At 39.5% G+C, this 72,089-nt stretch overlaps 1 protein-coding gene across 1 annotated transcript; it reads right to left on the bottom strand.

The window, feature by feature from the left end:
* Positions 1–31,032: 31,032 nt before the first annotated feature.
* LOC131972177 (teashirt homolog 2) lies at positions 31,033–71,841 on the bottom strand. The gene is made up of 2 exons (XM_059333961.1): positions 71,398–71,841; positions 31,033–34,587 (listed from the first exon to the last, which is right to left on the bottom strand). Exons 1-2 carry the CDS (start codon positions 71,435–71,437, stop codon positions 31,547–31,549), a joined length of 3,081 nt encoding a protein of 1,026 aa, XP_059189944.1. The 5' UTR covers positions 71,438–71,841; the 3' UTR covers positions 31,033–31,546.
* Positions 71,842–72,089: the final 248 nt, after the last annotated feature.

Here is a 72,089-nt window from a genome sequence, read left to right as displayed (position 1 = left end):
GCAGCCCTAATTACAGTATGTTACAAATAATTTATGCATTCTGTATATGCTGCCAATAATTCTAAATATGGAGAGTTAATTTACTCTCCAGTCTATAGATGTGATTCTGAATACAAAGAGTGTAGTTTCAGATTTAAACAGAGCTGCCTGCAGGTTATATTAAGATGTTAATGTGATATATCGAGCCACCACTTTTATGTGAAACGCATTTGGAGCATCTGCCTTTCAGCACCTTGAGATCGAAACATATCCTACAGTGGACTAAGGGGGAAATGAAAGGACATAATGCACAGTTGAACACATGATGCATTTACTGTAGTTGTGTGTCTGTGTGTGTGTCTGTGTGGGCTCCGTGTACTTGACCTTGGCTGCTACAGGACATTTTGGTTCATCAGGAAAGATGATTGTTTCCTTTAAAAGATATTAAGAGGACTGTGTCTAAAGGAAACTGACATGGCTCCCTGCATCCCTGATGGTTTCCACTCCGTTTCTTTTATAGTCACTCAATCGGTATGGGAATAGTGTCCCACCACAGTATTTATACATTAGGCAAGGTCTCCGTCTCCAGAAACAAGAGAGGAGTAGTGATTGGCCCTAGAGTATAATTCCTCCTGTGTCTACATTGGCGTGTCATCCTTTATCAATAATCACCTTGGAGGGAGAGCTGCTCCTGTTCCAGAGAGATTGACCTCTGTGGTGATGAGGGTACGTGGATGGTGGTCATCCGTTACCACAACCTGCACTCGACCCTGTATAATATCTGCAGATGGAGGACTCTGGGTTGAGCACCCTCACAGCCCAAGCTGGGATCAGAGTGGGAGCAGATAGAGGAAACCCCTCCACAACATGTCTGGTAAGAAGAACGAAGACAGAGGCATGAAGTCCAATTAGGTGGTTTTGTTGTTGTTGTGTGTGTATAAATCTAAATTTTTCACTCCGACATTAATCAAACATTACAGGTGCATCTCAATACATTAGAATATCATGGAAAAGTCGATTTCCAGTAGTTCAAGTCAAATGGCCCCAACTTAGTATTGAGTGCATATAGATGGACATACTTTTTCTTTTGTAATATTTAATTTTTTTGAGACACTGAATTTTAGGTTTTCATTAAATGTAAGCCATAATCATTATAATTAGAAGAAATTAAATAAATTATGACATGAAATATTTCATTCTGTGTTTAATGGACCTATATAATGTGTTATTTCCATTTTTTGAATTGAATTACTGACATAAATAAACTTTTCTATGATATTCTAATTTATTGACATGTAGCTGTATTTGAGAAACAAGTGACAACTAGTGAAAAAGCACTGCCTGCAGTCTTTGCCTGTGTCATTTTCCTGGTGTCCCGATTAGTTAAAAATTTGGCACCCAAGATATGTTGCCAGATTTGGCGATTTTCCGCTGAATTGGGCTTTATAATTGATTATTTTGGTAAAATTAGCTTGGAGGGGTTGACAAATTGATGTTTTTTTTTGCCTGGTTTGTCAAAATGTTGGCATTTTTCTTATTTTTGTTGATATTTATATCTCTTTTTTCTGGCTAATGATACTGTTTTTTTTAACTAACCAGGCAACACTGCATGGCTTAACAAGACTTGCTGCTTCTGTTTGATCAAACCACCAGCTAGCAGCAGAAGCAGACAATGCATCATTAGAAATATATTATATATTCACAAATTTGGGTATATGTTATTAAGCTAATTATATACATTTTTAGTCTACTGGCAGTCTCCAGGGACCTCCAACATTGCGTCTTTGCCCAGTAATGTCAGGGTCTGATTGCAGCCTTGTGGGGGCAGAGAGCAAAAACACTGACACAACAGTATGATAATAACATTTATAACTCAAGATTCAGTCTCGGTAGTTTCCGTAACATGAAAATACTAATGTTAAAAGAGCAACCTACAAAGCCGAAGCTCCACCTAGTGGAAAAGCTAACAGTGCCACAGAGAAAAAATAAAGAAAGCAAGAAGTGGGGATGCTCAGGCCTTATTTTCCTTTTAAATGCCTCCCTTAAAGCCATTATCTGATTGCAGTGCATTTACATTTGATCACTTTGTTATTCTATGTGGTGGTGCACTGCAAAAAAAAAAAAACCCATATGAATGAATGAGCAGCTAGATCTGGGAAAGGAGGAGCGAGGAAGTTACGCATCCATTCCACAAAGCAATAGCCCTCCGCTTCTAATGCAATGTGACACTGAATACTACACACAGAGAAACAAGTAACCTCAAATTGGGTTATTCTTCCTACCTGCCAGTAATCCAGTTGATAAGCACTATACATGTAGATTTCTGGGGAGCAGAGAAATCAGATTACCCTGAGCTGAACTGGGATTTTCAGTCTAAATTGGCTGTTGTTCCTCGGGTCTCTCATTCTATCAGGATGAATGAGGGGAAATAAATGATTTGACTTTGCACCAGATAAATTGTGTGCGCAGGAGCACACATAAAGACAACACTGCAGAGAGGTTTTGAGCATACGGAGATTCACCACATATAAATACATTTAATGTTAAGTTTGAAAATCTACAAAACGATTGGCTGATCCATGTTAAGTTGTCTCTGTGATATTTAGGGGGAAAACTAATCTAGAGGCAACAATTCAACAGTGTTTCCAAACTCATCATCCAAACACAGGTGAGACTTCTCAACTTGTAACTTTCGGGATTTGCAAAGGGCGAGCAGCGAAACATCGGCTGGAAGAATGTAATGAACTGTAAGTGTTTCTACACTCAGGAAAGACAAGTTTATTCTCAAAGTCTTATATTAACCTAACAAACTTAACCAAGATTAACCATGAAGCCAACACAAAAGCCAGCACTAGTGAGATCAGACCAATTAAAATGTTTAGACATGAACATTTGCTAGTTAGATGAAACACAAAGTACAGCTGAGGATGATGGGGATGTTATTAGTTTAGCAGGTATTTGGTCATAAAAGTGTTGAGAAATTAAAATTTGACCCGATGATGGTGCAGTTATTACAGTTCATCCTGAGGGGTAAAAAGCTGTAAGAGATCCACTGTACAATACTTGCTCAGCAGCAAACAGATAGCAACTACTGCATTTGATGAACATCGAGGATTTAGCTGCTTAAGAGCTAAGATAACTGCCTGGAGACCAAAAACAGAGCCAAAAGAAAGATAATATTGGACTCTAAATAAATCATTTTGTTGCTTTGTGTCTGCTGGAGCATATTAACAACTTGCTAATAAGTCTATCATATCAACTGAAGAAGCGATATGTCAGTTTGTGGCATGCAACTTGTCGCTGCTGCCCCCTGGTGGCCAAAAACTCTGTGTAGGTTTAAAAAAAACCTTCCAGTATCATTTAATTTATTGCAGGGAAAACAACATTGAATTTACTTTCAATTTGATTTTGCTACTTGGTTTGTACAAGACAAAGCTACTGTTTATTTGAGAGATTGTTGTTTTCTTTTACATTTAAAAGTCCCATATTGTAAAAAGTGAGATTTCATTGTCTTTTTTTGATTAAAAAGCAGGTCTTGGTGCTATGTGATTAAGCTCAAAGTATCAAAACACAGATAAAAGCACACAGACCATATTCAAAAACTGTGTTTTCTGCACTTCTGTAAGGCTGTGATGTCAAAACTGTACTGTACTATATATAGGTAGATGATTGATTTGTCAAAGAAGAGCCCAGGCACGGACACAGAATCAGTTTTATATGAATAATTATAAATAAATAAGTAGAAAGTGCTGCTACAGTACTGTTACAGTAATTCTCTGGCTAAAGTGTCGGTGCAGAGGCGCTAAGAGTGCAGATACGGTAGACTAGAAATCATGTGTTTTTTAAGCATGTTAACATTTTTCTAAAGATGAAGAAATGTCAATACTTTCTGAGTGCACTATGTTGTCCGGGATACTGCAGATACTTAAGGCCAAAAATATATGTTGACTGATTTCAAGTAGGACATAAGTGCAGCCATGGCAAACATTGCAAACTGGCTGATGTTTCACAATGCTACAGTTGAGAAATTCTCAGAGAGGAAACCTGCTGGAGTCCGTCAGACTGAGGTGAAGGTAAGCCTAAAAACTGAGCTGATCAGAACCAGGCTAGTCTGGAGCAATACGTATCCAAAGTGACTGAGGTCAGACTTATTTGACCTATTTAATGAAAAAGATTTTACTTGAAACTTATGCTGCATGCAGACTGACAAAAACATCAGGACATGAAGATATGTTGCTATGACGCACCTTTATTTATAAAGGATGGGTAACATTAAAATTATTTTATGACTATGCGTTTATGTAACTATTCATATAATCATAGATAATAAATTATTATTCTCCTTGGCAGGAGCCAGGTAACATCTGGTTGTTAATTCTGAGCAAAAAGTAAAAAATATTAAAATCTTTGACAGCGATACCATCTACCATTAAAGTGCCGGTATTCTCGGCCAGATTCACCTAATTTTACCATCTGCTCTCTTCCACAAAAATGATATCCGGTTTGCTACTGGTTTACTCTATCGTGAATGTAGCAAAAGCCTGAATTACTGAAATAAGCCTGGCTTAATTTTTCCTTGTTAATAAGGGAAAAGTGGCCTAACACTGCATAGCTACAATGTATATAGATTCAATTCTAACTTTTACCTGTTTGGTTTGTGTCAGTCATGGTGCACATGATCCTCTGAGAACAGCATCGAGCCAGAAAGCATCTGAACTGAAGCATTTATGTGGCTCTTACATCAGTGCATGTGTGACTAGCATGCAACATCTAAGCATGATTCATGTCCTAAACTGCATTCTCTTGCATTGCAAATAGGCAGAGTTTCAGCCTCTCCTCTTCTGTTTTGGTATTGTCTAACATGACACATGAATCCCCGGTGGCCGTGGAAATCAGACAACCCAGGTGCAACACTAATATCCTCCCAGTATCCAAACATTTCCTTTAAAAGTAACTGGCACACTGGGGCCCATAAATTAGAGCTGAACGCTGCTCAAGATGTCTGGCTTCCAATAAGACCGTACCCAGAGCAATAAACTTTGACATTGCTGCTTGAAAAATGCCTGCCCTTTTTCATTGTCAAGTGTTACAAATTGATGAAATGAGTTCATCGATGTTCCCTGGTCATTATCTCTCCAGTGGCACTTTGTTTTACAGACAGTGGGAAAAGGGACAGTGCAGATTAGAGGCCCAGGCACAGTTTATCAAACAAAATCTAATATCATCCATAAGAGAGGAATCTGGAAATCAATACTTCATTACTAAATTGTTAGTGGGGATGAAGAGTAATTGTGTGAGTTCAGAGATGTGTCTCGGCGGCCGGGGCATAGGAAGTTCAATGTCACCCGGGAAGTGATAAGTAAAGGCACTGATGGGAAGAAACATTTCTGTAATGGGGGGTGCAGGAGGAGGGCAGTGGCCTGAGCACAGAACAGACAATAGACACTGGTTTGCCATTGATTGGCTCAGCTATAAAGATGGAATGGTTTAAAGAGCCAGAGAGAGAAAGAGGGGGAGACGGAATGAGAGAGGGAAAAAAAGAGTTAGACTGAACACCACTTTCTGAATTTACCCTTGTCTTGTCACCAGTTTTTGTCCATTGCATAGAGTCTTCTTCTGTGGTCACTCCGATCAATCGTTGGCTACATTTGCATCCTGACAGAGATAAGTGCAATGATAAAAAAAGTCCCTCTGCAAAAATGGAAGACCGCTTGATGACACAGCCATTACCGTTGGCTGGAGGTTTGTCTTTGAAACGGCTTTGTGTTAATGAACGTTAATAAATAACTTTGATGATTCATCTTAGTCATCGCTGCATGTTCTGTAATGTTTACAGTAGTGTACATCCAACTATCTGTTAGGTGTGAGCCCTCTAGCTCCTCTTTTGTTCACGCTGTGTGTGAGGTCACATCAGTGCAATGAGCACATCACCTCCGTGCATCCTGGCACAGCCTCATCCCTCTAAAAGCTTGTGTCTGGAGTCCCTCTGACCTGTTCCCCTGCCTCACCATGTTCAGCCATGCAAATCAGAGTGCCTTCAATTTGAACATTCATAAGCCGAACCTGCAGCTTGTGTCTGGAGCCAGTGGGAGCTCCGAGTGCAGCCTGGTGTAGAATTGGCGACTTTTATATTTTTGGTAGCAAAAGGTAGAGAAAGGGTTTTGCTGTGCTCAACCAAATGTGGAATTTGAGAAATGTAATGTTTACGTATGTTTTTGCCTTTAGGGCCACTTTTTTCTTTATTACCTGATAAATAGGACATTAGTACCAACTGGGCCTGGAAAATTATCATTATGTTTAATTAAAGGTGAAGTAAGTAATTCCGGAGTAGGATCGTTGATATTTTTAAACCAAGTTGGCAAGGTAATATCTACAAAGTTATTTGAGTTTCATCATGCTGTAGCTCCCGTTCTTGTGGGCGAGGACATGGAAGAGGGAAAGTAGCTGGAATAGTGTTGTGTGGCTCGGTCCAAGTCACTTTTTTATTTTTAATTTACAGAGCCTGGACTGTGTATGAACACCAGATTTTCTTTCAGTGCATAGACACAGAACAGACAACTAGTGGACCGAGATGAATTTGACAAATTGATTTATAAGCAGATATCCTGCTATCTTGAACTGAAACACCTACAAAAAGTGTTGATTTTTGTGTATTGTGTGGAGAAAAGTTCAACTTGTGTAACAAATATCTCAACCTAAGTTTTTAATCTGTGTAAACTGGATACTTGTGAAACAATAAAGTCATAGATGTCGTCTTTCAACTTCTAGCCCATTCTCAAGTCTCTAGTTGCTAACCGGACTGTAAACAATTACTGGCACATGAAAGAGGAAGTCTTGGCCGGATATCTGTTGAAACTTTGACCTTTGTCCCCAGTATTCAATTGCTGTAAGACTGATACAAGATGAGTTACAAGATTGGGACTATGGATACAAGCTGTAAAAACTGACATCAAATTTTAAGGATAATATGGAGAAAGTGTTAGCAAACAGTTGCCTATTGAGTCATCCAACAGTCATGAAGCAACATCAGCATTCATTTGATGTCATGTTTGCATCCATCTGATGATTTTAAGTTTGTTTTTGGCTTTGTTTTGGTCTCCACCAAATCCTGAGGGGAATATCCTGTTCTTTAGCTATTAAATGCATTACTTATTTTCCAGAAAAAGCTGCCTATTGTGGGAGTTATCTAAAACAGCATCTTTACAGGCCGGAAAACCAAAACAATGAGCTGAAAGATGCTAAAACTCTCTAAAAACGTTTTTTTTTTTCATATATTATATTAACTTTTAATTATATTGTATGAACAGGCCATTTGATGCATAGTCCACCAAAATATGGATCATAAGGGAGTGTAAGGGCTTAAAAACTCAATATTTGGAAAAGTACAGTATATTCTAACACCTTTTATTTGAGGTATGAATAAATATCCACCACTGCAAATTCTACAGATGGACTGTTTTTCTAATTAACAAAAACCCCACCTCGCTTACACATCAAAAACTAGCGGTGGGAGTGATATAACAAGCTGCTAGAATCCACATACTCTCATTTCATAACATGTTTGAATGTTCAGCAAGTATACTGTTCCATTTAAAAAGAGCCTTTCCCTGTTGTTGACAGAGATAAACATTTTTTTATCGCGGTGCTTTGACGTCGGTGAAGTGAAGCTGACAGTCCAGTAACAGGGGCCGTTTGCTAATGATTTTTGAGCAGCCCCCAACTGAGTCCTAAATGTCTGCAATATCCATAAACAACTCTATACTGTCCAATTAGGCAGACAGAGATGTACTGGGCTGTCAGACAGATTTGCATGGCTAAGCACCTGAGATCCAGAGGATGATGAGGGGGATGGTTCACCGGCCAGGGAGAGAATGTGCACAATGGATGACTTTCATTACAGCATTACCGCTTTACATACACACTCATCCAATTACTGCCTGGATTAATTGATCATCGTACCTTTCTTTCCCCAGCACCGGAGCTGCTGTGTTTTTCTCCCTCCTGTACCAACTACACAACCCGCTGCTTTCATTCCTTCTGCTCTAAAGCTCCTGTCCCAGGTTTACAGCCGGAGCTCTTCATAAAAAGTCTAAGGGGACGTCTCGAGAAGGGAGGGGGGTTTTGTTAGAGAAAAACCGTCATCGGCCACCACTGCGAGGACGGCCATTTGCAGGATCGCATACATTGGGAATAATTAGAATTTATGTGTGCTCGTCAATCCCGCCTCATCCTCTTCTCTGCTGTAGACCCATCAGTGGTCAGAAGGGTTCACCGGAGCATGACTCATCCCTGAGTGCGTTTGATCAGAATGAATTATGCCTCTTAGATTCATTATGGCACTTTATTTCTCCTCTCTGTCCTCCTCCCTTGTCCGTTCAGCACCGGGAATGAAATGTACAAGACAGGGTACATATTTTATTGTATGCATGCTGTCATGCACGCACAGTTAGGGATAAGAGGTAGGCAGCAGTGCTTTGGCCTAGCTACCCAATATAATACACTCCACTAAACACTTTTTATAAGAGGCAGTGCAAAGTGTGTTAGAGGAAAAACACCCACAAAATAGAAATACTCCAGAAAAACTTCAGCACACAGGCCCTGAACCGTATGGCACGGGAGAGATTTGTGGGAGCCATCTTGCAGATAATTTGAAAAAAAGGAAGCGCAACTGGAAGACTTTAAATGTGGCATCGTGAAACCACTTTAATATGACAAAAATCTAATTGAACTCACGCTGTTTAGTGTACAGGACTATGACAAGTGCTAATGGGATCATTTAAGATCATTTAAAATACAAACGAGTCTTGGCTTTGTGTTCATTAATTACTGCTAATTATACGAACAGCTAGCCTTGTCGGGGCAGTGCATTTGGTTGTCTCTGAGTTGTGAACATCAGGATGTCCCATTTCCCTCCTGGATGATAATATATGGCGACGGGAAGATGAATAAATATCATCGTGCAACAGCTCGTATGTTTTATGCTTTAATTTTGTAACATAATCACTTTGTAGCTTTATTTTGAAGAGAAAATAATTACCTGGAGATTACAAACTCCTAATAATAATTTATTTTGAAAATATAAAATACTTTCTTTCAGGTATCTGCAATCCACAATATTCTAAACACACTTCATTCAACGAGATTTTATGAGAATAAGTCCACAACATCATTTAGAGAGAGCAGATTGCATCAACTAATTTCTGCATTTTTAATTGTATTTTTTTTCCCTCCATGGCCCCATTCCCCTCCAGGGGAAGAGCCCGGTCTAACAGAAAGGTTAGTAATCTCTGATGCAAGCAAGCTGCTAGATTTCAGATCATGTCAAGTCTTTCTCTGTTAGCGTTTCAGCCTGGTTAATAATGTAGTTACCTATCCTCGTTCATTTATACATGCTAACATTACCTATCCAGATTTGTAAAAAAAAGAAAGAGTGATATCTGAAATAATTACCACTTCAGAGTGGTCAATCTTTTTTTAACTGTTGTTTTCAGCCTCTGTTCAGAGCTTCATCAGTAATCAAGGGTTAATTTCACACCTCAGTGGATTGCCTGCCTTAATCTCTATTCAGTGTAATTAAATCTGTCCAATAAAGTGAGCTCTTTTCCTCTTTGTTCTCTCCCATCTCCTACTCTTTTTTTTATTGTTTTACACCCATCACATCTCATCGTCTGAACTACAGGCCATCCAGCCTCGCTTGACAGGCAGAATCTATCCCTAAAATTAAAACATTCCTGACGGAGATTGTAAGGGGGAAAGAGAGGGAAGGGAGGGAGGGAGAGGGAGGGAGGGAGTGGGGGAGTTTGTTGAGCTTGGTGGGAGAGGAAAAGGAAAGGGAAGGCAGGCAGGCTGACACATCCAGTGTCTATTTTACTTTCTTTTTTTTCTCATTTCAGCAGAATGGAATGTGAAGATTTGACCTTGTCAATCAGGCCTCTTGACAAGTTTAATCACGGTGTGCCCTCTGCAAAATCATGGCTAAATAGGAATGCAAATAATAGAGCGCTGGGGCCTCTTATAAATGGTAATCAAGAGGACTAATCAACTGACAGGTCCACAGATCTGCCTTGCACAAGGAGTCACTCAAACTTCTTTTATTTTTTCATATTATACCCTTTTTTAGCAACATTAATAGGAAGGAAAATTAACAACATTATCATCTCCATCTGTCCTTTCCTGTTTTTAATTTGCATTCATGCATGTAACACTCTATTTATGCCCGTTTTTTTGTTCCTGACTATTTATTTTTTTAACATTTCCCCAGCGGAGTATGAGACAAAAGGTTATATTTAAGCCGTGTAAAGGGTATCCTTCTTTTCAAGTTAGACCAGCCAGCGATTTCTGAACAATGTAAATGAGTCTTGCCAATCCACTCCTCTGTGATCTGCCACAAAAGTCAAGGGCTCCATGAAGACTTTGAAATGTTGATTCGGTTGAGTATGGTGACTTCCCTTTGCACCTTTAAAAATACAACTGATCTAACTTTTATGTGCGCTTGAAAGTTGTGAAGGTTGCCTCCCTCTCCCCAATTGTCAAAGATGTCAAAGCTAAATATGAAATTCTGTCTTGCCACGACTGCATCAAAAGTCAGGGCTTTTTTTTTTCTTTTTTAAGTCCATAAGATCAGAAAGACAAATCCCAATACTGTGCCACAAGTCTAATGGGTTGAATCCATCACATCTAAAAGTCAAACAAACAAATCACTTAAAATGTTATTTGCAAAACACATGTTGAATTGGGATTCAAATCCAGAGATACTCTTTGTGAAATACTGCAGTTGCTTTATGTTTCCGAATCTATAATTTCATTTATTTAGAGAACCTTACATTCAGAAGGGGTAAATTGGATTTGCCTCGCCATAATTATACATGATTTTAGATGGTTTGGTTTGTCACTGGGAATAAAAGGGGTTATATGGCACGTCAGCTGGATCTAACATTTTAAAGACTTACACTTCTACGCTCCGCTAATGATGGTTTACAGGCCAATTCTCTGGGGGCAGTCTGAGTGCTTCCAAGATATCACATCTTCACAGGCAATCCACATAACTTAGTCTGGCAATGCCAAAGGGAGGTTTAAAGACAAGCCAAAAGCGTGAGTAAGAGATGTGTCAGAAAACGGCACCATATATAAATCTGTGCAAACAAAACATTACAAAATCAAATCCTCTTTCACCTTCTCCCTCATGCTTTGGCTCATTTCTCCAAATTGCAACATTTAAACACTAATGGGAATTTTTTTAGGCTTTACCGTGAATCCCTGCCTTTGATTTCTTCTCGTGTTAAAATAAATCCACTGAGGCACCGGCTCCTCATATAACATGAATAAGACAAAGTAAAAATAACTCATCAGTGATATTTACACTGTGTTGCATTTTAGTTCAGTAACATTCAGCACCTGCAGAGGAAGATCAACATCCAAACAATGGAGCAGCCAAGGCCAGACATCATTAGGCTTCTTAACACCTCACAAGACACAGACAGACTGACATCCAGCCAATTTGGCCATGAGCTGAGATAGCTACTAGTCGTCTGCAACCTCACTATGGACTAATGATGGTCTAAGCCTGTCTTGGCCCCTCACAGGCACGTTTGATCAGGTACAGTAGAGATCCAGTGTGACGTGAAGTTGACTATACATCCAGCAGTATTTACCTGCTTGAATCCCATCGGGGGTTTGGCAGATGATCAACAGAAGTGTTATTTAAACTGATGTATATCAGCTTTACAACGCAGCACCTGTCACCTGTCACTCTATCTATGCAGGCCTTAAATTAAGCAAGTGAAGGAAGGTTCAGAAAGTGCAATAAATATGTCTATAAAGAAAGAAGCATGCTCAGGCATAATATGCTTAATTTTCCACATCATGAAAATAATACAAGTGTGCCATCACATGGCTGTTTGCACAGCCATTTTATCCATTTTGATTAAAAACAAATAGCAGAGATGATTTGGCACTGAGCAGACCATCTACTCAGGACGGCAGGCAGCTGGATGGATGGTATGAAGGCAAATATAGGGAGGAATGATGCACAGTATTTATAGCATCCAGATAACACTAGGTTGGAAATTGACAGGCCCACCTAATGATGCTCCTCAAAGTGGCATGGATGCAGACGAGTGGACCTCTTCAAATGGGAGGCCAATCCCTGCTGACACAGGGGATAATAGCCCAGCATTGAGCCCATTGTCTGGGCACCCCACACCATGGCATTTGGAACTGAGCTGCCCCTGTTCCTGCGGACAAATGATCTGCACTCTGCCAGGGAATGTCAGCCATCACGTCTCTCAGTCAGTCTGTTCACATGAGAGATGATGGCAGAGGCCACTTTCTTTAACCCTATTAGTTTATGAATAATTAGGCCTGCAGCTGTCTGGCTATCTGGCTATCTGTCTATCTGTCTATCTATCTATCTATCTATCTATCTATCTATCTATCTATCTATCTATCTATCTATCTATCTATCTATCTATCTATAACCCCAATTTTTTGGGGATTGGGGTTGTATCTGTTGTTTTTTTAAGCTGCTCACAAAATGAATAAAATAACATGATATTTTATCCATGTACCTACATTCATGAAATAATAATTTGTATGAACCCTCATCTTCAAAAAGAAAAACAAGGAGTCCTAACTGAGCTGACATTAAAGCTGCATAAATACACTTAACAGTTGAATTAGGCCATAGAATATTTCTACTGTTTGTAAAAAAAAACAGCAACAAAGGCATAAAAATGTACCAATATTGTATATAATATTGCTTGGGAGCAACCTTATCTCCTATATACAAATAGTTTGTGACAGCAAATATGTTTTAGAAGAAACCAACAACATATTTAGTTTGTTTTTCTACAGTTTCTGATCATGCAATACAATATTTAGTCGTAGCATCTAAGCCAACTTTGTTATTGTTATACTAAGGCTCTATAATAATGTTACAGTTAAGAAAAGATAAGTGGTCAAGAGTCACATGAAGCATGACAACACTTTTGACACTGAAACACTAGTCTATACCCATTCCTTCTTGTGTGTGGCACTAAATGTAGAGTGTAGGTTACAGTTTGCACATTAAATAACACTGCAGCTCCTCAATACCCAATAACTTCCTGTGTCTTGCTTCCCAGCTGTTGGGCAAAAGTGAAGAGAGAGTGTGTGGGATTACAAACTGGAAGTGTGCTGCTTTCTGGCTCTGCAAAGCACTTTGAAAAATATAATAATTAAGTGCCATTTTTTAAGATAAGATAAGATAAGATATAACTTTATTTATCCGGCAGTGGGGAAATTTAGTCTTAGTCTTAAGTTGTAATCTTTTAGCTGGAGTTTTGTGCATCAACCTTGGGGATAAGCATGTATTGTTGAAAAACAGACTTGAAACATATAAGATATCTCATCACTGATATTTACACTGTGTTGCATTATAGTTCAGTAACATTGCTGCTTTATGGCTCTGCACATCACTTTGAAAAATATAATAATTAAGTGCCATTTTTTAAGATAAAATAGGATAAGACATAACTTTATTTATAACGCAGTGGGGAAATGTCGTAGTCTTTAGTTGTAATTTTTTAGCTGGAGTTTTGTGAGTCAACCTTGGGTTTACGCATGTAACGTAAAAGTAAGGGCTTTAGGTTGTGTTTACCTAATTTGGAAAATAAACCAGTACATGAAACAAAACAACAAAACAAAACAACAATGAAACAACATGAAAATGATAAAAGAACAGTATTGCAAAAAAAAAACTCTCTTGGCCATTCTGCATGCACTTTTGAGACACTCCCTAACTTTAACTCTTTATTTTTCTAATGTCAAGTCTTCATTGACCATGAGGCAAATCTATCTGTCTATCTGTCTATCTATCTATCTATCTATCTATCTATCTATCTATCTATCTATCTATCTATCTATCTATCTATCCATCCATCCATCCATCCATCCATCCATCCATCCATCCATCCATCCATCCATCCATCCATCTATCTATCTATCTATCTATCTATCTATCTATCTATCTATCCCTGGATCTGTGTTATAATTGCGGGTAAACAAAAGAAACTCTCTACAGTCATTATAAACCCACCCACAGCTGCCACTGGGACCTCCATTAAGCCCAGTGTTCCTGAGATGCTCTGGTCTTATCTGATTCATCAACAAGACGTTGGCTGGCATGATTTATCTATGCCACTTACTTGTTTTCATTTTGCCCGGGGGCTGCTGCCAGCATCAGGGGCTTCTTTTTTACAATGTGACAGCTCCATCTCAGGAGAAAAGACTCCCCATGCAAAAACAGTGCATCAAAACAAATAAGGCCCGAGCCACTTAAGAGAAGTGGCTGCGTTCAGGACCCATTTTCACTACATGTCAACCAAATGATGCAACAGCACGCTCAAATCTGCATTACTTCTGTGCTTATGCCTTTTGTCTGGAAATCCTATGTATGAGTCTAAAAATAGGGATTCAACACAAACATATTCTCTTATGTGTTTGTTGTTGCTTTTTATTTAGAGTGCAAACTTGACCCCAAAATTATGCATAATGATTTTTTTTATTGATTATCAGTGCTTTTGTTCTCTGCAGGCTTCCATTTACCCATCTTCTTTGTGAAAATTCTCCACCTCCCAGTTTACGTCTGCCTTCCCCATCTCTGCTCCCCAAATCTACAGGCAACGGGACGCTCTTGTACATTAAATAAGAACTGTCACCCTGGGCAACTTGCAGCAATGAAGCATTTATTCTGCCTCACATTTCCTGGCACTTAGAATTATTTCCTTCATGCCTGATAACCAAATTACAATATGGCAGGTCTCCCCGGAGCCACAGGATTGTTAGTGCCAGCTCACAACATACTTTCAACTGATGTGGCATTTCATGTACAGCTGCCAATCAAAGCCAGCAGAAGGGAGAGATGTAAATGAGGGCGGGCCCGACGGTGTTCAATTACCGCTCTGAGCTCTGCATAATCCCCCTTCCCACTGACTGACTGACTGACAGCTCCACATTCCTCCTCATCCCCAGCTTTCTCCCCTAATTTCACTACCTAGGTTTTGCCTCATACTGGGACAAGGAATCAGACATTGGAGGGAATTTCTGTCATTTCCATTTAGAACAGTGCAAATGTATTATCTGACATCTAAAGCGCTGTAAAGGAAAGGCATGTGTATTCAGAAGGTAAATTATTGCTTACAACAATTTGTGGCCCACAGCTCAAAGCTAAACAAAGTCTCCTATAGGCTGTGTCAGTGTATTTGCCTCTGTTGAATATAATTCTGTCTTTCCCATTATAAAAGAATGGGAATTTCAACAGCTGAGTGGGCCGAGATACTCTTAGCTGCCTACTCAGCATCAACCTTTGGTAAATACTCAGATTAAGAAGATCCATGAATAGTGCTGGTATCTTTTGCTCTTTCTGTCATAAAGACGCCTTTAGATTCCTCTTAATCCCCGTGTTAAAGGTACGCCAGCTGAATGGCTTAAGCAATGTTCTGCTTGTGACTGAGAAATGATGCCATTAGGCCCGCAGGATTCAAAATGCTATGTTTTTGTGCAGGAGTGTTTTAATACCACAATGTATCATTGGACATAATTCTGTATGTCTGGCGTGGCTTCATTTAATTTTAAAATATCAAATTGTTTTTCTCCACAGTCACCTGATTTTGTCCGCCATCGTCTTCGTCATTCTCTTCTCTCGTCTGTCTAAAACTGGCACTTTTGTTGCATTCCAAGAGGTTGATAAATCAATCCATCAAAAAATTCTTTGCGGTGAAACTCAATCAAGAAAGGTCATGTCGGCGGGAAAAGAACAGATTAAATTAGCATTGAATTAGACATGGAAAGTGAGCTCTGTCAAAACCATCACTGTGCTCAGCACAATTAGAATATGTTAATTATGCATTTCATTAAGGGGCCTCAGCGCTCTTTGAATGTGAGATGAAATGTCACTGGTGTAGGCAGCCGAAAAATGGAAGATTGCCAGGCACAACTTTCTTTGTGCAATGTGTGACACCTTCATTAACATCAGGGATTGCTAGTCTGATTAGACTTTTTGTATTAGTTTAAGCCTTTAGGCTTTCAAATGCTATGCCTTTTTTTTCTCCGTTTTGATGTGGCAGCTAAGACCCTTCTCCATTTCCAGGCAGATATTGTCTATGGTTCGATTCTTTGTTGAAATTCTCCAACATAATGCCATGACATTGGACGTAACATCTCATTGTCTTTGTGTAGATGACGGCATTTACCATGTCTTTGTTTCACATAATCTTGGGTCACTTTCAGCAATGCGAGACTTGAAGAGCCAAATTCCCATACTGTGTGCTCGTACCCGGGATATTCAGGGTGGCACTGTGATTTCGATATTAACTGTGAATAGTTTTAGCTTTAGAAAATCAGTATTGTCATTACGATAGATGGATAGATCAATAGATAGATCATATCCAAAAGACCCGTGAAAGAATATGAAAAACAGAATGCATTGATTTGCAAATCATTTTAAAGACAAAATATCTAATTCTCCAATCTGAAAATATTTATTGTCTTGTATCCATGCTTTTTTGGAATTGGTTTGCAGATAGACACACAGAGGTGTAGATAGGTTTCGCTTTTTTGATAGCCAGGTTCATCTTTAACGATTTAAATTTCTTGGGTAGTGCAGGATAAAGCTCTACTGATTTTGTACAGTGGTTATTTTTGCCTCATGATTCCATACTTTGCCACTTTGGTGACTTGACAGAAGAAAAATTAAGATTCAAAGTTAGGGACCGTCTCAAAAGTGCATGCAAAATGGCCAAGAGAGCTTTTCAAATTTTATGCAATAGCGTACCCTTATTTTATTAAGTTTTTATTTAATTTTTTATGGAGTACTGATTCGTTTGTCGCAAGAAAATACTTGCTATAAAGGAGGGTTTACATTTTTTTTAAGCTTTAAGAAGCTGATTGGGGTTGATGACAGGCATACAAAATGCTTTGAAAAGGAAAAGGAAAGACCAGGGTTCACATCCTACTGCAAGTCCCTTGTCTTCCTAATGTATAGGCAACAAAAGTAAACACATTGTGTGTTACCTCATGTCTAGACTGCAAGCCTATCAGAGGAGTTTTTGCACATCTGGTGCAACAGATATGCTCTAATTTTAATCTGTGCAGCTGTCTGCACCGGCTCTGTACAGGTTCGCATCTCAACTGCTCATTTGTTTAGATGAATAGATGGATAGATAGATAGATAGATAGATAGATAGATAGATAGATAGATAGATAGATAGATAGATAGATAGATAGATAGATAGATAGATAGATAGATAGATAGATAGATAGATAGATAGATAGATAGATAGATAGATAGATAGATAGATAGATAGATAAGCTGGGTACTTACAGCTCGATATGTGTATGGCTCTTCGTCTTCACAGAGAAACTGTACGACAGACTTATTTCTCTGCACCAGTGATTAACTTCTGAGTGAACTCGGGAATATCCCACACGTGGTGTAATGCTTGACAGGTCATCACATTGTATTCTGTGGCAATCACACGGAGAACAGATGATAGGTAAGTGAAAGTTGGACCGCGGCAGCAGCTTACATTACAGATCAGCCAACTTTTAAAACTTCATTAAAACAAAATGAAAGCACTTCCCGGCACACTTAAATTAAATCGAAATGCTTTGGGAAGAGATGATGAAAGCCAAAAGTGGGAGCTGTCTGACAATTTCAGCGCTCACATACTTTCATGACATAAGATGATTCTTGTGTGCTGAAAGTGAATCGTAGGAATGATTGTCTCTGGAAGACCCCATCTCACAGATGTAATATAGATGTCTTGAATGAGTGACTACCTGCTGGCCTGTCTTTGTACCCATAACTGAGAATATACAGTACCTTTAGAATAGAGCTCCCACCTCAGTAGCTACAGCACTAGATTGCCTTCTTATGCCAACCACAAGAGGGTTAAGGAGGCAAGACTGAAGCTGGGGATCAACTTTTTTATGTCTTTATAGTTTGATTTTAACGATGATTAATGTAAAGTCAATCACTGCTTCCATATTACATTTTAATGACAAGATTTCCTTTTTTTTCATCAAGCAGTTGAACACATACAGCCTCTCCTGCAGAGGCCTTTATCTTTGCCTAAAAGGATGTATTGCAGTGCGTGACGGCTCATATTTTCTGTGGCTACTTTTCACTTTATCCACCTCGCACGGTCAGCATTACGTTCCACATGAGAGATGGTTCAGAAACATCCACAAGGATGAGGGTCCTGTAAGCGATGAAGTCAGATCATTCACTGTCTCCGTGCCGTTTGAGGTTTTGCTTTATGGGAATCCTGCGGTCGCACTGAAGCCTCTTGACATGTGCAGGACTGACTGCTCAGGTGGGAGAAATTCAGTACCTTCACAACTTTGCCACAGGTGTGTCATTTGCCTTTTCTTGTCTCGCTGTCACAGCGTTTGTCACATTAAAACCTCAGCAGCTGTGACAGTTGCACTCCTAAGAGAAGTGGAGTAATTAAAATGTATCAATCACTTGTTTTAGCAGGTGAAGCTATTTTTCCTGTGTTTGATCTGATACGGACAGCAATAACAAAACGAACAATGAAGGCGTCATGTTAGAAAATAATCTACTTACAGGTCCAGCACTGCAGGGAAGCACTCGATCATAAGTGAAAAATGGAAGTCTGTGTCCAAGGCCTAAATGTATTCCATGGCCGGAGAATGAACTTGCAGCCCATGTGACACATGATTTACACAGGAAAAGGCCTGTGACTCTCTACAATGATAGATCTATGCCTAAGTCTGCCTGGGCTCACTCTATGACATATAATCCTTCTCTTTTAAGTTGTAAGATAGAGATAGATAACAAAATGCTGTATTGATTTCCCTGTCTGCACAGTGGCTGGGTTTTTAAGACTGCACATGTCCATGTCTGAATCTTGACCACAGTGACAACTGTCTCAGCAGCTCACACTATCACTGTTGCTGACATTTGCATCACCGGATCAATTTAGCTTCTCTGATATTCAATGCATGTTCTGCATAAAAATGCAGACACCTGCAATGTTTTCTATATGTTACAGCATGCTCAGTGCACAGGATGTACATCTAGTTTCACCCGTGTAATTTTGTTTTTGACTGATCACAGTAGCGGTACTGTAGCTGCTATTCACGCTTGGACAGGTAGCCTTTTCATAAATTCCAAAACTGTTATGACTATGTGACATTAGATCACACATGTGGCTGGAGACGAGGCGTATTTCAAATGTAATATATAAGAGATAAAGTAGGACTTGTGGTTTACATGATCATGTGTCATCAACAGGCTGAAAAGTGACCTTTATGGCAATGAAAAGAGAAAGGCCCAGTCACACCTCTCAAAAAATGTAAAGAGCAGACACATACCCTGAGTGTTTCTCAGTTGTTGATAAATTAATAATTATGAATGTCTTTAGATCTCTCTGACATTTTGGACATGTTAACATAACTGTTATACTCTCTCTATCTACTCAGATAGACTCATTTATTCAGATACTTTCCTTAAACAAACTGTAAAAATCATGCATCTACAATGTTCCTTAAGTAAAGTGAAAAATGGAAATGTAACGTAAAAACGAGTAGTCAGTGCAGACAAATCCCCTGTCAGTGTCACTACTATATATACTTTTTTTTGGATTATTTATAACCAGCACATTTGTGTCAAAATTTTACTCTCATAATTGGTTGAAGCAGAGATAATTTAAATCGTAGATTAAAATGATTGTTATATACACTGTGGACATTTAATCTAGAGCTAATGAATGCATCAGATTTTATGAATTTAATATGTTTTTAAATGGAAACTTAACTTAATTTGTAAAAAGTTTAAATAAGTGTGTAAAAAGCACAATATTTTCATTATTTTTCAGTTTTTAAAGCGCATTCTTTAGTTGCTGCAAACTCAGCAGCTACATGAGGGTGCTAGAAGGGTGTTGCTTGTCAGTAATCACTCTCTGAAGCTAGCTCTTCAACGTCACAGTTAGCTTGGTTAGTTTAGCTAATCTCAAAATGTACTTTTGAGTCGATGTTAGAGCAGGTCACAATTCTCTAGGTTGGTGCTCAGCTAAAGTTGTCATTATCTTATGAATCACACAGCTGCTAACGCTAGCTAGCTCACACTTCTGTTAGCTAGGTAAATGAAAGTGTCTCGTAGTGTCTCCTGCATACTTGTGTAACTGTGTAAACCTAAACCCAGGACTTTCATCTAGGAGACTGGTGTTCCTTTCCCTTGCGAAACCAAAAGTGAATGATGTTATTTTAAGTAACGTCATTTACATCAGTTTGTCATGCCTTTACGTAATCAGCCTCCTTGTAACTACTTAACTCTCTGGCATTTTTGTGCATGTATTTTACTTTTAAAATATATTTTATAACACCTAAGCAGGAACCTTTTAGCCCTAACCCTAAGTTAGCCATTTTTGATGTCTAAACTTAACAAAACTGAAAGTGAAATGTAATGATAACAACCTATTGTACCGGCTAGAAGGTGGAGCAGGCCCCTACTTCCATACATATGGGACGATAAGCACTGATAAATGGCCTTTCAATATTGCTTACGATAAACTGTGATATTGATCGTATTGATCATCGTGCACTCACATGAATGGGAGCACATGAAATTTTAACTCACAATTACAAAAAATGGCCGCAGTCTGCAGCCCTATGAATGCCTATAAAGGGTTTTAAGCCTAGAAACTCTACTAGAGACTAGTAATGCTGCGGAGCAATGTAAACAATGCATGATTTAAAATATTAAAAATCTTTTGCAAATGTTTTGACATATTTTAGGCCTTAGTGGCAACACGAAATGTAAACAATTTTTGTTTGTTTACAAGAAATCTCCACAGGGCACCTTCAATTTTATGTTCATGATATCTAAAACAAACTGGAAAAAAAAGATGTAAAAAGTTTTTCAAATTAAATTACCCCATCAAGTGATTAAATATGACAGCAATCCCTGGTGGAGCAGGACCAACTATCGTGTCTTAGCCTGTATTTTTTGCCACTTCTCAGACTGGTGGGAACTCACTGTGTCTTGGGGAAAGTGTACACTTCAAAGGGAACAAAAATCTCGTTTTCGGATAGTACTGTACGTGGGCCTATGGTAAAACTGCCTTTTCATCATCTAAACATAATGTGTCACATTGATGGGAGGTTTATTGCCTGTTTTCTCACTCTGAAACTGTGTCCTCATCTGGGGCTGGAAAAGAGAGTTGCAGCAGCATGTCATGTCACATTAACACAACCTGATTACCATTCCACTTTTAATTGGAGTTATATGACGAAAAACTAAACATGTCTGACTATATTCAAGCTCTTATGGGTCATTAGCCAACATTCAGTAGTTTTGGGTGGGTGGTGAGGGGTGTTTTTTTGTTGTTTTATTTTGCTAGAGGCCCACAGACCCAGGCTATGTTTACAGACTGAGAGAAATAGCTTAAATCTGCTGGCGTCAATGCTGATTCATGTCAAATTGAGTGACAGGTGACCCGAGAGCCGGCAGCCAGACAGTGAGACGGATTACAAGTGAGCAAAACGCCAACAACCTCTGGCCTGCTGTGGGGCAACAGATGACAGCAGAGGAGGGCAAGAGGTGGAGAGCTCTGTACTCAACCCCCCCGTCCCTCCATCCATCCATCAACCCATCCCCCTCCTGGCCACCATCCACTCAGGCTGACTGATAGACAAGGGAAAATGAGAACATTCAGTTGTTAAAATAATACAGCTCTGTTGAGCATTATGTCACATGTTACGGATTCAGCGTTCTACTTTTTTAAGTGTCTCTGCTACCGTGTCCGTGTTGCATCTGGCTGAGGTTCGGATCCAAAATTAGGTGAAGTGAAATTTGTCACAGTGTATCTACAAAGCAGCAGATTGTGAAAAATGCTTGTCAATCAATCAAGGTCATTGTTTGTTATGTGGTAGCAGCCGCGGTAATTACATTCTAGCCCAATACAAGTGAGGAATAAGGGCGTTAAGGCCAACACGGCTGCAAGTCAGGAAGTAATCTAATAATAGGAAGGTGTGAACTCTATATGCTTGTTACGAAAAAGAGGACAAAAAAGAGAAAGGAAAGGAACATGCTTCAGCTAGCCTACAAATTTATAGTGGCAAAAAGAAAGCATTCATGTGCCCTTGTTGACTGCTGCCTGCAACCGAGCCAACAAACCCTGAATTCTCCTGACAGTGTCTGAGGGTCCAAATCCAATCCCATCCAATTCTGGTTGTTAGTTTACAGCGAGGACGACCTTGCACAGTGCTGACAGTCAAATTCCTTCCAGGCTCTTTTTGGGGGTTTTATAATTGTTATACCTCACTGTGCTATAATGTTAAAAAAGTATTTGCAGCTGGACGTCCACAAGACAAAATTATTCAAAACTTCCATGTTCTGTAATGTGCGAGAAAAATCCGCCCTCTGAAAATTCAGATTGGTAAGACAAAGTAATAGTAATCATTGTCGTCCCCAAAATGTCCCCATCTGGGCCAATCAGCAACAAATGTGTCACTTTATTTTGAGATGTAATTTCCCCTCGGACCAATCAGTGTAATTCTAAATGCCAGAAAGCAGTGGCGAGATGCATCATTTTCCAAGTTTTGTCAAAGTAAGATCAGTCAAGTCTGATGTTTTGTGTTTGACACATAAATGAGCAAACAGATGTTGCACAGCTCCTCCTCGGGCTCATCTGTGTAATTCTGAAAAATTTGAAACCACAGCTGTGAGTTTCATCATTTTCCCAAGTTTTTGTAGAATCCAACAAGTAAGTAAATACTGCGGCGTCCCTCTAATAGGTCAATCATTAATTTTAAAAAGACACTGTTACAAAGAATTATCCACCACTCTTTTATGACTACCATTAATCTTGAACGTTACCTGTAATTATTAAAGCGGCTCAATTCAGTATTCATATATATATATATATATATATATATATATATATATATATATATATATATATATAACAATAGATGAAACCACTATGCATTATGTTATGTTAAACAGCTCACTCACTTATAGAGGAAAAAGACAGAAAATTATCCCCCAAATCTCCCAAATGTCCCTCAGCTCTAGAGAGTTTTTCAGCATCTTTAAACTCAATGTTTTAGTTTTACTGCTCTCATCACTTAGCAGGAAGTTGTTTTTAGGAAAACAAAGCTTTGATAAATCCAATATACACTAATGGAGCGACTAATGGAACATGGGGGAGCATTTAGCAGCTAGAGAACAAGACTTTTCCCTCTGAAATTGGAGGAGACCAAAACAGAGCTATAGGAGAGTGAATATTGGACTTAAATTCACCAAGTGGCCAGAAACACAAATCCAAATACATGCTAATGATGCTTGTGTCTGCTTAATGTGTTACTTGCTTGCTAACATGCTCCCCGTACCAACTTTATAACATTATAATATGTTGCCGTTTTAAAGACTTAAAGTAGGTTTAAATACAAACTAAATTAGAGGGGGGAAACTACATAAAAAACAAAGCTTCTGAATTTTTTTTCACCTACACTTGTGGTGGAACTAGCATTTTTTGCTTACTTGACAAATGAGAAAATAATTGCTACTTTTGGAGTTAAAGCTGAAGAGTCAGTGACAGCTAACATCTTTTACAATTATGCTCTGCTTATAGCCATCCACAGCTATGCTAAAGATCCTGACACATTCAGAGTGTACCAAACATCAAATATACTTGATATAAGTCTTATAGTGTAGTGGTGGTCAAACAGGCAAGTTTCACTGTGGCCAATGTCAGGCTACAAATTACACCAACAATACATCTTGCGGGTGCCTGGTCCGACAGAAAACTGTAGTCAGTTGGTATCTTGTTTCTGTTGGCACTGGCTGTTTCGTTCAGTTTATCTTTGAAGAACATTTAAAGCCCCCTTGTCACACACACTGGCACTCTCTGGTATCAGAGCCTCACGAAAAATGGGTTTCTGTTGGCTTCAATCTGACAAAAAGTGACTGGGTTTCTCTTTGCTTCCAGCAGTACGTTTTGTTTTTTTGGTTCCTGCTAAATTATGTTTTGTTCTAGATAACTTAAGACCGAAGCTTGTAATAATGGATATGTGTCTGTAAAAAGGAGAGTCTTGGGTACGCACAGAATACATTTTCATTGAGATATATTGACGTCAAAGGTCAGGGGACATCTTTTTTCCTTTAGTCTTAACTTTGCATCTTTATTTAGCTCCCTTCCTAACAAAATCAGATCCTCTTGTTTTAAATGTAAAGTAAAAAAGCAAAAAAAAAAGGAAAAAGTATCTTTACTCTATGTATCCTAAAACTTTTCTATTTTGTGTTAATTGCGATCCTTTTTTAACACTCTAAATATGTAAAATAACTCACAAAAATTATTGCATTGATCTTGACCCCTTTAACTTTAAATAGAAAATTGCTCATACAGTTGGAATAAAATATTTTTTCCATGAAATTGTGACAATGTGATTTATTCTCAAAACTTTATTAATCAATCTCTTCCAAATATATCACAATGAAAATGAAACCACAATTAACAGGATTGTGTCTGAAAACAGAATTATTGGGCGACCGTGTTTATTGTACTTTTCCATAAAATGTAGTTGTGCCAACATGGATGTTTTTGAAGCCATCCATTATGTGGGTTTCGCTTTTCTGAAGTTCTGTTGTTGGTTGCAGACAAATAGTACTCACAAGCAATGTTATTAAACACATGAAATGTTGAAGTAAAAGTAAAAACAACTTTGTAATCCAATGAGTCAAATGGACATCCACTTTTCATTTGTCTCAAGATCAAGTATGTTTGAGCCTGTCCCCAAATATAAACTCTATTTCCAGCTCATCCATGGATTACTCAAAGCACAATCTTGTTACATGAGTTGCACATGCTCTCACCACCATATTAAAGCCTCCTAATAAGTGTAGGTGTCACCCCTGTCTCTGCTGTCTGGCCATTTGTGTTTGCTCTGTGAGTCCAGAGATGCTTGGGAGGCACAAGCAGCCAGTCGGCAAGAATTAGAGCAGCGTCCATGATTGTGCTGACGTCTGCAAGGGGCTAGGCTGGAGATTAAGCCCAATAAAAATGTGTGATTTGTTGCTTTCATATTTGGAAGATGTCAGCTTCAATTTGAGCTAGCACGCTGCCTTCAGGCAGGCTGGGTGACAAATATGAAGGATGCACTGATGAACTGCTGGCAATCAAGTGTTAGTTCTCTCATCCACTATATGATGGCAATGAAAACCTCCACACATTGTTACACAGAGGCTTGGCCATGGCTAATGCTATAAGTTTTTTTTAATATAATATCATAAATCAACTAAACAAAGAAGGGAATTTGATTTATTTATTCATCTTTTGTTCACTTGTTATGAATAAATTATTCATTTATGTTTCTGCCAAATGTTTTTCCGACAATAACATGCAGCACCTTGACCCATTTCAGTGGTCACTGAAATGTGTTTATAGATTTGTATTAATGAAACATAAATAAAAAATAAAATAACTTACACATTACTTTAAAACGTAGCCATCAAAATACCATGTTAGTTACTTAAAATGACATGGTTAAACTGTGGCTTGGGTTACTACAGCATAGATGCAACACTGGATTAATTTGACCTTGTGTCAATGGGTTGTTCTGACCCAGTGTTGGTGTTATTACATTTTTCTGAGTCTTAAGCATGGTTATTGTCACCCATTCTAAGGCAAAACAAGCTCAAGTTTTACATTAAAATGCTTGAACATAAAATATATTGTCTTTGTACATTTTTAATTGATTATATCTCACAAATGATTAGTAAATTATCGCATTCTGTTTTATTTACATTTTAGACAATGGCCCAACTTTTTTGGAATCTTGGTTGTAATAAAAATATGACTAAAACTGGGTTAAAACAACCCCGTGTTTTGTGTTTTACCAAGCGGCAACTTCCAGGCCTAAAAAGTGAAGACAGTGAAGCATATTCAACCTGCATTCTTTATAGTTACCAGCAGGGGGCGACTCCATTGGTTGCAAAAAAAGGAAGTTTAGGTAAATCAATAGGAAAATGACCCTACATCTCACTTGATTTATTACCTCATTAAACATTTTCATAATGACTTTAGGCTCTCATTCATTAGTATCAGGTCTTCTTCAATACAGCATGATGTTCATTTTGTAAATTATGGTCCCATTTGGAGTAAAACAGATGATAAAGGAGGGAATGGTTTAGGATGAGGCTGCCATGTGATTGACTAGTCACTGCCACGTCTGAAAACTTTAAACCTTTCACAGTGTGTTTAAGTTCAAACAAGCTAGCTAGCTAATAAGCGCTAGCGTTAGCGGTTGACATGGTGTCAATCTGACCTTTCTGGTTGCAAAAACAAGATCGCGATAGCCAAAATGTTGAATTTGAGGCCTCAAAACCAGGTCCCAGAAAAAAATGGGTGTTGCTGTAGTGACTTTTTCCACTATTTTAACACAGTCTGTGTGTTTGACCAGTGGGTACAGGGTAAAGTTAACCCATTATTGCATTATTGAGCACTGTATTGATCGAAATGATTTTAAGTGTGCGGTCAAAGCCTGGCGCAGTGATAAAATTATTTAATAAACCAATAACCCTTTTCAAAGCCAGGCAGTAGTAAATTCAATTATTTGGCCATCATTACATTAAAATATCTGAAAGATATAAATAAGGGGGATAAATAAGAAAAGAAAGGGGGGGCAAGGGGGGGTTGGGACCATCTGAATGTTATCAGGAGCGAGGATCGACTGACTGTTTAAGATTCTGGAAGTTTGAAAATGCCTCATGCATTATAACTGAAGTACTACCCCGAGTTCCCTGAGTTTAATCCTTTTTGCAAGTGCTTCATCAACCTTCAGCTTTTTTGACAAGACAGAAGTTTCAGCATGTATGATTAATAAGATACAAATGTGCAACTGATATTTGATAAATGACTTTGGTTTCATATTCATGATGTACAATGAATATGCAGCACCAGGGGCTTAGGCCTACTTGATTGATCAAATGTATTCCATTCATCACTTATTTTTGCTTAATTAGCATATTTGAAGCAACACCATTAACAGTGGAGGACTATGGGCTATTTGGAAGATATGATGTATGTAGGAGAGCAGACATACATGCATTCCTCTTTGTCTTGTATGAGCTCACATTCTCAGGAGGCTGAATTCATTATAAATCATATTTTGCAGCTTATTATTTCGCAAAAAAAAGAGGTACAGCATTAAGGTGCATCATTTATCACTGCTTTTATGTTCCAAGAATTTGCTCCTCCACATTTAGAAAATAATATCACGTCAGTGCATCTGCAACAGTACAATGCAGGTAAAAGGACAAATGTTCTGATATCTGTGTGAAAGGGAATGGAGCGATGTAATGCTCTTTCTGGGATATTTCTCAGAGGGACGTAATAACCTGAGGACTTTGGGGAGAATAAATGGGAGAAAAGGGAGTTAGGATGTGGGTCATTATAGCTATAAGTTCTAAAGCCCTTCATTAAACACATGAGCTAGTCATTACCCCGCTGCTGTGTGATGAACATTTTGAACCCTTCCCCCCCTCCTCCTCTGGTTTACAGGCCAGATGATGCAGAGAATCCATGCTTGTCTGGCACAGGGCGAAGCAAAGTCAGGCACAGTGTAAATGTTTTGTGTGTATCCAAGCAGGCAAATTCTGATGCACATTTGCCCTATTACAGCACATCAGCATCAGGCAGACGCACGCCAGTGCAAGCAAGGAGCGTACACTTATCATTATTTGATAGCATGTTTAATGACAGATTGACAAAGGATTTGCAAATGCGAGCTGGCGTCAATTTTGCTAAGGTCGGGTTTCACTGCGTCTGCAATGCAAGTGTACTTATATGCATAATTTGATTTTTCAACTAAGCCATTATAACTTATTAGAACTGTTTTAGGGAGTAACTCCAAGCAGGGAAAAATGTGAACACTTCAGACAGTAAGACATTTCCAAATTCTTTTAGTTTAACATATTTCAAAACAATTTCAGGCTAAATCAGTGACGCTAAAAGTGAAAATCCTTATACTTGCTGCACATTTTGATCAGCTGCACAATATTCAAAGTGGTTTCTTTGAGAAAAAAAAATCTGAAATGTGACTCTAAATTACATTTTCTTTTATTATTTGTATATTCCTGAAACCATAAAGACTGGCTTCATCACCAATGATCCAGTGTTTCGGCTAATATAAACTCAAAATCATATGTACATTTTTCGTATAGACTCGGCCTATGTATGAGCATATTACTGTGCTTGATATCTCTCATTATCAATCCGTTAAAAAACAGTTTTCTGTGACTGCATAAGAGTGTGTGTGTGTGTGTGTGTGTGTGTGTGCGTGTTTAATTGCAGAAAGCTGACTGTGTTCTGTAATTAGCCATGACATGTTAGATATACGGTGCGATTAACTGTGTTAATATGCAAACATCCAAAATGAATTAATATAAAGCATCAAAAGAATTATGGGTTTATTTCACTTAATTACCTGCGATGTGTTACCTGAAGTATATCACTATTTAATAACTCAGGTATTCCTATTAGGGAGAGCATTATGTTTATTTGAAAAACCAGAGCAGCTGATGTGTATTTTGATTTTCCGCCCACTACAGTTTATGCACTTCAGATGAGTGCTGATTGAAAGATAAGAATCATATTAACCTTATAAAGTTAGCTTTGTATATTTAGATTGCAGTACTTTTGTGTAGAAACAATACATTCCACATTAACTTTGACTTATTAGAGCAAATTATGGTCAGAAACAACTCATTTCCCTCTGTGATTGCACTGATGAGAGCATTTTTCTTTGGTTAGCCTTGGGTGAATCACTGCTAACTTGTGCTGAATCCTCAAAATGTGTATGTGTACATATATATATACATATGCACTGAATAATGATTTGTATCTACACATGGAGAACTGCTGTGGAAAGAAAAAAAAGAAGCTCAATAAAAATTAAAAATTCTGTGTTGCATTTACCTTTTTTGTGAGTAAAAAGCCTTGTTTTAAATTTGCCTTAAGAAACACAAACAGCCAGTATTTTTATTTTCTTCTTTTTCCCTGCAAAGCATTCTGCTGCATCTTAAGGACAATGCTTGCCTCAGATTAGAATGAGTTGCTCCTCTAAAACATAATGGCCCTACAGACAAATCAGAGATCCATCGGCGAAGAAAGGCACTAAATAATTTATAGCTTTAATCTGCTCACTGAGGTGTGTGGTCTTTGACAGTAATTATAAATGCAGGGAGAAATTATAGCTGAATACTTTAACTGCATTAGGAGTCATCTGATGAACAACGTGATTGCCTGCTCATTTCCAACAATAGGGGGCAAGTTGGTGTCACAGCATTCAAATCACCACAGTGCCCATGTGCTTTTTCCCATTTGCCATCAAATGTCAGTTGGCCGTTATAAAACAGGGATTTGATGGGTGGAGGTAATTGAGGACTTGATTGCTCGAAAAGAGATGAATTGCATAAAATGTTTATGAATTTAGAAGGCAATTATTTTTAATAGCCTTGAAATAATAGAGCTGGAGGAAATATGTTTAATTGTTATGATACCATCTTGCAGCAACAGCAGCGGCGTTCACAGGAAAGCAATAAAGGCTGACAAGGAGATGTATCTGTGAGGTGTATCTAAAAGTCAGAAGGTAAAAAAAGGAGTGCAGTGTACTGTGTGAGGATGTTGTCCTTTGTCGCATTGAGGTTCTCTGTGGATTTAAAATATATAATGGGGAAAGATATTATGAATTTAAACATGAGATTCTTGGGTAACACTTTATTTTATGGACTGTTATTTTTATTGGAAAGAATAATTTAATTTGGTATTAATTATTGGAAATTATTGATTTTGGTTGATATGACACCAATGTCTAAAATGCATTATAAACACATTTATAATGCTCTTTATAGTAGTAGTTTAAACACTAACATTCATTATATCTTATAACAATACCTGTAACACATTATGAAGCATTTTATAATTACTTATAATGTCAAGCATCATAATACATTACAATTATTGGTCACTTAGAGGCAAAGATTATAGTGTGTTAAAATTATCATAGTTGTAATAAACTATAATGTTTTTATAATCCTTTACAATCACTGTTATAATGCATTTTAATGTGATCATAGGGTTAAGGTCGGGAGTTAGACTAATCCTTACACTAAAAGCCATCACAAATATGTTTTGCAAAAATCAGTCAGAGAGTCACCAGAAATCATAATGTATTAAGATACTTGACCTTATAAGTCATTAGAAAATGCTTTATAATGTGCTATGCTTATTTATTTATTGAATGTATGAGTGCTTATACTAAAATTATTAACAATCCATTATGTGTATGTTTATAATGCATAAAAGACATGGGATTGATAAACAGTGTTACTGTGACTTCTTAAAAGAAAAAGTTAATTTTTTAATTTTCACTAAAGTAAATATGAATTTATTATTAATTTATAATTGATTATTTTATGCCACATAAATGTTGAAATGTGTGTTTTCCTGTAGATAAATTTAACATTTTTGCATATGCAGCTGGACTTCACTAGAAATAATTGTAATATTTTTTTATTGGGAAGTGTTTCTATTTTTCCTATTGACCTCCTTCTTTCTGTGAAACTTCGTTGGAATTCAGAAAAATACCTTATAATATAATAATGAAGTTTTACTGACATTTGCATAACATGAGCAGTATTTGTTGGTATATTATAGATATTTATTGTGCATCATTTCATCCCTTTGTCAGCGTGTATCTCAGTGAAAATTGTAATCATTTTAAAACCTATTCAAGCTGCTAACTTTGTGGACAAACAATTCAGGAGAAAACAAAAAAGATATACAAACTGTTATCAAATGTTAACTCTTTATTTGAATAAGTAAAAAAAGGTGCAGGTATCACAGGTATCATCTGTCTTGCTGTTATCCTTGTTGCATGAAACGCACTGTTTTTTCTTTTCTTCTAAAATATATTTACATGTGAAATATCCTTGTTTCCAAACTGTCTAATTTATTTTTGAGTCATGTACAGAATCCGAGTCTAAACTGGTGATTAAACATTTATTAAAGTGCTTTTTTTTCTCTTCTATCATTGCAACACAAAACATCTTTACATAGCAATACACTGTACAGGTCTGCATGTGTGTTATCGTGTGTCGGGCTACCTGTTGAAACAGCTGCACATTTATGCAGGTGTACTGTATCACAGAAGTCGTAAAGTACAATTAGTTCATTATTTTGTCTTTGAAATACAATTGAAACTTGACATATCATACAAATAAATAGTAGTCATAGCCAGGGCTATTGCATGCAAACATCAGCAATTATGTTTCTTCAAGCAGTAATACATTTCATTACTGGTGATGCATTTGAGCAGGGTGCAAAAGTATCTCTTAGTGTTTCCTTATACAATTTCTAACCAGTGTGTCTTTGCTGTCCATGAAATGTTTTAAATGTCATAATGATGCACACTACACAACGCTAATTGGAAAATGGTTGAAATATCTGACCCGTGTATTAAAATAAAAAAAGGAAGAAAAAAGTGACAATAATATGAAAAACTACTCCTTGTCCATTTCCACATATTGTGAATGGTTGTCGGGGGATTTGCTGTGAGTTTTACTCAAATGGAGTTTGACCGCGTGATTGCTGGCAAATGTCCGACAGCAGAGCTTACATTTGAACTTTGAGTCAATGTCCTCATCCGTGACTAGAGCCTCCGTGGCTCTCACACTGAGGGCTTTCGACAGTTCTGGCTCCTCTACCTTCGTCTGGTGCTCTACCGGCATTTTGCAAATGTCTTTGATTTGGAACCCGAGGTGGGATTCCAGATGGGAAATGAACGCGGGCGGTGACCTAAACTGGGAAGCGCAGTCATTGCAGTAGAAGATCGGGTGCCCAGTGTCCATGCTCTTCAGAAATTTGGTCCCTCCGGTTTTCCGCAGCTGGTATTTTACATTTGCTAACCAATGGCTTATGGTGGTCATGGACAATCCGGTGAACTTGGAGATGTGCATCCGTTCCTGAGGGCCGAGGTCTGAGAGCAAGTACTTCCCCTCAGAGGTCTGGAAGAGGCTGGAGGCAAACTGAGCTTGCAGGATGAGAAGATGGCGAGGATTCCAGTTTGACTGTCTACCTTTACGCTTGTGGACGGAGTACACCTCTGCAGACACGTCTTCAAAGCGCCTGACATCTGATTCCAGTTTCATCGTCGGGATCCTTGATGGTATGGAGGGTTTTGGCGTCGTGGCTTTTGGAAGAACTTTAACCATATCTGCGATGTCAGACAGAGCGTATTTCTGTGGCATCGGGGCGGAGGGCTGGAGGAGCGAGGAACTTGGCTTGCTGTGTTTAGATTTCGTCAGGTCTATTGGTTGGTCTTCGTTAACAAAGAGAAAGGGGTTATCAGGCGTTTTTCTTAAAGAATTTCCAAGCATTAAAGCTGGTTTCTCGCTGCTACGGTTAATGTCAGCATAAATAGACTGGGTGTGAGCAGATAGTTTATCTGCTCTTGAGTTATTGGGCTTATTTGCTTTGCCCAGATGATTGTTCAGAACTGACTGCAGTGCACTAAGAGGGTTTATGCCGAGTAGAGCTGGAGTGTCACTGAGAGGCTCTGAAGTAGTGCTGTGTCCATTGCTGGCAGAGGGGCTCGGTGTCTTGCCTCTGTCAGAGAAATCTGGGCTCAACTTCCCTTTGATCACTTCACTCCCTTCATTCATACAGTCTGCATCAAGCTTTGAAGAGGAAGAGGAATCATCCTGACAATCGCTGTCATCGTTCTCCGCCAGATCAAACTTAATATTCTGACTTTCTTTACCATCGCTAATGCCAACCTTTTCTTTTTTGATGTCCACATTTTGATGCTGTCCCTGGGGAGCCTCAAGTCCCACAGCACCGTGGTATAACTTCCCCTTTGGGGCGATCGGTCTCAGCTTGTGGTTAAATGTCTGCTTTAGCTGAGTAGGGGGAGATGCAGAGAGAGGGGCGCTTTTGATGATGCCGGAGAGCTGATAGGCAGCGTGAATGCTTGGATAGGCACTCCAGCTTGGTGTCCCTGTTTGAGCTTTATTGATGGCGGAGGCCACTGTGTTGGCTAAAGATTTAAGAATGTCCCCTCCTCCTCCCGAGTCCTGTTCAAGATCCTCCTCACGGAGATAAGGGTACTTAAAAGCCCCATTGCCTGGCTTTTGATCCTCACTCTCTTGCTTGTCATCTTTAGCTTCAGTTTCTTCCATTTTGTCTGATGTACCTTCCCCCTGGCTATCCTTCTCACTGCTCCCGGGGGAAGGATTTTTTGGAGACACCTTTTCTCCCTCAGTGTCACTGGCAACAGGCTCAGCTAAACCCTGGATCTTTTCTATGGCCAGGGGGTCAAGTGCTAACTGTTTACCCTTTTTAGAGGCTGAGTTTGTGACTTTGATGAAGTGTCCGGTAACCATCATATGTGTGGTGAGTTGCTGAAGGGTGTCATGGGAGCTTCCACACTCCATGCATTTAAGAATCTGAGACTTGCACGTCTCAAACTGCCAAGTGTAACTGGCTCCGTTCTGATAGCCATAGCGATTATTGTTCGCATTTGAAATGGCTGCGGCCCGCTGTGCCTCAGTGTAGCCGGATAAACCGGTCGTAGAGTCAGGGGAGCAAGGTCTTACGGTCTCAAAGGCCCGTTTCTTTGCTGGTGGCAACAATTTGGGTGTGATAACTGGAATTGGCTCTTTTAAAGGCACTTTTTGGTAATGCTTAGTTTTAATCATATGGACGCTCAAATCCTGGAGTGAGTCAAAAGAGTGGCCGCAGAACATGCACTTCAAAACCTTTTGTGCGTCCTCTTTTCCTTCCATATCTTGCAAATTTCGTTTTCTGGATTTAGAGGATGAAGCAGAGGAATTACTCTGTTTGCCGTGGTTGTTGTCCTGGTAGTGTCCACTCTTGTTCATGTGGACCGTCAGCTCCACAAGAGTGTCATAAGCGGCGCTACAATCCTTACAGCGAAATCGGCTGGCTCCCGTGAACACCGAGCCACAGGGTTTGGTGGTTTGCCTGTACAGGTGGACAGAGCTAAAGAGGTTAGGTTTGGACGTAGGCTTTGGGGAGAGTGTCTGCTGCAAGGTCTTTGAGAGTGCATCCTGGTGCCAGTCGAACTCACTCTTGGCGGTTCCATTGGTGCTGTCACAGTTGGCTTTGCTGGTGTTTTTGCCAATTTTCAAGTCCATCCCTATCCCCGTCCAGTAGGAATCAGAGAGAAAGTTTGCATAGGCTGCCCTCATCTTCTCCAAGCTGCCGCCCATCTCCTCTTTATGTTTGGAGCTGCGGCTTTCGTCCTCCCTCTGGCTCTCAGGTGGCGAGGAGGTTTTGAAGTCTGAGAGTCTGTCACTGGTGTCGCTAAGGCGTGACTCCAACTCAGCCTCTTGATTGGAAAGGACACTAATGGGAGAGTTCTGGTTGCTATAAGTGTTAGTGCTCTTGTTGTCGAGCTCTCTGTCCTCAGACACTTTGGGGCTGGTTTTCTCTGAGCCTTCCTCTTCAGTTTGAGTGTCGTTCTCGGCGTCTTCCTCGGGGATGGCATCCTGGAGAACACCGTCTTCATCAGGCATGTACACTAGAAAAGGAAGAGACACGGAGATTAATGACATTAAAATGCACCGTGTCACAGCACTTAATGAATTTAATTTCCAAGGTGCAATATTTAGAAATTCCACACGCGGTGTCAAGTATTAATCTTTTGTAAGAAGTCACAGAAGCCATTTAAGACAACATAATGGCGGCTGCTTTGTGCCTTGGGAGGTTGGAGGGTATAGCTGGACATAATGTCTTTACTAACAGACTGCTGCTGGTGTAACAGCACCATGTGATTCACGACAGGCCATTGACTTAGTGCTGTGTCCAAGGTTTTTCTGGCCTCAAGTTGAGATGTTTACAACAATCATTGGCCACTGAGTGACAAAAGGAAATTGATTCTTCTGGAGCCTGCTAAGTGTTATTGCAAATGACCTATTCCATAGTGATTATGGATGCATCAAAACTGCAATGAAAATGTACGCCTTCTGTTCTGGATAACATCTCAGCTTCCCTGAAGCCACGTGTGAGGAATGTCTTAACGCTAACTCAAATATTTTAATGTCCCACATTGCTTTGTCCATAAATTAAAAGGCTCGAATGAAAAAAAGATGAGAAAACATAACTTCAGAAGGCATGTAGCCATTTAGCAAAATAAAAATATATTGCAAATGTGCATACTGATAAAGATGTTGATCATGCTGGCGGAAGAGCTGATTAAATTATCAGTGTTAAAACTAGACAATTAAAAAAAAAAATCTAAAAATTACTGGCAATCTGTCACATCATTATATTTTCCCTGACAGTCTCATAAACAGCAATTACTTCTTTCATTATTCACCTGTTCATTCTCCCAACTCATAGAGCACAAACATTATTGCTTCAATTAACAGATAATTAAACAACAGTATTTCTAATTGACATATTTCCCATCATCCAATTAGTGGAAACTCTGACTCAGCATAGAGGGTTTTACATGTGGCTGCAGGGTCTGCTCGACATAATATGAACACAGCCACAGAAGATTAAAGTGTCCTTTCTGACAATAACTATTCGAGATTATTTAAAATCTAACCACCCGGCAACCCACACAACAATATCACAACCAATGTTTGCATATCTTTTGAAGACATCCTGCAATAAATGCAGTTTGTCAGTGTTGTCACATATCTGAGATATTTTCCGCCTCATAGTCATGCTGGAAAATGTGCATTTTGGGAGAGACGTGGCAGATGTGCTCTGAGTTAAATATGAATAGGACATAACAGCCCTGTCCAGGCACTTATGCATTTCATGTGGTTAATATTTCTCTTCTGAATAGAGGGCACTCCATGAGGGGGATGGCTGAAGCCGAGCACTCAGGAGTCCCACACTGGGCGGCCCATAGAATGTCTTCCCTTTTTTGCCTTCTGAAAATAAGACTTTTTTTTATCAATATTTCACAAGTGCCTCAAGAGAAACCCTGGAGGTGAATTGCCTGCCAGCTAATGGATGGAGATGGGATTCGGACTTTCAAAACAAACATGGAGAATGGGGCCTCGTGAACAAGAGCCTGCACACACACACTCACACCCGAGAGCCCCAATGTGCTGTGACCTTGATCCACCGCAAGAGAGATGTTTTGATTGGCCAACCGAGATCGGTGATGGCCTCCAAAACACCCTTGATGCTAAGGGAGAGAGTTGTCAAGAGCACAGAGGTATGTTTTATTTATAGTCTTATATATAGTATTCACAGTGAAGGAGAACACCAATGGCTATGACAAGCTCCAAGTTGATGCCCTCTCTCTTCAAAGTCGTCACTAAAGCGCAGGGACTGGGGAGAACGCACACCAAAGTGGGGAGATGAGCATTTTTCCAGTCCGGTGATGGTTTAATAGAAATGACTCAATCCCAGTAAACACCATCATGCAAAGGCTAGTTCCTGCATATTTGATGTGGCTCAAAATTCAACGATACATGCTGTCCATGGAGTACTATGTGAACAGATAAATGTGTGTTTTAGAAAGGCTAAATGCTGTTTTCCTGGAATTAACCACTTAGATGTAGTCATATCAGTTTTAATGTGAATGTTTGCGTCTTATCACAGTATTTGAGGATGGAATTGACAGAGATTAACAGCTGCCCTTCCTGCTGTTCTACGCCTTTCTATCAGATGCCCTAAGTAGCAGACATCCAGAGGCACCAATTAACCTTCTGGCAGGGATCACTTCAAGATACCCGCATGTCTAACTCTGCTTCTCACACCATTTGTAACCGTGCTTTGCCAGCTCTTGGTCTACCACAGCACTGCTGCCATGCCAAGCTGCATTACTCTTTCATACAAGATCACATTCAAGGACAATGTCACAATGGAAGATTTTTTTTTTTTTTAAAAGGTCATTATGTTACGAGGAACAAGTTTGTTAGGAACACAGAATAAACTGCTGATACGCTTCGTAAAACATCATTGTTTAAAGTAACTAGTGCGTCATCTTGTAAACCGAAAGGGAAGAGCAGCAATTGCGGATTCTCAGGCACATTTTTTCCACAACTTAGAAAAAAAATAGGAAATGCCTGCTTTGAAAATGTTGTCTGGGAGTCTAAGCGAGGCAACTCCCAGCCTAACTAGCCTTACAAAACAAGAGCCTGGCATGCCTCGCCTGAGATTTAGCATGTCATAAACTGCTGTAAAGCCTCCAATCTGTGTCACTACAAATTTATATCTTCAGACAGAGATATGCAAAGGTCAAAAAACCTGAGGTGTCCATCATAAATCAGGCAGTTGAAGTGTTTATAACCTTTATCCGTTAGAGCAGACTCTTGGCATAGCAAGGCCTGGATTTACAGAAGCAGCAGCCAGTTTCTGAGCCAAAAGGCTTTTTTCCTTACATCTAGAGAAACCAGCTAACTGCATAGGAAATAGTAGATTACATCTCCTGCAACATTCATGGCAGCCTGCTGTCCAACTGGCTTACATGACAATATATTTACAACTTTAAGCATAAACATCTTCATAGAGTACAATCTCCTCTCCCTTGTGTGAGTGAGTCTATTCAAAATGTGTCAATCATTTTAGAAATGTGTGTGCCAGCTGTAAAAGGGCATTCTGTTTCCAGTGTTAACATGCCAGGAGAAACTTTTGTAAATTTGAGAACATCAACATTTATCCCTGGGAAGGTCAACATTTCCTTCATTAATCTGACAAGCCAGAGAGAGTTAGCAGCCTGAGGAGCTTAGCTAATGGACAGCTGCAATACCCAGTGCAGGACTTTGTGAGTATCCGAGGTAACACTATCTTCAGAGAAGATTGGGTAATTCATAGGTGCCAGTGACAGGTCTGCACGTCTGTGCCACTTTCCCCCGTGCTCTCCGGTTGTCTCAAGCTACAGTTTTTGCTGCTCGCAAATCAATATCTCTTTTTACTTCTCATTGATTGCCTTGTGGTGGGACCAACCTAAGCAGGACTGTTATGACATTTCTAGATTTCCCCCTGTCCTTGGAACAATCAATTACACACGCATGGCAATCAAAACCTCTTTGCAAAATGAACCTGCTCCATGACATTTTCATCTCCCGGATTTATGCCATGTAAAGAAAAAAAAAAAGAGGAGGAAAAAAAAAGAAGAGGCCTGCTGGATAAGCAGAGAACACGCTAACAACGCAGGTCAGGATCACTGCACAATCTCCAGGCTGTCTCAGTAACTATCATCTGTTTCTACTCCCTATTTTCACTCACATGGCAGCAATGTGCCCAATTAATTGTGTCTGTACACTTAAAAACACTTAGTCACCGCGCTCATCTGTTGTTATAAATAGGTGTGAAATGTCAGTCAAAAAGTACTTGGTGTACAAAACATAATTCCAAAGTTGTGAAGCTCTTTTGCGATGTTAGGAACAGGAATGTGTGCTTCTCAAAAGCCTCCATGATGTGATTGTGATTTCTTCAGTGAGCTATCATTAGAATGAGACACACATGTCACAAGGTTTAATATTTGACAGTGATATCTGACTAACTCACTGAGCAGTGCACGTCAAGATCAAATAAATACATTGTCAGACATCCTGATGATAGTCTTGATGACACATCTGAAGTTAAGACTGAACTGAATCACATGAGAAATGGTGAAGAGCTAATTCTGAGCCCCGGAGCCATCTGTAAAGATCTGTAAACACCTCTCTCTTCATTGTTCCCTGTCAGGAAACAGTCTCCCCGAGCCCAAGGACACTGCAGAGTAAAGAGAGAACAATCACATTCAGACTGCTCCCTTTGACAAAATTTGTCTGGAGGTTAATTGATATCACAGAATTAAATAGTTTTTGACTTGCTTTTACATGGGAATGTGACATTGGTTCCCACCTGGCCCATTATTTCATTTCAGTGCTTTTAAATGACGTCCTTAGCAGACTTCAAAACCACGCAGACACACTGTAACTGTGTCTATATCATTAAATAGTTATTAACAATATCCTGGTGAAAAAAACTATAATGATAATCCATAGGTTAGATGATAAAAAGTAGGTGTAAAAGCAGCCATCAACCCCCACAAAGTGGTTTTGTTGGATCTTTCTGAGGCTTTCACTACAAAACCATGAGACGGAAACACTCATGTTAATTTTTGTATGCATGACGGAGATGTTACTTAAAGCGCATTACTTACTTCACTAAACACAAGCTATTCATGCAGATAAATGCCTTGCTTTCATACACCCTCAACTTTAATATTTTATAGTCTAATATAATCAAATAAAAACTTGCAGCACAAAAAAAAAAAGACATGGACAACTTGAGGACAGATTGTGAACACAGCAAACGGCACAATGTGCTCAGATGGACCTAGAGCCAGATTAATGATAGGATCGCAAATATGACACCATATCCTGCCATCTGGCTGTTCATTTGGGCAAAAATGATCACAATAATTATGGCAATTAATCAAAAATGTTTTCACAACCAACATTCTGTTAACTAAAAACACAGAGAACTTTGGAATGCACAATCAACACACCAACAAACACAAAAAAATATCCAAAGGCAGTCAGTCTGGGCTCCACAGCCTTTTTGAGTTTAGTTTGAGCTATTGGGGTGTTTTTTTTATGTAACGTTACAAATGTGGGAATCTCTAAAAGCCTGTCATTGCATGGACGCTGATCATGATATTTACTGAGCCACATCAGATTGCCCTGCCTGAAGCTCCAGGAGCCCCCTTCCCTCCGTGATGTCACCCAGCGATGCTGCTCCTTTTGATGCCTACTAGAAGCTTCTGCTCCGAGACGCATCAGTCGGCCCGCTGCCTAATTGGAAGTGAGCGGTGGGAGAGCATTGCAATCTGCACTCCAGCACCTAAGTCATCACTTTGAACGTGCCACAGCCGCCGCATCACATGCAGTTGCCTGGTGTTGCATCTCACCAAAGGGTCCCCTATCAGCACCGGCAGAGACAAATATACACACAACATTCCCATCCTGTCTCAGAGACTTTCACCAGACCAGCAACACAAAAAACTGATATTATTACCAATATTATATACATGCATGTAACTAGTATTAGATAAGACATTTTTACAGGGTTCGTTCAGCCAAATTAAAAAAAGATAAACACTAAGTATCCACTTTATTAGGTACACCTGTACCATCTAATACAACATCTTGCCAACACCTCCATAATAAACATATAACTGAGTTAACACTTCTTATATAGTTTAAATAATGACTCAACATCATGTTTATAAATGTTGGATTTATGGCAGATCAGTTGGATTGTATTGGACATTATATAGATGTACCTAATAAAGTGGCCAGGGCATTTTTACAGTCAATGATATTGGCATGTGAATATTTCTGGTTTTATTAGTTCAGATTTTGGGATTTGAATCTGCAATAGTAAAAAAGTACATTAACTCAAATATTAAAGTATAATTTCCACGTAATTCTACTTTATTTGAGTATTTCCATATGCATTGTTACATTTTTTTTACAGCAATAGCTATCAGTTATTTATCACATATAAAACACATGATCAATTTAGGGCTGGGCAATATCTTCCATCCCAGTATCAATAATTGCATATCTTGATAACAATATATATTACAATATAGCATGTTTTCTGAAAAATCACTGAATTAATTGCCCATATGAAATAACCACATAGTAAAGCATATTATGTATACTCCTTAAATCAAAAGATTAATTTAGACCTTTTGTGCAAACTTAGCATTGAACTGAGTGGTAATGTGATAATGAAGAGTATGGTGTAAAAACAGTTGTGTATCACAATGTATCAGTATGATGTCATCACGATGTGATTCGGATGAATGAACAGCCGTAGGTCAGTTTATAAATATGACGCATTGCTATAGATTAAACTATTCAGTTGTATATAAGCACTTAAAATTAGCTCAATGTCAACAAATTACAATATTAAAGTGCTGCCTATGTGTTAATGCAGCAATAATAAAAACAGCATAATATAACACTGACAGAAGCCATTCTGCAGAAGCACATTTACTTTTTATATTTTAAGAATATTTTGTTGCTACTTTTACTTTGGTAAAATTTTTAATTTAGAAAGTTTACTTTGATTCTCTAGCTCTTAATTTTGTTTAACTGATTTTTCTGTTTTTATCTGATTGTCTTGTTTTTTTTTTTATATTTTTATTTTGTTTTATGTCTACAGCATCAGTGCTTTTTACTTTATGCATTTTTTTGCTTATGTTTATACATATATGTTTTATCTGTGTGACTGTTGAATGATGTGCTATGTGAATGAAATAAACTTGAAACTTTTATCCTACTTAAATAAATAAATGCAAATCTGTGAGCTCCATACAAATTTCCACTCTATTAAGCTACAGATATCTCAAATCTGGGTCAACCCTTAAATTAAAGTGGCCTCTGAATAAGTGTGTAAGCAGTTAAAAAAATATACTGTACAAAAAAAACATGGCTGTCTCCTATTTGTCCTCTTCTGCTAACAAGAAAAGGTAAATATAAACAATTCTGGTGAGCGTGTAGGATAACGTTACAATTGAAGAGGCTTAAAAGCCTCAGTGTATGTTTGTCAGATTATAGATGATCTTTTCCGCCCTGACTGATACAAAGTTCCAGTTGGCGGAGCAGAAGCAGGGCGGCTTCAGCTCCAGTGTATTTTCTACTCGCAGGAGGGGAGCAGCCTCGCGCCGCTCTGTCACTTGGTTTCTGAAGAGCCCGTGACACGGCTCTCCAGGAGCGACATGATGAGGTCTGATGGTTCCTTTCTGCAGAATAGCAGTTTACCCCTCATTCACCCTTATCAGAGAGTGAACCCATCATCTTACAGTACGCCACTCAAACCGCTCCGCATATTGGAGCTGACCAGTCGAGCAAACAGGGCGGTACTAATAAAAGACCATCTTGCTTTGGTTCAAATTTCCCTGATTGAATGTCAGTCAGGAATGTTTGCGTGGCAGCAGGGAGGAAAGTGGGCCATCATTTAAAGGACCACTGCCTTGCACACATAAGGCCTTTGTTCTAGTTTTATGAGATACTGAGTGAAAGGTATGATGGCCAACACTTGCCTAACGTGCTGTTTGTTTTTCATGCCCACTAGCCCGACTAAATAAAGAGCATTTCAATTCCAATTCAATCATTGTCTGATGTTTTGTAAACATTTGCTTCATCACATGATTCGGTTTTATTTTGCATCTGAGGGGCAATATCCAGGACTTAATTGTTTTTAATATTAAATTGGTTGTTTATTTCCTTGTGATCTTGTGTGTTATTTCACAATATAATATTAAAGTGTCAAAAAAAGCCAGTGGCAAGCCTCTTTCACTCTTTGCTCCACGGACTGTGCTCCATTTAGTCTTCCCCTAGGACCAGCAGACGTATACAGTACATACAGTCCCTGCATCATAAACTTTGCATGAACCCTAAACACTGGCCCTCCCAAACAACAACAGCCCTCCATCAAGGTCAGGCCTTGATGAATCTGATAGTGCAGCTGGAAGAGACTGTGTGTATTCTATTAAAACAATCTGCATTTCACTAACTCTTCCCGCCCGCTCTGTCCCTGTATGGATCTTTCATTAGATTCTGGATGGGCTCCAGCCAAAGCTTTCCTTGTACAAGCAGTTTTATGCAGTTTTCAGCAAAGGGAGGCATTTTTTTACATTCCAAGTTCATTAATAGTAGATTGCCACTTTTTCCCTTCATTAAATACAATGAGGCTACAGAGTGAATTTGCAGCTGAAGCGTGGTACTGTCAGTTTCTAGTGGGACCAAAGGCTGCTTCATGGCAAGCATAAAGGGAGAGAAGCAAGCCCGCCAAACCTGGAGCTCTGTGGGACAAGACGAGCAACAGTAAGAGAGGCAGAAATGCTTCAAAACAGCCCTGCTCTCTCCTATTCAGATTCATTTTAATGGCAAATTTGTTGTCAAGTGTCCTCCACAAAATGATTAGGGCCCGCTGTTTTCTGAAAAGTGCAAACTTCTGGATTTGCCTGGTGCGCATTGTCACTTTGACAGCCCATTCTGAGAACAATGGTTGCCCAAATAGTGAAATGTGTTGGCACCCAATAGTTGAAAGTTTCCCCTCAAAACAGGCTTTCTGCTGTTTGTGGGTATTCTGCTGTGTTGATATCTAGATGTTGATTAGAATGAAAAAAGAAGCCAGTGAATTGGGCTCCCCAGAGCAGGCACATCAACCATTGTAAGAGATTGACAGTCACTCCATTGAGCCAATTATTTCTGTTCATAAGACCTGTTTCTCTAAAAACTGGTTAAAGACTACAGTCATTGTTCGAGTGTCTGAATTAAACTACTGGTAGAATTTACAGAAAACCAACAGCATTTAATGGCAGCACTGCCCACTTAGTGTGCTTTTTACTACATGGAATAATTACAGGCATAATATTGTTTCCATTAACTGTTAAAGTTGAATACAGTGCTTCTCAGAATGATTGCGTAAAAGAAACAATGTGAACATAGTCTCACCTAGGTTCTTTTATTGTGTGCTCAATTTTTGGTAAATTATCCACAAGTCGCCTACAATAAAAGAAACATAATGAAACCAGATGTGTGTGTGTGTGTGTGTGTGTGTGTAGGGGTGGAGTGGGGGTGGGGGGTGGTATATGTTCATTAATACCACGCTGCAAACATATCAAAGCTGTTCAAATACTGCCACTGGAAAAGTCAGTGCAACAAAAATATTTTCTCTGTGCTATATCCTCATTTAGCCTACGAGTCAGCGGCGTGACATTTGTAAGGTGTTCAGCTGTAATGGAGGAGGAGTAGGTGCCGACTGCAAGACGAGTGCAGAGCCTTTTTATTCATTGCATGGGAGAAAGTGGTTAATTTATTGAAAAGAAGGTAGGCGGACGAAGCAGCGGAATGGAACTGATACCCTGCGTGGCTGTAGGTTGTGCACTGAGGGGGAGGAGAGAGGGGTGGAGAGGGGGGAGAAAAAAGGAGGTTGAGGGAGGCGGAGACCAGAGCGACAGAGGAACGGTTAATGGAAATGAGTGACAGGCTTTCAGAATGATTTACAACGGGTGGCGCTGCGGCAGAGCCAGCACTTGATGGATGATCCTGAAAGACGGAGACGAACCATAAATCATGTCTTTGAATCATTGACAGAGATAAAGGAGGGGGAGAAAAAGCAATGGCATTGACGTTCATTCTTCCAATAATGTACATTGACGAGTTACACTACGGAGCCTTAATTAAAAAGTGAACACGGGTCTTCTCCCTCTCTCAACTCCCCCCCCATCCACCCCCTCCTCCCCCCGCCAGCTACGCTCCTCCATCCCTCTCTTCTCTATTGCGATATCAATGGTAATTAAAGATGCAGTATCCCCGGCCCCTGTCCCATAGCCACTTCCTCCAGCTTCCCACAGCAGCCAGATTAGATAAGTGCTCTGCTAAAAGATAATGTCACCCCTCAACAATATCAATGTGGGCCTGGCCCATTTGTTTCTACATCTGTAAACACACACACATAAACGGAGACAAGTGGGAGACAGGGGGAAAGAGGCTAGCTTTATTTTTTTAAAGCAAAAAACAGATAGGAAATGTGAGGTTATGAAAGAAAACTAAACACTTATTGTATTAGTTACAGAGGTTACCGTGTTGGTTTGAATCTAATATGGGAGTTTTTTGGCCAATACTGATTTTAGATTTTAGAAAGGAAAAATTCAAGGATTTCATATATGGCAGCCAACACAGTGAACTTTTGGGCTGGAATTATAATAGACCTTTTTTTATGATTATTGTGCATTATTGTGTATTGTCCTATCATTTTGATAGGATATGACTGTACAAAGGTATTTAGAAGGCTGTGTTCATAAACAAATAACTATTAAAAATAATATTGATAACATTGTTATACAGAATTTTACATGATCTATGCAATTTATTACAGAAGAATAAATTAAAATAGAATAAACCGCTAAATAAAGATCAGTACAGTATGTTCAGCGTCAGTCAATTGCTGACCATTTGAATAAAGAATAAATATAAATGAAATAAACAAATATATTTAATAATAATAAAAATCGTTGCAATTAGATACCAATATGCCTCTGTAGGGCTGGGCTATATGACAATATATATTACCAAAACAATGTAAAAATGTCATCATGTATATTTTTATGTATCGTTTCTATTGCGAGGCAGAAAAAACAGAAATATTTATATAATTTTGATGACGCTGTAAGTTCTGATTCTTGAGCGTTTTGCTTACATGGAGTATACACAAACAGGCTTTAATATGCGACCATAGACTATTCACTTACTAAATTACCAGAAAACTTGCGATATCGTGATGCATATCGTAATCTAGATATCAAATGACCTAGAAGATTTTGTCCCCCAGCACTATGCCTTACACAGGCCATTATCAAAGTCAACAATACACAGTTTTAACCTATATAACACCATTAAAATTTTAAGCAAGAAACAATTACATTTCTTCTTGCTTGAAAAAAAACCATAACATGCCATGGGATCATTTTTCCCTAACATCCCTCTTTTAAAAATGGTGTTGTTCTGTCTTGAGTGCAGATGGCACTTTGATAAACAGGAGGAGCCCTGTAGGAGCAGAGAGCCTGAATGAGTGGCATTCCACATCAGCTGAGCTCCCTTAAAGTGCACACAATAGAGCAATGAGGTGAAAGTAATCCTAAACATCTGTCTTATGTGTCCTACACGCACAGCCTGTTTGTTCAAGTTCTAGGAAAGACATTAGCAAGAGGGGAGAGAGACAGAGAGAGAGGAGGATATATCAATTCATGCACTAGTTCTCCAAAGGGATTAAGCAGGGCCTCTGTTGTCTGTCCTCTCACTGCTCTGGCAAACAAAATGGAGAAGACTGCCCCACTAATGCAAATATCCTCTTTTGTGACAAACTGTAGCAAACATGTGTTTAAATGAATACTTGTGGTATATAATTGTTTTTTAATTATTCAAACTTTATATATTTTGTTTTCGAACCCTGGTTTGAGAGGTTTCTGCAGACGGCTACAATGAAAAGCTGCTAATAACAAGGCGACTCTTTGTATTTCAGAATAGGAAACATAAATGCGAGAAAGGGCAAGTGATGAAAATACAGCAGGCTCGGTGCACTGTCCTGTTTGACGGCTATGCAGGGAGACTGGGGGCAGTCGGTCAGCCCACTGCGTATGGGGATATTCACCGACAAACACTGAAAGACACACAAAGCTGTCGCTCCCTCTCTCTCTCTCCATCCCTCTCCTGCTGTGAGAAGACATTTTGGCAAGCTAAAATGGAAATGAATACACAATGGTCATCTAGCATTGAAAAGCTGTGGCAATAATATTGGTCAGGCAAAAGACTGCCCTGCCCAGTGTGTGTGTGTTCGTGTGTGTGTGCATGTTTATGAATGATTCATGCTGCAACACAACACAAAAGCTCACACTCAGTCTTCACAAGATTTCAGAATCATTTTCATTTGAAGGCTTGAAGTTGTTAATATCATGTTTGATCGCATCCTTGCATCAAAACACAGTTTGATGGACAAGGGAAATAATTACTTGTCATTCATGTGTCTGAGGTTTCTCTTCTCTCCTCTTTTGTTGCTGTTAAACATGTTTCTCTGTTAAACACTTTTTCCTCGCCAAACTCCAAAAAACGCTTTGACCCAACTTTCAAGTCTTAATTTAAAAAATAAAAATGAAACAATTTAATTCGATTCAAAAAGGAGAAATACATCTGGAAGAGTAAAACTGTCTGTTCGGCTGAATGAATCAAAGGGTTTGAGTGTAATGAACTTCTCGGAGTCTCTGTCATTAGTGGACAATAGCTCCCGTTGATCTTAAATGGTCTTAAAAGATGATCCATACAGTAATGAAGCCAGCTCTGCTGCTGGCCTGACGCCCAAAACAGGACATAATCAAAGTCACAGGGGATACGCTGAAGCTTCTGCTACCAACTAAAACCCTCCACTTCCCCGTTTTATGCTCATTTTAAAATTAAAAGCAAGAAAAATATGTTTGTTGTTACACTGTAGGCTCTGGATGCTAAATATTCAAATTCATAGCATGTGTTTCAGGCCGTCAGCTGGGACCACAGAGCAGCAGGACTGCTTGCAACCCACTGGGTCTTTTGAAGGAGCAGCATGTAGTGTCCAAGGCCCACCCTCCTCCTGACTCTTCTGCCTGGACCACCCTGCTCGCTGTGCTGCACTACATGACAGGACGATGCTGCTCAGTCCTTGGACCCATCGCATTGTTTTTCTTGGACCATGGTGAAAGCAAATAGCAGCTAAAGGGCCCCGGAGCTCGCAGTAAAAACCAAAAACCCGTGCAGTCATTCATCAAAGCCCAGACAACTTGCTACTCCCCCACCAACTACCAACCCCCCCAAGGCATGGCCATCTCCCCCCACTCTGGGTTTTAACTAGGACTCCAAATAATTCCAGAAATGACAAATGATACTTATATCTCTGGCCTGTGCCGAATCAATAAGCATGCAGAACAACTATCCATCTTGAGAGGTATCGACAGACGCGGCTCGACATTGGCGGAGAAGCACTTGGTGGCTTTATTCAGGATTGGGATGGGAGGGACGGGGGAAAGCAGGAGAAACACTACACTCACTTTTAAATTACAATAAACCACCCAACACTGTGAACAATCAAAAAGCTATTACAGGAACTGCAGCATCCGGAGATATTTTCTAAATACCTGAAGGAGGAGGATGCGTCTTCACAATGAGAATGCAGGCTGACCATTTGTGAAAATATGCGCAACCTTGTGAACTGGGACAGGGGTTATTTTGACAGGAGCACCTGCACATGTTTACATGGCAGTTGTGTGCTGGGTATGAGCTGATGGGTGGCGATATGGCCCCTCTCTGGTCCCCCGGCTGGATCGGAGCAGCTGACAGATAGCACTTCAGAGCAGCTTTAGCTGCAGCTCCCCTTGAGGGGCTGTGATTGATGACTCACACAGCCACCTAGATCCATTTTCTCCTCCAATCTGACTCCTCACAGGTAGAGTGGAGTCCTGCCCCCCCTCCCCCCCCCTCATCTCCCTTCAAATTCAAGTAGGCTCATTTTCGCAAAGGAGTTTACCAACAGAGCGACTTCAAAACATCTACTTTGAACAAATTAAAAACAGAATCGTACAGAGGAAATAATTTGAACTAAATGCCTTGCAAAGCCATTTTGATCCTGAACATTAGAGATCAGAAAAGCAAAGAAAAAAAAACTATAAGATGTTTGCAGGCATAATGTCATTAGCAGGGAAAATGTTAAGACCCAGGACCCCTGCAGGTCTGAAGGCATTTAAGAACAGTTAGCTTAGCCATCTGGTAGACAATTACACAGGAACAAACACACCGCCTCAGCAAATAAAGCTTGGCTCATCAATCACGAGAATGGCCAGAAGTTGGCCTGTTATTCCCTCTGATTTAATAACCCGGTGAACCGCAGTGTTATCCACCACAAGTCTTCAAGTCAAGTGGAGAACATCCAAACATTCACCAGCAGCATTATGTGGCAGCGAGGCTCAAAGTGTGAATAACACATAGTGGAAAATTATTTTTTTAATTCAACTTTTGTGTTCTATTTAATCAGTTGTGGGTGTAATAAAACATTTCAGTGCTTAACCAAAGAAAAGAAAAGATTTTCAGTTTTTTTTTTAAAGCAACCTTGATAGTGTCTCTAAAATTGGACTGTAATTTTCACGAGGCCACGAATATAAATGGAAGTGAAAAAGAAGTGTGAGGTTAAAAGTAAAAACATTTCAAACATTCGCTGTTTCCAGTTTCAAGTAGTTTACTTAATTAACATTTGCCCCACGCTTTTAATTGCAATCATACGTCCCCATGAGACTTGAATGTGGATTGTGTGGTAATTGCAGATGTTGATATGAGATGGTGACACAATGTCAAGCCTTTTTTCTGAAAATTACAGAATAAAAAAAGAGGGTGATCGGAAACCAACAGCTACTAAATTCACCAACAAGGGGGTTTATAAACTTAGGACATTATAGGGAAGAAGCAGAAGCACTATGCTATCAGGGGTATTGAATGAAACTAATCCCTGAGCATAAAAAGGCTATTATACAGCCTGAATTTCACCTGGATGCAGGTCAGTCTTTGTCAGTTTCACCACGGTGTTTTGTGAGCCAAGAACATATTCATCTGTGTTTCTGGGTTGTGGCCTGTATGGCCTGTGTGGAAGAAAAGAAGTAGGCCACCGCTGCGGTCTCCGATTCTCCTCTGTACACGCGTCACCTGCCAGCTCATGTGGCCCAGCTGAGATGTGAACAGGTCTGGCAAGAACCAAATGTTTTCATTTACCTCAGGGGCATCTACACTCTTCTTTAGCAGGCGGTGGCAGGCTAACATGTCAAGATACTGGCCCGGGACTCTGGGCCTCTGGGAGAGGTCACGCACTAAGAGCTTGGGTTCAGAAAACATCAAGATATAACTCTCTGCAAGAAGGAAGGCAGCCCAGACCTCTGCAGTGCATACAGCTGCTGCCTCGCAGCTAAATATGACCAAATAACAACAATAGCAGATGTGTTATTAATGCAGTCTTGCAGATAAAGACACACCAAAGGTAGCTATGGATCATTTTGTTTCATCGCAGATTCAAACACCTTGAAACCTGAAAATGTGCTTCATTACACCTTTATGCTCAGATTTGATATGTGTTCACATTGTTTGATGGATCCACATTCTACTGGGCAGCAGGGGGTGGCGGTGCTTCTCAGGCTAACCTCAACACGTCTATTTCTAGCTGAGGACTTGCTGACAGCACATTTAACTTTGTGATCTGCACATGAGAGACAGCTAACAGTTGCTGACAGCTGAAACACACCGAGCGCCATTTCCCTATACAATACCTTATTGACACTTTTCATTTGATGAGGGCTTCAACTAACTTTCAGATAAAAAAAGCAAAAAGTCCGGATGGTGGGTACAAAAATATCATAAAGAAAAGGTTGATTTCCAGCCAGCTCATGGAAACCAGTAGTTCCTTTGGGGAGGCTCTGGCAGGGGTGGGGTGGCAGCGGCTGTCTATAGAAGCCTGATTTATGATCTACTCAGTTTTGCATGTGTGTTCACAGGTTTCTGGGAGTTACACTCAATTAGAGCAGCAGGGGTTAGGAGTATGTTTTTGTGAGGATAAGTTAAAGCTTGACACGTTTATTTCTGCCAGTGCAGCTGAAGAGCCGGTGACAGACTATCAAAAGTCGTTTTCTTTGATCACCCAACTCAAAGTGTGGGAAATAGTAACCGTCCCTGACAAGTGAAAAGAAAAAATCCAAAGGAACACAAAATGTTTATAAAGCACAATCTTAAATACCAGTCAACATAACCGAGAGCAGAAAATAACTGTATAGTGAAGATGAAAATGTCATCACTTAGCAGGACAACAAGAAGCTGACAAATGCAGTGTTAATCAAATTTGTAAATTCAAATTAGCTTAAATATAATTCTTGCAAAGCATGACCACGGAGCTTGCATCAAACCAAAAACTGAAGAGCGACTTAATGGATTCAGCAGGGCAAAATCCCCAATTACAAGTTAAATGCCATGTCCCCTCACAATTTATATAAAACTAGTAAATCTTATTTTTGAGACATTTAATGATTGAGCCAGCCAGTGAGACGGGGGAACAAAGTACCAGCGCAAGGAGTTACTCATATCCCTGTTGAAAAACTCCTCCGTTTAATGATTCACCACTAAGGAGAGTCCACACACTTCCAGAAGAATTCAAATCCCTTTTCCCACAGCCTCTTTCAGTCCGTATGATAAATGACACCCGTCATTCCGCCGTTGCCAAACAGCACAGAGGGGAATTGTACTGATATATGATTCACAAGAACAGGAAATAAACTCTGCCTTTCTCTGTAGCTCTCCCTCTTGCCAAGTAGGACGGACCTGGACAGTGTCAAGGCTCTCATGGTGGAGGCAGTGGGAAGGCTGACGGCGCTGAAACCCAAAAAGGGAATAGACAGTGGGTTTCCAAAATGAACTTTCCCCTCTCTCAAAACGCTGGAGCTTCTGATGACTGATGAAAGGCACAAGAGCCACTGCATTAAAATAACATCGGCATCTATGGGAACGAGCTTAGGAGGATCAAAAAAATTAAACAGAGGGCACGTTAAAGTCTGCAATTATCAAACAGGGGAGAAAAATATAGAATGAGCAACCTCCCTCTGCCCCCAATTACAATGCAGCAAGTGAGGCTAATTACTGCGCCTTGATTATTTCAGATTTCTGAGTGAGTGAGACTGACAAAGACTTAGAGAGACGGGGTGCAAGTTCAGATAAGGCTAGTTCACACAGATTTCACATATAAAAACGAATGTATAAAATACTGTTTGAATTGAAAAAAGCCCAGGAATATATAACCGATTTAATACTTTTTACTATCTGCTCTGTTATTAGCGATTGAAGCACTAAGTTCCTGTGTCAGAGACAGAAGGAGAGGCACATCCTGCCGCTGTGCGTCTGCTCGCCTTCAGGCTAGTCCCTTCAGGCCAGCGCTCAGCAGTAGGCCTCCCACTTGGGCTCAGAGCGCAGGGATGTGCCCAGGGCCAGGACCAGCAGCACTCAATCACCCAGACAGCGACATCCTTTCGCCATCACCATCAGAGAGGCCCCTTTGGGGTGGTGTGAGGGGAGGAGGAGGAGGTTGAGGGGGGTGGGGGGATATTTATGAGTAGAGCGTTCACACACACACGCCCAAGCGGCTGCGATTCCGCTGATATACTGTCGGCTGGACTGTAGGATGGAGCCATATAGTTCATCTCCTCCTCATTTTTAGCCCCTAACCAGACCCCTGTAAGTGCTCCTCCGAGCTTTACAGGTTGGGTCTGATGCAGGAAGCAGACAGCGAACACTGCACCGCATGTAAATCTAGCACTCCAAATGTGAGCGTGGAACTAGAGTTACACGGTACTTATTGGATCTCATTATCAATGATTGCTTTGTTTGAAAATGTGTACCAAATGACCAAAATAAGTTGCAGCAGGGAGATTAAAAAAAAAACATGCACGAGCTGCAGTATTTTGAGACTGTTTGTTACAAAAGACACTTTGAGTCAAGCCCTACGTGATGAGCAGCATATGTTTACCTAAGAGGTGTATTTTAATGCCTCTTTACCTTTGATTTCGGAGCAGAATAATTACAGAGGAAGCCATGTAAAACCCTGTGGCAGATTAGGGAAGTGAGTTGGAAATGGGTTCAAATTGTTGCTCTGAAGTAAAGAGGCTACTCTGCACCACAAGGGGTTTCTTTCCTCAGGCAGGCCAGGGGATTAAAAGAAGCCATAAAAGGTCTCTGTAATGGCATCAGTAATGTCTTGCTGCCATTAAAAACGGTGAGAAAAACATCTGCTTTGCATTTTTCACTCCCCTGCTACTCATTTGTCTTTCAAACTGTCTTAGAGAGTGCCTTGGTTTCAATGTGCTCATATTTTTTTCAGGATAAGGTTATTTTACAGACTTCACCCGATGAACGTTAGCTTAAAATCAGGATTGTGCTCGCAAATGGTAAAACGAGTCTAACTGGCAGTGGTCAGATACTGTGAAGCAGTGAAGTGTTTGTATACTTGCTGGGACCATTAGCATTAAACTGTAAATCTGCATACAAACATGCAGCTTACTTTATTAGCGCTGTGTTTATTTTCCCCTTCACTTTTATTTTTTATTTTTTATTTTTTTTTTACAAAAGACAGAATTTAAAACCATCTGTCTCCGCACCCAGATCGCATTATAGGTGCTTAGAGCAAACACCTTGATTGCTTTATGGCTAGCCCCGAACCATTAGAGGTGCACTGTATCCTCCTTCCCTGGGCTTCTGGGAAGCTGAGGCCCCGCAGTAATCTTTTCTCTGCTAACCCTTTAATAAACCATAGCCTGCTTCATTAGCTTCCCCTCACAGAGTGATTGATCGGTGCCAGTCACAGAAACCACCATCCCTCGCTCTGCCTCTACCTCTCCTCAACCAACTAAATAAGCCACTTTTTTGTCAGCCAGCTACCACCCATCACACTATTAAAGGAGAGTATTCAGCGTGAGCCAAAGAGGGAGTGGCATCAGCCGTGGATGGCAATGCAACAGTGTTCCTTTTGTTCAAAGGCTGGGTCAAAATCAATTTATAGGATGCACTATACTGGGCTCAGTATATTAGATTCTTACGGGTTCAGTCTCGACACATGAAAGGAAAAAGAAGAAGAAAAAAGATTCAGTGAGATTTCAACAATGAGCTGTTCATATTACACAGACGAAAACACATTAAGAATGCAGCCTGACTGAGAAAAATGTGGAGGGATTAAAGGTGCAGTTTATAGACAGGATGACTCATTATTTTGGCTATTGCTTAACAGGTCTCCCATTATGAATAAATTGCATTCACTGTGGTTCTATATTCGTCATTTCAATAGTAACTGTGACGATAAATACAGACAGATTATCATCAAAAATCTGGTAAAACGGAGTGAAAAATTTCGGAGAAATTTTGATAATGTCCTTAAATTGCACATTCAAACCAAATATTATATTATTTGAGATTTTTAAAAAAAACTGTTAAGTGAGACTCTTTCATAGCGAAATAACAAACTGAACTTGAATACGACTTCCGAGAAAATTACCCATCTGGTGAAAAACACTATAAATGTGTATCTAGTGTATAAGATCCATTTGCAAGAAGACAAACACTGAGATACTAAAGTAAAATACAAGCAGCGGGAAGAAGAAACATGGAAGCTTATGATAAGAGTGGATAATACAGCATTACTGTAATAATGACATATCATATCCCTGTCCCGCATTAGGAGCTGGACTGTTTTCTCTTTAGTAATACGTACAATGTATGTGCTGCATGATCCTTCACTGCTCTACAGCGGAGGAATAGAGAGATACAGAGGGGTGAGGTGCTAGATGCTGCTCAGCTGCAGTGATAAAGTCAGTAATATCACTATCTCGCCCTCCTCTCCCAAGAATTGCTATAAACCTATTTCGAAAATTGCACCCATATATTCAGCAAAGACAGTTAGCTCATCCCGGTGACAGTGCAAACTTTTAGGCTGAATTATGCCACTGTCATTCAGAGGGGTTTATCAAAGAGGGTCAATAACTCACAGACCCAAATCTGAGATAGGCCAGCCCAGCACCTCTCCCTCTCTGCTACAGGCAGCTGGTGTGCTGCCACAGAACAGCCTGCTGCTATTGCTCAGGACACAAGATGGTGCCCAGTCACACAACTACATGGGAACGCTGGAAGCTTTACAACTCCAGTTGAAGCAGACACACTTGAACACACTGTGAAATGCTGGTGAGGTCACTAAAAATACACCTGAGAGTCAAAAACAGACTTTGACAGTTTAACGATTCTGCTGATTATTCTATTAGTCTTTTTCAATAAGTTTTGTGAATAAAATAAATTAATAAAATGTAATATCCAGAGTTAACATACAACCTCCATTCCAAAAAAGTTGGGAACATAAATAAAACAAAATGCAACAATTTAATTTTAATCCTTTTAGACATACAGTCATGGAAAAAAATATTATACCACCCTTGTTTTCTTCAATTTCTTGTTCATTTTAATGCCTGGTACAACTAAGGTTACATTTGTTCGGACAAATATAATGGTAACAACAAAAATAGCTTATAACAGTTTAATTTAAGAGCTGATATCTAGCAATTTTCCATGGTTTTCTTGATAATAATTTTGGTTATTATCAAGAAAACCATGGAAAATGGCTAGATATCAGCTGTATATTCAATTAAAACTTTAAAAGTATATAAGAAAAAATATTTAATTGTCAAACTGCTTTGTTTTATGAAAATATACCATCTAAATTATTATTAATTTGGTGAATTCATGTTTTATTATGTTTTACACAACATCCCAACTTTTTGGGAATTAAAGTGTTGTAAAACCCATTAGGAACATGTATGAATATGTTTTAGGTTATTAATAATAATAATAATATAGGCCACATAAAAGCATCAAATAGCCATATTTAAAAAGTAGTCATTTTTAAAATTTCTGCCCTGAGACGATTAATCAATTATCAAAATTGTTGCCGGTTAATTTTCTGCAAGCTGTTTTTTTTTAGCTCTATTTGACATGCAGCATTGTTAGGTGTTAGGTTTATAATATACTGATTCCATAAAGGAAAAAGAATCCAGCCTTTTTACGTGCAGCATGTGTCTTTTTGTTTTTACATGAAATAAAGCTGTCTGTCCCTCTTAACCGACCTTAACGACCGCCATGATTCAGTGCTGACACACGCTGAGGATGCAGACAAACATTTCTCAATTTCTAACACAGATCTTGTGTTTCTGGCACATTTAGGCTTTATCACGACTGTGCTAAAGCAAAAATACATGATGCCATTTTGCACCATCTTAGGCTCAAAACACATTTCACCCTGACACTTATCTGCAATTAGCCATGTTAGATGTTTGTCATGTGCAAACACTTAGCAGAATTTGACATTCATTTGATTCTAATGGGCTTTTCAGTGGGGGTTTTGCCTGTAGGACGTTGCAGAGCGAATGCATGACTGTTCCCAAAAAAACATTTGTCACTTGGGGACAGAGTAAATTGGTATCATTTATTGTTAAAATAGACACTTTATATTTTCTTCAGTAGGTCAGACAAGATTCAAGTGTTCTTTTAAATCCTGAGTTCTTCACTGAGACTTTTTTGCCACCGATTTGTCTTTAGTCTGAGGGGTGATATCACCTGCAGCTGTTTACAATTAGCTGAATTGTTTCCCGCAGCAGTGCTTAAGTTTTACTCACCCTCTTTAAAATCTGTATTTTCCAGATGGCCTAACATTGAAGCTCCTTTATATATGAGCCCACTGCAACTCAACCTGCACAGCCCATAATGAGAATTTTATTAATTTTAAAGAAGCGTTGCGGAAAAAGTTGCTGGACTTTAAATGGTTTAAATAAGCAATGTTAGAAATTCTGACTCAGATTCTCTCTTCAGATAGTGGAAAGTGTTGAGGATATTGCATTATATAAATGCACAGGTGATTGCATGTCCACCAAAATATAACCTGCCCTCGTGGTGAGAGACTCACTGGCTGCTGCTGTACACAAACTACTTTGCTGCGCCGGTCAGCAGGAAAAGTGTGTTTGGGTCAGAGTGATGCATGCCCACACACGTAGAGTTAAAGCTGCACTATAAAAGAAACCGAGGTCTATCAGACACCCACAGCCACGAGCTATTTTGCATCTTGCAGGCCTCAGATGACAGACAGTTGCATGAGTATCTGCACGCTTACTGTACAGAAGGATAATTCTGTTATCATATGTGGCCCAGATTTGGAGCTCAACAATACAGACTAAGTTCTGAGCTCTATAAATCCACTGGTGAAAACTATCAAGTGCCATTTTTTGCAAGTGAGCTGTCAGACTGACTACAAGAGACAAAAAAAACCCAGTGAAGCAAGTATCTGATATAAAGTTCATTACGTATCCTCACATCAGGGTGTTTTTTAGATTTCTTTTAATTTTGGAATCAAAAATCATCCAGACAGATTAATAATTATCATCATAATCAGGTGAATTTTCATGCTGGGTAGAAATCTTAGTTTTCCAATTAAAAAAAAAATAGCAACAAAGAATGTCACTTATTTCAAGTAACTGTTTTATGTGCTTCAGGTTTTAAATACACGGCGTGTTGTAGTTATGGTTTTGTAAGTATGAACCTCCTTGAATGGTGTGTCATGAATAACGATCAATGTGGGATGCTTGCAAACCATATACACACTCCGCTGTATACGCCTGTAGGGCAGGAGTGCATTCCAGCGAGTGGAGCGACACCGCTCTTTATCCAGCCAGAGGTGGAGATGATCCTCTCTCACAGTGGGGCCTTTCCTTTGTGTACACGTGTGTTTTGGGTTGTCTCGGCAACTGCAAGCCCGCTCCTTCATTGAGCCGGGCCGCCCCGCCCTGAGCGCTGTTGTGCATAGCGAGGAGGGCAGGATCCTGCGAGTGGAGCTAATAGTCTACCTGAGGTTTAGTTAAGTAGGCGCATGTGTGTGTTGAGTATATATGGCATCATCAAAGCATGCAAATAATTACAGAGTTGGGTTATTACTGTATGTGACTGTTATTTTCATTAACATTCATTTCCCGTCTCCGGTAAGAGTAAATACACACCCACTAGCTTAATCACAGGTTTATTTCAAACCAATGCAGTTATCTCTGTGATATCATCAAGCCCTCATAACTTGACGATGGATATTTATTTTATGAGAAGCAGACCTTTATGTAGAGACAGAGGAAGTATTCTGGATGAAGTAAATACAGACAGCAGTGAGAAGTTAAACAAGGAGGAGCCTAGAATATTTATATACTGTACTGTGCAATGATCAACACAAAGATTCTGACACTAACATACAGGATTATTACAATAATAACCCTGGGCCTCTCTTTTTCTTTTTGACACAGCATGATACTAATAACATGGAACTGGTCATGTCCAAATGGGAATGTGTTTGCAGGTCTTTGCAGATTTACGTTGCATTGAAATGCAGGCAACCTTGGCAGGAAATAAGAGATGGGAAAAAAGCCAGCCTTTCATCATTTTCCCCAAATCAGTGGAGGAAATGAATATGGATGCCCTCAGGCGTGAGGGGAAGGAAATTCAGGGGCTGATGAGGTCCCTAAAGGATGCGTCTGGACAGTACCGGAACTTTTCAGCTGGGTCGCTGCCAGGGTGTGAGGGCTGCCATGGACCATGTAGGAAACACATGCAAACATAAAGGCACTCACACATACACATACAAACACAAGCACAAACAATTGCAAAGGGCACGTTAACACACAAGCATGTGCACATACACGCTGATTAGCTAAAGGGCTTGTAATCCCTCTCTTTTTTTCATTGTAATTTGCAGAAATGGGGGAAACAGGTGAAGAGAATGTAGGGCAGCAGGGACTCAAATTAAAAATCAGTTTCTTTAAAAGACACAAAGCATAATTAAAAATGTTCCTAAAACCATGTGGTTACATTGTGATTAAAAGGAGGAATGCGCCCATGTGGCACCTGGCTTTGTGTTTCAACAGGACAATCAAAAGTACCCCTATGAACCCCCGTAGACATACCGGTGCAGAAACCTAATCAACCCCTACTAAGCCACCCTCAGTCACAAGTCTCAGAACCAAGGTATAAATTGTTATCACACTCTGCAAGAAGTTGCATGGCACCGGCGGGTGCTGCTTACTTCACTGTGGCATGTGAGGATGTGGCAGACGAGGCATTAGAAAAAGAAAACTGGTCAGAAGCACTGAACCAGCAGGCGGGGATGAACAGCGAGGCCGGAGAGGCAGAGTGCCCCCCTGGAAGTTGGGTGCAACGGATCCACCACATCAACAACTAATGCACTGAGGGGGTGAGGAATTCCTGGTTAGGGATTATAGCAGGCTTCAAAGGAAGCTATTCAAGTCTGCAAAAAGAGCAGTGGCTCTGAATGGAAGGAAACAAGCCACATTCCTAAAAACAGAAGTGCATATCATGACATATGAAGGGGATTGTGGTAACTGATATGACTGTGTTACATTGTTAAGGTTACTGTTTGGGGATTTACAGTAATGAGGTTTTGGCCTACAAGGTCAGCTGCCCCATTATCCTGTTGTTAGAGACCAACAGTGAGATTAGAAATAATTTGGTTCAATGTTCAGGGTGTAAGCCAGAGTGACAATGACCCATCACTACAACCTGCATCCAACCGGCCCTCATTAAATCAAGCTGTTAGCAGGATTCTCATGCTTAGATTTTTTAAAACAACATTGATTTTATGAGTTTGCCAAAATACAAATTGAAAATGCTGGTTGTTGACCAACTAAAGGTGCATGGAAACTGTCATCTGTACATCTGGAAAAAGACTGTTTGAGAGAAAAAACGCCTGTTTAATTAAATAAATAATAATAATAATAATAAAGTTTGTGTCTTTAGGCCTTTCGAAAAAAAGTATTGTTGAAAATTGATTATTGTTCATTACACACGGTCGCCCATAAAGTTGGCATAATTTTGTTTTCAGACGCAATCCTCTCTTAATTGTGGTGTCATTTTCATTGTGATATGCTTGGAAGAGATTGATTCATCAAGTTATGAGAAGATATACACTTTATCTGTCCAGAATAAATCACATAATTTCATGGAAAGAGATAAAAAATATTTTATTCCAACTTTATGGGCGGCCGGGTATTATTATATTGCTGATGTATAAGTCATTTTTAAGGAATTTAAACCATGATGTTTTTTACCTAATTCTAATCACATCCTTTTTTCCCTAAACCTAAACTCTAAAAAATCTGTTAATCAGACCACAAATAAGAAAAGAATTAGCTAGCTAGCGCACCCGTCATCCCTCCACTGCCGGTTACACTACTTCATGAGCAGGAGCGCTAACCAGATGCTGCCAGATGTTACGTAGAACCACTTGAGAAGCCATCACTGGAAACTGTTTGGAAAAGGACAGACACTTTAAAAAAAAATACAGGTCATTGGATAATAAATCACCATCTACATCATTATCGCCACTGTTCTTTTTAACGTTGTTACATACACTTTCAGTAACCACGCCTGTAGCTGCCAGTAAATCATTTTTGCGTGATCCTATGGTAAGAGATGAACCTTCAGTAATCGACTGGAGAACCACAAATTTAACCGTTGCAAACCCAATCGCTGAGGACCGGGGATTTGGAGTTGGGGTGGTCCAGGACCAGCAAACTTTCTGTTAACCCTATCCTATAAAATATGAATTAATATATTTGTTAATTGTACAGCCCGGATGATACAAATGGCCGTCCTTTATTGATCTCCATATCATTCATTAATGAGTTTATAATTTCCTAAAAAAAATAAATCGAATTTTCATTATATAATCAAAACAAAACTAGATTTCAAAGCAGGATGATCTGAGATGTGTCTGTAATTCACATCAATCAGATATTATTTGGACACTGTCAGTCTCCCCTCTCATCCAGACCAGGTTTCTACACACAAGTCAATACCAGATTCTCATTAATAGCGAGTTAAGAGCAGATTATACAGACCCATCAGTGAGCAGCCGCCTGCACCACAGTCCTGTGCGGGTCACTCTGTGTTAAAGTCAGGGCCTTTGGCGAAAGCAATGATCTGTGTGTGACCTCTGTTACATTTTAGGGATGAGTGGGCCCCGGGCGACAGTTACCAGGGATACACTATACAGCACAGAGAGGACAAGTCAATCACTTACAGAGTGAGTGGGACAGACAGGAAAAGGGACAGGTAGATATTCAGACCGACTAAGAGGTAAATGTAACAAAAACTTGTTTTGACAGAAGGAAAAATGGCCACAAAGAAAGAAGCAGTTATTCAAATATTCAATAAGATTTCTATATGTCAATTTTATGGTCGAGTTTAACATTTTAGCAATTTGACAGCTGGAGAGGCCTCAGGTGTGTCGGGTCTGAATAAAAGTTTGGAGATCTGGAAATAATCTGACAAACGTTTCAAGCTTTTCTAGACTTTCTACGGGCGCTGTGAGTACAATGAGACAGGCATGAAGACAGACAGCGAGAGGCGACTACACCGGACAAAATGTTTTTAGGGTTCCCAATAGACTCTGTTTCACCAGACTGAATAGCTTTGCTGACTGCCACAACACTGACCTCCTACTGACACAGAGAAAATGACCACTTTCTACAACTTTAAAATGGCCTGGGGGGGAGCACGAGATACCAGTACTGAAAATACAACAGACAATTGCTGACTCAATGTTTGTCAGGATATGGGGAAGGAGGAAAATGTGTCCTTGACAACTTAAACGGTTTTGGATTGAACACGACTTATTTTGACAGTTAGTTCTATATCAATGACTTTTTCGCAGGCAGACACAGAAGCACACACTCTTCAAGACAAAAACATATTCTTCAAAGGAATACTCGACGTATTGAAAACAAGCTTTAAAAAAATAAATAAAGGATGAGAAGAATAACCTTGTCACATCTGATGTGCACTCGTGAGGCTGACCAGGTCCGACCAGGTTTCCTGTGACGTGCACACCTGTATTATTATTATCAGCCTAATGAAAAACAGCAGTAACACAACACCATTATTTTCTGTTCTCCCTGAGGTGCAATGCAAACCTATTAGATCCCTCAGCTGATCCATCTACACACATACTTGGCCTCACACACTAAAGACCATAAAATATGACTGTAACATATTGTACTATTATAGTTTGCTTTTAGAGGCCTCCCTGTCACTCAGTTAATCTTAAGAATGCTGTTCTGGTTTACAAGTAACAGCTGAAAACCAAGCCGAGAAACAAGCTCTCGTCTTGATAGGCAGGATGACTTATGGCTGGCCTGGCTAGCAACCTCTTGAATGTCTGGGCTGAGATATATGATGAACAGGCAAACGTGGGAGGACATGGAGTCCCTGAAATTCTTGTAAAGGGGGGAGGGTGATGAATCTGCATCTGCTCTTAACGTGGACATACTGTAGTTATCATCAGTGAGGTCATGGGTATCATTATGTGTTTGGTAGACATGCGTAACCTTGAAAACATGAAATAAAAATTTACTTCCCTGTTGGGTTTTATTGAAGCTAAATCCAATATGTTAACAGTGTTTCAGGAGCCAGCTGGACGCACTATAGTTAAAGCTTAAATTCTGCCGTTGCTCAATCAGTTGTGGGCTTAGCATCCTGAAATCTGGGTGACGATGACATCACCCCGCACCCACGTGAACCGTCTGTGTGACGTGTCAGTGCAGTTCCCACTGGCAGCCTTTGGCACCATGTTTGCTCTCAGTCAGACACAGTTGGACCATAATTAGACATGCTGCTTCCTGTACAAAGACCTCCCTGTGTAATATTAATCATGTGAGGATAAAGTTGTAAATCCATCCTCTGTGGAAATCCCCCCTCCCCCTCTTTCATGTATTCTTAAAATGGAGAAAAGGGGACTCTTTCTGTTATGGCGCACAGCGTTGGTTTAATCAGATGTCAGCAAAGCGAGGAGAAACATGGGCCTTGAAATCTGCAAGTGATAAGGATTTTAATGTAGTGTTTTCTCTGAGGCTGACACAGGAAACAAAACAAAAAAACAAAACAAAATCAGATTATGATGATAACTTGAGTGTCTGCCACATGCCCCGATGACCTGATCTCCAATGTGTGGGACTGGGTTTCTATGACAATGTAGAAAAACATTGTGAGTAGATTTCGTGGGGTATTTAGTGGAATTAGTTCATCTTCATGGAATATCATGGCATATAAAATGCTGCAGAATAATAGTTTTGGTTTCCCAGCATTCATTTTCTTCTCTAAATTATACCATTCGTCATGCACTCGTTACAAAGACAGTCAATTTTGAACCAATTCCAATTGCCTCTAATTTTTAACTGAAATAATACAAGATGCACATTTTTCATCTGCCTGACATCCATTGACTTTATTATTGTATGGAAATGCCAGACTGCGGCTGAATAAACACAAAGAAAAGTCAACATAATTCAAATTTTTAGATGAAGTCTATTCTTAGGTGTTACAGCCTCCGAGTTATCAAAATCAAAGTCTTTAAAAAAAAACAACACTTTTTCATTTAGAGTTTGGAAAGTTGTTTATCTCAGGCACACGCAGTTGCAACAAATTAACTTAAGAGCGGCTCGCAGGTAGCACAGCCAATAAGACTTATCATTTTAAATAGCTGGTAAGTGCGTGCAGACCAAGCCATAGGCTGCAACACCGACATGTTGTGTGCTTCTCCTTAATCAAGTTGTAAGTACAACAGAATTATTCTACATTCATCACGGACACCTAAGCTGTCACTGCTGTTTAATGAGTATCAATTAAGCTGTTTCAACAGACTAGCTCAGCACATACTGTAGACACAAACAGGCAGGCACAGCCCTAAGGAGCAGGCTGCAAACACAATGCGCTGCACGGCCTCTTAGGTAGTTTAGCTACAGGATTAGGGATAAAAATGGCTGTTTTTATTCAGAAGACCATCCTAATGTCTTTTAGTCCATAATACATAAGGATACACCAGTGTTAAAGGTGTGTTTAAAACACTATTTGTATGCTTTCAAATAAGTCTGCTTTGGGGGGTTTTTTTAGACATTTTTTTACAGTTTTTAAAAATGTCTATTTATGCATTTTTGCTTTAAAAATGTTTGAATCTACAATAATCTTTTTTTAAGGGAACATTTATGAGGAGACAGGAACAATAATGTGCTTACAATTTGAAAAATACTTCATGTGTAGTGCTTACATACAGTCATGAAAAAAACTATTTTTTTTTTCTTCAATTTCTTGAATTTCGATTTTAATGCCTGGTACAACTACAGGTACATTTGTTTGGACAAATATAATGATGACAACAAAAATAACTCATAAGAGTTTAATTCAAGAGCCATTTTCCATGGTTTTTTTGATAATGATTTTGGTTATTATCAAGAAAAGCATGGAAAATGGCTAGATATCAGCTCTTAAATTATCTTAGCTCTTATGAGCTATTTTTGTTGTTATCATTATATTTGTCCAAACAAATGTACCTGTAGTTGTACCAAGTATTGAAATAAACAAGAAATTAAAGAAAACAAGGGTCTAATAATTTTTCCATGACTGTATACTGAGAAAAGTTGTGGTAAAATAGATATAATTTTGTCATTGCATTTTTTTCTTTGCCCACATTTGTTGCTAGTTTAATAACAAAAACATTTGCAAATGCATTACTCTGCATATAAATTTCTCTTGATAACAAGCAAATCAATTAAAATATTCTCAGTCAAAAAGTCATACAGTAAACCATATTGTTATTTTTTATTCATCTCCATATTTTGGCTTCGGTGAAAACATCTAAATCGCACCTCGAGGTGTCAGGGGCCGAATGTTAATGTGTCTAATAGAAGCCGCCGGACCCCCCACCACGAGGAAAAACAAACTCTTTATTCTTGTCACTTAACATTCAGTTTGACATTAAAACTTGTTTGCTGCTCACAAAAAATTATCAAATGAGCCATTCAGTATTTGAAAGCTCCGCTAATTAGAAAGCTGGAGTTTCTATCCCCCAAATCAGTGTTTCCATTGAGAGAAGAGTTTGTTAGATAACAACACACTGAAAGCATTAACAATACATGGAACAATTAGCCGGCTAACTGTGCTGGTTGCTCTCCAATGCAATTGTGCTCATTCAAATTGTTACTTAACTATTTTATGTCTTTCGTTTGCAACTGAAGCTTCCTGTTGCTGTTTTAAGCAATATGTAGGGACACAGTTAAACAAATAAACCGCTGTTAAATATAGTTAAACCATCAAATTGACTAACTATCACATTTATATTTAATAAAGGTTAACCACAAATGCTCTTTAAAAAAATAGGAGATAGAAAACCCTGATTCCATGAGACTTGGGATGCTGTGGAAAAACATTTTTTTTAAAGAATTTAAGTATTTGCAAATCCTATGTGACCTACATCTGATTGAATACAATATCTAATGCAAATTTTTGGACATATTTAGATTCTGAAATTGATATGTTGATTTTTATTTAAGTTTATCAAAGCGTCCCAACTGTTTTTGAATCAGGTTTGTATAATTGGCTGCTTTGATGATTATGTAAATCTTCAAATATCAGAAAAAAGCATATAAACAACTCTCCATGTGATGTTACTCCTGCATGCTGAAACTATGGCAGCACCACTTAAACAAACCAGTTTAAATCAGCGACTTTAAGGTGTTTAGATGGAGTTAATTACGTGGCGACAGCTTTTAAAATACCTTCAACTGTGCTTATTTTTACGTGTTTATTTCCAGGCACCCAACACTATATATAACATGCATTATAAATACAAACAAAGATCAGAAACACTGCAATATGGTGGAATTTAGAAATACATTATTTAGCTTTGACTGGCTGATTAACTGATTCATTTGGACTGATGGTTTGCCAAAGCGATTTAAAACAAACCGACAATAGCTCATTACAAATCAGTACATTCTTGATTGGCTGTAATAACAGGCAGCATGTTCAAGATTTTTTTTTCTCTTTCTACCACGGTGTGACTGAATTGAGCAAAGTGTGAAAGCCTCGGTTTGACCTGCGCTGAGAGACGGAAGATCACAGGCCAGGGAAGGTCAACGGAGCCGGTGAAACATTGACTTGATTCATCAAATTAGGTCCTATGTAATTGCGCTGCATGACGACTCATAAAACATGCAGGCTATAAAGCTGTCAGGAAGCCATCAGCCTCGTGCTAAATGAAGTTACAAAAGGTGCAAGGTTCACAACTTCATACAGTGCGAGAGTTAAGTGTCGACGAGCACTTCCTCTGGTCATAACCTTGATGTGGTCGGGAATTGCCGTGATCAGAAAACTGAGCCTGGCTGTGTGTCTACATTTTGAGGTTTGCTTATAATCAAATGAGGATGGGTTTTACATTAGTTCATTGATAAAATGACTCTTCCACTCTCCATCCTGTCTTCCTTTGTTTAACCAATATGTGCTGTTATATTAAATACAAATGAGTTTAATAACATCACTTTGACAGGAAATGAGGTTTTTGCAGGCAATAATCATTTTTCTCCAGATTTGACTCATCAGTTTTAGAGGATTAAATGCATATACTGACTGCAGAGATAATAAAGACCGCAGCTACAAACAAGAGCTTCCGAGTAGGTCTTATATCAGTGATGCTATCACAATTGTCTAAAACGCACCTTGACAGAGATTTAAAAAACAAATTTCCAAATCTCCAGAACACCTGAATGCATATTTAGCGGACTGACCTCTCAGAGACTTGTGGAGCATGCAGTGTGAAGGCAGTTTACCTTTGTAATTGTTACAGATCACACCATTAGCACAATATTGTCATAGCTCCTGCTCCTGCAGTCAGTAGCAGCTGAGGGTTAATTTGCATAATAAATCTTAATTGAAGCTCATTAAGGATTAGATAAGAAGCAAATCAGGTACACCGCGGATAACTTAAGATTAATGTTTTCGCTGTTTTTGGCACTCACATATTGAGGGGGGAGTATCACATTCATTCATTACATGGCATTTTGCATCATTGTGTGGTTTGAATTCAACTTTAACAGAAAAATCTTAATCGTGATATTTATATTTGGTACAAATGTGTGCTTTGAATGATCGTGCAAGGTGAAGAGAAGCAGCACATGAAGCGCAGCTGGTCTACACCTCTGAAATCTGAACATGGTGATTTTTAAAACTGCTAAATCCGATATGGCAACCTCATACAAAAGCATCTCAGGTTAGTTTAACCTGATCCGGCTGTGATTGTTTTTTAAGACCTCCCAACCATATGGCCAGCATGTATGCCCTCTGACTGACTATACATGTAGGTCAACAACTACAAGATGGATGTTCTCACTTAAATCTTCTTGACTCTGTATGGGAAAAAAAAAAGAAGAGATGACGTGCTCTTGACAAAACTGCAGATGATATAAATTACAAAGACATAAACTATTGTGGGAATGTCTATCATTACAATAATACAAAGCACATGAGGTGAAGCACATTTTACCATAAACCATATAAAACATACCACATCTCCTCCGTGTAATCAATACCAGGCCCACGGTGCTACTGTATTAACTGTAAGCTTGCCTTGCATTCTTATCCTCTAAATCCACATAAATGAACAACCCAAGCTATAAAGTCTCCCCCCTATTTTTCCTCTGTAAATCATTATATCTGTGGGGACCTGGACAAAATACCATAACATAATTTCTTTTGTACTTGGGATGTCTAGCAGAAATAATGAGTTTTAGCCCGCTCGCAATAAACTCTCCCAATATTCTAGTTATTGTCAGACTTAATGAGTAAAAAAAAAAAAATCATAACAAGAAATAGTCTCTTTTCTGCAGTGATGATCACATGGAAACATTATCCACATGAATCACCCCAACGGCATATCAAATTGTGTCATTTGCCTGGAAACTAGTGCAGGTCTCAGAGGGAAGGCAAGGTGAATGAGCAGTTGCTGTAGAGAGGTGCAACACTGCACAGGCACTTGCTTTGAGACCAATCATAACAGGCTGTTTTTTCCACACAGGAGAGCGCAGAGCGGAGGAGAGAGATCACTGTGCTGGAGGGCACAGGAGTCTTGGTTCTTATCACCTAGACAGTGCACCACCCTGTCTGCCTCTCACGCAAACAAAAGCCTTCGCAAACTATTAGCTATCTACACCTGTCACCTAACTGGCATGCAGGAGAAAATGCGATGAGATCACACTAAAACCACCTGACTTTATATTACTCTTTTTTCTTACTGTAGTAAGAATATACAGCATGAAAACTAGCTGATGAGGAGAAAGTTATTAAAGGGTATCTCTATGGGGAGCGCCTGCAAGTTAGAAAATTGCAAGCATTGCAACAAAGTGCAAGTATATGGTTTGGTGAGCTCGTAAAGCCAAAGAAAATTTCAAGGCTGGATTTGATCAAAACTAAACATTTTCCTTGTTGACGTCAATCCAGAGAGATACATTACACTGAAATATCTAAAGATTTAATTCCAGCTAATGATTATGTTACATGGTGAGTTTATTCGAGGCAGAGTTTTGCTCTAAGCATGGGCTAAAAAAGCTGACAAAGTGACCAAACACAAACTACAGTATCTGATATTAAGTGGGGCTTCTCACATCTGCTGATTATGCACTAATTCCCATTTCAGCTCTGAATACTACATGAAGAGGAGCTTAACAGCAGCCCATGCTCTGACAATATTATAATTTAAGTATCAAAATGGCACACTAAAAGTATCCATATAGTGACAATCACGTGATTTCCGAGGCCAGGAAGGAGTTTTGCCTTGTTTTCTTCTTTATTGTTATTTTTGCTCTGGAGTAGACAGTAAGATTTTGCTCCTTTACAACCTTGCATGTGAGACGCTGAAAAAAAAAGGTGAAGCAGTCGTCTGAAATGTATCTATACAATATTGTTCCATTTTCATAATTCACTCGTTAACTTGATTATTTAGATACTGAACCAGTAACGCTACAGCCAATGGGGAGTCTGGTTTCCTGCAGTTCATCAAATCGTGAAATATACGGAGAAGCTTAGAAGGCAAAAATATGAGCTGTCGTGCACATGATTACCAAAATGCTATAAAAAATAATAATCATTTATAATCAAAGATCAAATTACCTCAAAGACAAAATCACCTACAAAATAAGAAACACTTAAACAAAAAGGAAAAATCTTTGAATTTCAGTTCAGTGACAGTATCATTTTCTTTTTGATCTCAACGTGTAACAATGGCTCAATAAATGTAAGCAAATCACAGAAAAAAAAGAAATGGTGTTATAATGGCTGCAGACAAAAGAATAGTCTTGTGATACAAGAAAAAAATCCAAGAGGGTGGTAATCTGGTATTAAAAAAATAAATAAGACACCCTTGTATTTTCTGCCATTTTCCTCTCAGCTTTTGTCATTCAAAATGGACTTCCTTTTTCTACCTAAACTGGATAAACAACATCTGCCTTGATCGTAGGATGTTTTCTGAACAAACCACTTAGGAGGAATTTCTGCTAGCCAATTCCCACAAGCTGCTGTCAGTCACTAGCTGGCACTGCAACACTTAATGCCTTTGTCTGTTCTCCAATTTATCTTGTTAACAGCAAATTGGGCTAACGGTTTGAGGCACAGAGCTATTGTAAAAAAAAAAAAAAAAAAAAAAAAACAGTAAGAGGAATACTCCCACGGCCACAAAATAACATATGGCTCCCTTCACTCAAAAATGCATCCCATGCACTTATAGGGCTTTACGTTTACACCATATATAAACCTGATACACAAATTTCAACCTGGAATCTGTAGCCTGATAGCCCTCTGTCTCAGGGATACTTTCTCAGTGATAAAGCAAAGGTTTAGTGCATCCTATCTTGGACCGGTGAGTAATTGGCATTTTAAATTACCATACAAACCATGTATGCAAAAGGAAATAAATCAGATACAACTGGCCTTTACTAGTGCGTCTGTGGTCTCACGTTTACAAATATGCCTATTAATAATACAATTCCCAGAGGAGATTACAAGCACCCTGGATGCCAAATGTCCCCGGAATTAATGCTCAAGATGGGAATGGTGTTTTTTCTTTTATACATCACCTTGCAAAATACTATTTCCACCAAGAAGGATACTGCATCTTTAAGAGCCACCACAAAAAAAAGAAACCTATTCCTTTGCATCTTCCATGCTCTTATTTCAATACTCCTCTCTCCTTGTTCCCCCTCCACACATCATTAAACATATTATTATAACATGACTGTCAGCCTGCGTCTCTCTTCGCTCCATTCTTGCTCTGCCAGGTAATCAATTTGTCGTCACTCTCTGTAACCCCAGTAAAGTCATCAAGTGAAATGAGTTACAGCTGCAAAGAGCCTTCAAGAATACAGGAGGAAAAAAAAAATGAACGCGAGAAAAATGACAACACAGCCCAGGAATATTCCACCGCTTGATAGCACATCCCAGGTCTTGAAGATGAAATATTAATGCACAATTTGTTTATCTGCAGGCCCACATCTCTCCAGTGCCGAGCTGTTAATTTTCTATCGGCACAGACAACGGATCAGTCAGTCATGAACTCTTCACAGCCATTACCGGGAGACATTTTGATTAAGTATTCCTAATGTAGTGGATAGGAAAGAATGAAAACACTCTGCCTGCCAACTTTTGATTGACCATTAAGCCACTGATGAATGTGCCTGTCAAAGAGGAGACAATTACCTCAACAATGAAGAAACTCTTCTGGAAGGCTTATTTCTCTATAGGGCTGACACATTTACCAGAGTACAGGCGAGGCAGCTGAGAGCGTGTAAAGGGATCACTTAGGCATCTTCTCAAAAGTTCTCTGAATAAAAACTGGGGGCTTTGTTTTTAAGAAAAGGGGGCTTTTGGAGGCTGAAATGTGGGAAAAATATTTAGTGTGACTGTATGGCAACGAGTGCCTTTGTGTGTGTGCGTACATGTGTATGTGTAAACTGAGAGTGTGCCGGGCAGATAAGGGTCTCAGTATCTTAAGCGGGTATAAAGAGACGCTATTATTGGCAGAGAACAATCACCATCTGGTTGCTACATCCGCAACCATAATAAAGACTGATAACTTCTCAACACACCACAACCAAGTAATTGCGTCCTCATACGCTGAAATAGCATTGATCAATCTAGTTTTAATCCACCAGCTCCACCATAATGAGGCCGATTTTTGGGAACAAAATTCTCATGAAGTAAGAAGCTAAGACTGCGGAAAATAAGGTCAAGTTTAACATTGATTTTGTGACCTTGTGTGAAATACTTAAGGAGAAGTTGTTGTTTTCGTGTCTGCTGGAAGACAGGAAACGCTGTGATTTAGTGTCCCAGAAGAGCAAAATCTTACAGGATTACATTATGAAAAGACAACACACACAAAACCTGTTTACTATTGACACATGACCTAAGCTGTATGAGGGCCTACTTGAAGATAAGATAATTAATTTAACACACAAACACCAGACTGTACATAAACAGAAGGCAGATTTTTCTATATATTACACTCCTGACCAAAAAGTGAAATGTGTGCGTTGTGGAGGTGTGTGTGTGACCGTCCTCCTCTCCACGCCAGCAGCATGGACGGAGTGTATTTGTGTGTCAGTGTGTGTGTGAGTGAGTGTAACCCATTCTCCATTTGTCCATAAGATTATGAAGAGTTCATACAGAGTTCATCTGCTACGGATACAGCGGCTCCACATCTTTCAGCCCCTCTCTACACTTCAAGAGGGTCAAATCAAACACACTGAGGGAGGTTTTTTAAACTGTGAGATAAAACTTTCTGATCAATGAATGAATAAATGCCCTGTGACACACTATAGGGTTATTGAGGAATAACTACGCAGCTTTGTTGTATTTCTTAAGACCTGATGAACAGTTTTCCTTGCGTTGTTAGTGTGATTAGATTACCCCCAGCTGCAGAAGCAGCTTGTGATGCTGCATCTCCTCTCTTATTGTTTTAACATTTTACTTTCTTACAGCAGTGTGGTGCCCAAATTGGAGAAGAGGCCCCTGTTGGTGCACTTGAGAAGGTGACATGATAATTAGTTGTATTTTAAAATAAGCACAAAAGGTGGCTGAGTCCATATTCTTCAGCACAGTACACATACAGTTATATAACTGTAGCCTACTAAATCCTAACCAACTATAAAAACCTGCTCAGATGAGGCTCCTCGGGACAATATCTCACTAAATGCGGGGGTCTGATGCGTATCTATTCGGGGGTCCCACATGATAAAAGTTTGAGGGGGAAACCCGGTGCAATATGCGAGCTATACACAGAATCACAACAAAGGTAATACACAAATATTACATTCATATCAAAGAGGTTTTTGAAGAAAAAGAAAATCGCTTACCCGCAGCCCGTTTGGGCGCCTGCTGTTTCCTCCGTGGCATTTTTTGGAGTCGCAGTTCACTACTGTGCCCAGGTGAAATCTGAATGCGGTCTACGATAGTCCATGCATAGAGAGAGAGTGTGTGTGCGATTCTTTATTTTGGCTCTCGGAGTAGTTCAGTCTCTCTCACTATAAAAAAAAATCCAGTTCGGAATCGTTTTCAGGAGGGGGGAAACAGATGTTCAGTCGGGCTTGTTCTTTCACCTTCTTCTTCTTCCTCCTCCTACGGGGTGCGAATCGTCTCCTTTCACCATCCGTTTTTGTCCATCAGTGCCACATATGTTGATCGACGTGTGTCAGTCAGTCCCGCAGGCAGTTTTCGGCGGATAATATGTGGAGGGAATGCGCGTAAAAAGCGTTTGGTAATGGTACAGTATATTACGCACGGTGCAGGCGAGGGGAGAGGCGATGCCAGCAGACATCGATCCATAGAACAAACTGAACATTAAAAACTCCTCCCTCCTCGCCTGGACTTGATGATGGCAGCGAGACATTTGTTACACTAGATAACCATGAGTTTATTAAAGGAACAGAGGCCAGGGAAAGAGGCAGGAGCACAGGCTGTGTGCTGCTGGGCTGCTGCTTTCTATCACTCTGTGCTCGCTGCCTTTTCATGCAGCTCTTTTTTTTTTTGTTTTTAGCTCCTTTCCCCA

This window comes from Centropristis striata, chromosome 5, assembly GCF_030273125.1.
Source record: "Centropristis striata isolate RG_2023a ecotype Rhode Island chromosome 5, C.striata_1.0, whole genome shotgun sequence".
Classification (NCBI taxonomy): Eukaryota; Metazoa; Chordata; class Actinopteri; order Perciformes; family Serranidae; genus Centropristis; species Centropristis striata.
Note: the sequence above shows the minus strand (reverse complement) of the source record. Positions and strands in the feature narration are given on the sequence as shown.

Coding starts and splice junctions, on each gene's coding strand:
- LOC131972177 (XM_059333961.1), bottom strand. CDS start 71,437: ATGCCACGGAGGAAACAGCAGGCGCCCAAACGGGCTGCGG. Junction 34,588..71,397: donor GGCGCCCAAACGGGCTGCGG/GTAAGCGATTTT, acceptor TTCCTTTTCTAG/TGTACATGCCTGATGAAGAC.